This window comes from Aegilops tauschii, chromosome 1 (assembly GCF_002575655.3).
Source record: "Aegilops tauschii subsp. strangulata cultivar AL8/78 chromosome 1, Aet v6.0, whole genome shotgun sequence".
In the NCBI taxonomy this organism is placed as follows: domain Eukaryota; kingdom Viridiplantae; phylum Streptophyta; class Magnoliopsida; order Poales; family Poaceae; genus Aegilops; species Aegilops tauschii.
In genome coordinates this window covers 248,164,723-248,235,526 of record NC_053035.3, presented here as the reverse complement: position 1 = coordinate 248,235,526, position 70,804 = coordinate 248,164,723, and the positions used below count along the sequence as shown (strand labels likewise).

Genomic DNA, 70,804 nt, shown 5'->3' with positions numbered 1-70,804 from the left:
CACCGCTGATGAAACTGCTAGTGCCAGGGCTGATGACTGCATTCCAGCCGCTGATGACTCTGCCAGGGCAACCACTAGTGTTGCGCCTGAAGAAACTGAAAATGCCAGGGCAACTGCATCAGTTGCGCCTGCAGTATTTGAGCCAATTTCCTCTGCTCCTCCGACACCTACCCTAAGTCCAATTCTTCCTTCTGCATCAGATGTGAAGAAGACCAAGGCTGCAGAGCGCACAGCTATGAAGAAAAGGAAAGCATCAACTTCATCAGATTCTTCAGCTCCGAAGAAGATGAAGAAATTGACCAGCTCTTTTGAGAATCCAATTGATGTTGTTCCTGTCTCAAGCATGCCATCAAAGGAACTCGTTCCTTTTGATGAAGAATATGTGATCCCAAGCGGATCAGATGAAGAGATTCCTTCTGCTGCTTTGTCAGAGCAGTTGGATGAAGAAATTGAAGCGGATGCAATCCCTTCAACTCCTATCATCTCATCGCCCCTGCCTCAGTTCACAGCTGAAGAGGCTGGCGTTGAAGAAAAGAGTGATGAAGATGAGGATGTGGATATTGGAAGCACTACTCCAGTGATGAACGATGACTTTTGGGAAAGTCAGCACCCCAATTCTCCTTTGTTCACTCCTCTGCAACAAATTCCTCAGTCCCCAATAAACACTGAAGTTCAAATGGGATCTGAAGAACCACACCCCACACCATCTATTCATGAAGAGATTCCAGCCACTTGTGCTGATGACATTGTTGCTAAAGAATTGAAGACCCAGGCTGCCACTGAAGAAGAACCTGAAATTCCTCAGCCTGTGGATCCTGAGATTGCGATTCCTGAGGTTGTGATGCAATTAACTGATACACCTCAGCCCAAGCCAAAGGATCCCTTCTCAAAGAAGCAGAAATTCAAGGCTGATGACTTCTTCGGCGAGCATGTGTTCTTCACCGAGTATAACCCATATGACTCTGCTCGTCTCAGAAGGAAGCGTTTCTGGACTGCCAGTCAAGCCAACTTCTATTCTTCACTGCTTTTCAACAAAGACAAAGTCTTCGACCATGAGCATATTCCTCATGTGGACATGGAATCACTGCCTTGTTTCACCCCAGTCCTCAGTGTGCTTCATGATGCAGAACTACTCAACTTTTGCACTGACATTGTTGATTGGAATGAAGAGCTAATTCTTCAGTTCTATGCAACGCTGCACGTCGCAGGAGATGCTAATGATGTGAACTCTTGGGTTTTGGACTGGATGACAAAGAATACACACTACAAAGCACCGGCCTCTGAATTGCTACATGCCGTGCCTGTCAGTCCTCCCCTTGAAGGAGCTCGTTGCATCTACCATGAACTTGAACTTACAGCTCACTACATGCAAGTGTTAATGAAGCCGCTGAAGCCCGGTCAAGCCCCAAGGACCAAATTCCTCATGAAGGAATTGCTCTATGTGCCTCGGACTGTCTATCGCATTCTGACGAAGACTATGAGTCCAATCAAAGGCCACGACTCAACTGATGAGGAAGTCGTTGGCATCATGAAGAATCTGCTGTTCAATATCATGCATGGCATTCCTGTCAACTATCATGATTTCTTCATGAGGACTCTGGCAAATGTTGCACTCTCTCCATTTGAGTTGAAGCCTTACGCTTCTTGGATTATGAGATTCCTCAGAACAAGGTCTTCACTCAACTACAAGGCTGATTTTCAGAATCATCTCAGCTAACTGCCCCCATTGAAGTCCCCAAGCGGACATTTTCCTATGATGAAAAGGGCAAGGCCGCTGCTGTTATTGATGAAGGCATTCGTCCATTGGATGGTCAGTTTCGCAAAGCTGCATCTTACTCCACCAATGATGACTCTGCCACTCATGACTCTGCCGCTAATGCTTCTAAGCCAAATCCTCAAGCCACAACTCCAAGGGTGATGACTGACCATGATCTTCTCCTCGGTCTTCACCAGAAGGTGGATCGAAACCACAAATGGTCACAACATGACTGCTACACATAATGCAGTGAAGAAAAACCATTACTACCTCCATGAAGTCTTCCGTCGCAACTGGGTTGTTCTGTCACATTTGTATGGTGAAGAAGATCTGAAGCAAATGGGTCTCAACGAGGACTTTGACTGGTCTGCACCACCAGCAAAGAAATTCAAGAAGGTCAAAGTTCCTTCCTTGGTGGCCAGCTCCTATTCTTCATCGCGCGAAACCGATGAGCATGAAGACTTGGACGACACTGCAGCAGGCCCTACTACAACAACCGACCCCAACAACGCTGGCGCTCCTCCATCAACATGATATTCTTCAGGGGCGCTAGTCCTCATTTTTCGATCCTTTTGGTCATTCGATGACAAAGGGGGAGAAAATTGAGTTAGTCTTCAAGCCGGTCTACCTATATGGGCGTTTTTTTGCTAAGTTACAACTCTCGTTCTTTTGAAGACTTTGCTGGATCGAGTTGTAAACTTAAACTCTATGGTGGTCTGATACTTTTGCTCTGTTCTTCTGCATGCTTATTCCTCATATATGTTAATGCACGCATGCTGAATTACATCAGTCACCATATTTCATCATGCATTTCAAATTCTTCATATTATATGTCAAATGTGTGTATGAATTACAAGATATAGGGGGAGACCTCCATGATTCTACTCTTCAAGTGTGCATTGCTTCAAAAGCAAATTCCTCACTATGCACATCTTCAGGGGAAGTTCTTCTATATCTTGCAATCAAATTCCTCAGTTTCAATATTTACACTTCATATGTTTATCCCCGTTGAAAGCTTAACCTATATTGTCATCAATCACCAAAAAGGGGGAGATTGTAAGTGCATCTAGTGCCCCTTAGTGATTTTGGTGTATTGAAGACTTATAGGTTAAGGGACTGATACGTTTGTGAGTGTACACAGGTCTATAAGTCTATGAGGAGTTTGATATTTACAGAGAATGTCGACCCCTAAAAATGAAGTTCTTCGACTGAAGACTTCGGATTTCTGAAGACTTTCTGAAGACTTTGAAAGTGAAGAAATTGGTGTGACCCTGAAGACTTGGTATTCATTCGAGGAACATGAAGCGTGAAGACTTTTGTTTTCGTAGTTTCATTTCCTCTTTCTTGAGTCATAGGAAACACCGTACTGTTAAAGGGGGTCGAGGAAATACTCAGGAAAAATTTCCATGTGATGCTCAACTCAAAATCCTACGCCTACCAATCCCTTCGAGTGAAGCCATCGGAAATCTCTCACAGTTCAGTCAATTTCTTCAGTGACAGAGACAAAGTTCTTCTGGTCTCTGAGGAATTTGTTCTGACTGAGGAGTTAGGAATTCGCCAGTGCGGATTGCCTACAAGTGAGGAACATGATAGCCCTGAGGAATTTGAACCTCAAATTTCCGACCGTTGCTGTGCTATGTGCCAGCTGTCCAAAAATATCTACCCACCTAACGGTCATATCATTGAAGGGCATTTATGTCTTATCATGTCGGGCTACTCCCTAGGCTATAAATAGCCGCCCCCTACAACCACTAGCTGGTTGGCTGCTCCGAGAGAAACTGACACTTGTCATTTGAGAGCATCCCATCCTCCGAGGACTTTGAGCGAAAATCATCAAGTGAGGAAACCCAAACCCAAACACCTACAAACCCAAAGTGATTGAGCATCACTGAAGGGATTGATCCTGCGTGGATCCGACGCTTGTTACCTTTGAAGACTCTGCATCTTCCAGGAGGTTAGGCGTCATGGTCTAGATCATCCAAGAGGAAATTGTGGATCGCCGAGTGACCGAGTTTGTGAAGGTTTGGAAGTCACCTGAAGACTTACCATGAGTGATTGGGCGAGGTCTGTGTGACCTTAGCTCAAGGAGAATACGGTGAGGACTGTGTGTCCTCAGGTTTAAATACCTAGCCGCTCCAACCAGACGTACAACTGTCACAGCAGTTGGAACTGGTCTACCAAATCATTGTCTTCACCAAGCCTACTGGTTCTATTCCTCAACTCTTTCATTTCCTCATTACTGTCTTGTGTGCTTGTTCATATCTGTTTGAAGACTTTGACTGAAGACTTTCTCTATTTCCTCAGTTCAATTTCTTCAGTCTGCTTGTCTTCATCCCGTTTTATCATGTGCTTACGCTTTCTGCACTCTATGTTTGTTTTCATTTCATCATGATGTCCATGTTTATGTTATGCCATGTATGCATCTGAGTACTTATTCCGCTGCAAGTAGTTCTTCGCTTAGGAATTTCCTCACCCTGAAATTCCTCAGTGAAGAATTCATAAAAATCGCCTATTCACCCCCCTCTAGTCGATATAACACACTTTCACTCATGGGCCCCTCGTTGCTCCATTTGACCTAATTCCACCTCTATAAATTCTCTAAAATCGGGAAACCAACTGAGAGCCACCCAAAACACTTTTCCGCCGCCGCAAGCTTCTGTCCTCGCGAGATCCCATCGGGAGGCCTTTTCCGATACTCTGCCAGAGGGGAATCGATCACGGAGGGCTTATACATCAACCTTGTTGCCCCTCCGATGATGTGTGCGTAGTTTACCACAGACCTATGGGTCCATAGCTAGTAGCTAGATGGCTTCTTCTCTCTCCTTGATCTTCAACACAATGTTCTCCTCGATGATCTTGGAGATCTATTCGATTTAATCTTTTTGTTGTGTGTTTGTTGGGACCCGATGAATTGTGGGTTTATGATCAGATTATCCATGAATATTGTTTGAGTCTTCTATGAACTCTTTTATGCATGATTGTTATAGCTTTGTATTTCTCTCCGATCTATCCATTTGGTTTGGCTAACTAGATTTATTTATCTTGTAATGGGAGAGGTGCTTTGTGATGGGTTCGACCTTGCGGTGGTCAATCCCAGTGATAGAAGGGGACATGACACGTATTTGTATCATTTCCATTAAGGATAAAACGATGGGGTTTATTCATATTGATTGGATTTACTTTGTCTACATCATGTCATCTTGCTTAAGGCGTTACTCCGTTCTTTATGAACTAAATACTCTAGATGCATGCTGGATAGCGGTCGATGAGTGGAGTAATAGTAGTAAATGCAGGCAGGAGTCAGTCTACTTGTCTCAGACATGATGCCTATATACACGATCATTTCCTTGGATATCGTCATGATTATTCGCTTGTCTATCAATTGCCCAATAGTAATTTGTTTACCCGTCGTATGCTATGTTCAAGAGAGAAGCCTCTAGTGAAAACTATGACCCTGGGTCTATCTTTATCATATATTAAAATCCAAAAATAACTTGCTGCAATTTACTTTACTTTATTTTATTTTGTATTTTTGTTTATCTATCTATCACTACAAGATCTGATCCTTACAATTAACTGCCAAGGGATTGACAACCCCTTGTTTGCATTCGGTTCAAGCATTTGTTATTTTGTGTGTAGGTACTGCTAACAAGGTGTTGCGTGGTTATCCTATTGGATTGATAACCTTGGTTCTTAACTGAGGGAAATACTTATCTCTACTGTACTGCATCATCCTCTCCTCTTCGGGGAAATCCCAACGCAGCTCACTAGTAGCACATATCCATCAACAGACTGATGGGGACCAGTCCACGAACACTAATAAGGGAGCAGACCATCCAAAGCTAGCCGCAAATGTCCAGGGACATTTCGAACGGAAATTAACGGAAATAAACAAATTTGATGGAAATTTAAACAAATCGAAAGATTTGCATTCAAACTTGGATAGTTTTGACATAAAATCAGATGATATTTCATCCGCTCAACTAAAACTAAAAAAATCTAAACTACCATATACTTGACGATGACCTCATACGCCACGCCGGGCTGGCTGGCGGCACCTCCATTGTCGAAATCCTCGTCGTTAGGCTTTGGGCGGTGCTACTTGTGATAGTTGTTGGATTTCCCGAAGAGGAAGGGTGATGTAGTATAGTAGCAGATAGTATTTCCCTCGGTAAAGAACCAAGGTTATCAAACCAGAAGGGGACGACAAACAAACAACATGAACAGTACCCGCATACACATAAAGCAAATGCTTGCACTCAACAAAGGCAAGGGGGTTGTCACTCCCCTTGTTCTTACCAGTTGCAAGTATCAAATCTAGTAATGATAGGCAAAATAATAAAAGTAAAGTAAAACATCAAAATAATTGTAGGATCGCTTGATAAAATTGAGAATGGAATCGGAGGCCATATTTTCAGTAGAGGCATCTCTCTCATAAGCATATCATCGATGGGTAAACAAATTACTGTTGGGCAATTGACATAATTACAAATAGTTATGATGGTCATCCAAGGCATAATCAATATACAAGCATTATATCTGTGACAAGTAGACCGTTAAACTTACTGACGTCTACTACTATACTCCACCCTAAGATTGTTGTACAACATGCATCTCAAAGTATTAAGTTCATGACAAACAAAGTAACACGTTAAATAAGATGACATAATGTAGACAAAGTAAGAAAAAATAATATGACCAAACCCCGTCGTTTTATCCTTAGTGGCGGGGACGTCGGAGTCTCTAAACTCTGCCTGGTGCGCGGTGTTGCTACTGTCTTGTCGCTGCTGTTCCCTGTCCGCGTACTCGTGCGCCGTCATGGCGCTCCAGGAGGATGAGTTGTCGCCATTGCTACCTCTGCGGCAAACAGAAAGGTATTATAGTATGTGACCACTCGCTTTTCGTGGCGATCGTGTGGGGCAGGCGGCCACCGGCGCGGCTAGGCGGTGGCGAGTGCCACTCCTACTTGATGCGACGGGGAGGGGAGCCGAGAGACGTTCCTAGACCATGCGATGTCTGATTTGGACGTCACGGTTGCGCGGGGGAGAAGGAGGCTCCGTCTTGACGGCGCAGAGAAGCGTCTCCCGTGGGGCCGCCAGACTAATGTTGTGGAGGAGCGGGTGACGAAGCATCAACTCCACCTGCTCCGCGTACTCTATGTCCGTCGCCGCATACACCACGTCCTACGAGAGGACGAGCGTCTGCGGCTGGTCCTCCTCGTCTCCGGAGGAGACGATGATCTCCTTCTTCGCGGACGAGCCGGCCGCCAAAGAGAAAGACGGCCCCGGAGTGCGAGGGCAAAGGGCAATCCGGAGCCAGACCAGGAGTCGCCTGCCAGCGCCGGGGCCCAAGACTTTCACGTCGCCGGTGAAGAGGGGAGCAACGGAGGTGGGTTGATATGTCTCCAATGTATCTATAATTTATGAAGTATCCATGCCATGCTTACAATAGTTTTATATGGTTTTGATGCACTTTTATATTATTTTCATGGACTAACTTATTAATCTAATGCCCAGTGCCAGTACATGTTTTTTGTTTCACAGAAAGACCATACCAAATGAGGTCCAAACGCGATAAAACTTTATGGAGATTTATCTTGGAATATATGTGATTTTTGGGAGGAAGAATCAACGCAAGATGGTGCTCGAGGGCCCCACAAGGCAACCGGGCGCGGCCTACCACCCTAGTCGTGCGCCCCTTGCCTTGTGGGCACCTTGTAGGTCGATTGGAGCCCTTCTTTCGCCGCAAGAAAGATAATTTACTGAGAAAATACCCCCTCAAAATTTTGGCCCAATCAGAGTTATGGATCTTCGGGAATATAAGAAATGGTTTTCGGCCAAAAATAGGGTTGCGAAACATAATAGAAACAAAGAGAGAGAGAGAGAGAGAGAGAGAGAGAGAGAGAGAGAGAGAGAGAGAGAGAGAGAGAGAGAGATCCAATCTCGGAGGGGCTCCTGCCCTTCGGGAGGCATGGCGGCCAAGGACCAACGGGGAAACCCTCCTCCCATCTAGGGGGGGGGCAAGGAAGAATAAGAAGGAGGAGGGGGCTCTCCCCCTCTCTTCCGGTGGTGCCGGAGCACCGCCGGATGAACCATCGTGACGGCAATCTACACCAACAACTTCGCCGCCGCCAACCAACTCTCTCCTCCTCTATGCAACGGTGTAACCTCTCTCTTCCCGCAATAGTCCGTACTTAAACATGGTGCTTTATGCCACATATTATTATCCAGTGATGGGTTGACATCCTATGATGTTTGACTAGATTTGTTTTGTCCTATGGGTTGATTGATGATTGTGATTGGTTTGAGTTTTATTTTTTATTTTGGTGTTGTCCTATTGTAACGCCCGGATAATTAGGCTACAGTAAAACTCTCCTAATAATGCCATGTCACCTATGTTACTGTTGCTAATCAAGTGTTAGTTCAAAACATTTCAACTTAAAAAATGAATTAGTGACAAAACACCCAAAGTTTTCAAAAGTTGACACAAAAATGTTCGGACAGTGCCAAATATGGCATAGGTAACTATGGTGTAGAAGACACAATTTTATAAAATACTTAAATGCCCTAAATTAAATAAAACAGAAATGGAAAAGAAAAAAAAAAGAAAAAAGGAAGAAACCCCCCCTGGGCCGAAAGGCCCAACTAGCCAACAGCAGCCAGCCAGCCCAACCAGCCCAGCTCCCCGCACCGCGCCCTCTTCCTGTTCCTCGGTTGCGTGCCGCTACAGGGCGCGGTCGACACCGGACCCCCTTGCCGCCGTCGAGGAGGGGATAAGATCGCCAGCCCCCCCCCCCGCCTCCTCGGGCCCCTCTCCCACTCGCCCCGCTCTCCGCCTCTCCCTCTCCCCACAGATCCACCTCGCTCCCCCCTCGTTCCCCACCGCATCCGAGCGCCACCATGGCCTCGCCGCCATAGAAGACGCGACCACCGTCGTTCGTTCGTCGCCCCGGCAAGTCCTACAGCTCCGCCGTCGTCCGCTGCTTCGACCGGTGCACCCCGTTGGAGTCCAGAGCCACCGCAACGCCCACGACGCCGCCGTCTTCCTCCTCTGCTCCGACAAGCTACGCCGCCGCCGCTCTTCACCAACTCTGGCGACGCCCCTGCAGCTACTAAACCCCCAAGGGCCACCGTGTGTGCCGCTCAGTGAGCCCCCGCTTCCTCCCCTCTCTCGCGCGCCCTAGCTAGCTGTCGCCGTAGCTCCCGAACGCTCCGCCGCGGATCTCGTCGCCGACGAGTCTCCGGTGACCAAATGGTCACGGGCCCGTGCCGGTTGCACTCACCGCGCCCCGTAGATCCTCCCCAACCTCTCCGTTTGTTCGCTAGCTCGCCTTAGCTCCAATCTTCTCGAGCTCCCGAACGCGTCGCCACACGCGCTCGTCGCCGGCAGCCGTCCGGTGACCCCTTTGGTCCCAAGCTTGTGCCGTTGTGCTCGCGCGCGCACGTAGGCCTCGCCCCGCCCTTCTGTTTGCCCAGTAGCGCGCCGCATCGCCGTTGCCGTTGCTCGCCCGAAACACCTCGCCGCCGATGAGCTCGATGCGCCCTTCTCCGGCCACCGCAACTTGCAAGACCACCACCAACCGACGCGTCGTCGTCTTGCCATTCTAACGCGCTCGGCCGCGCTCGATTTGGTGCCCCGTAGGCGAATCCCGATGCTCGCCGGCGTTCGATCGCTGCCCGCGAGCTCGCCGGAGCTACTCCGGCGGCTCCGCTGAGCTGGCACACCGGGGCCCACCCCTGGGTCACTGCCTGTAGGCCTAGGGGCCCCAACTGGCCACGTTGACCGAAGTCAACTGCGCTATGTGGCAGCTACTACCACTGACATGCGGGCCCGCATCATATAAAACATTTTTGTAAATAAATAAAATGCTAATTATTTCATTAATTAAATTTAATTAACTAAATAGTCACTGACTACTGGGCCCCACCCACTAATTAACACATTTAGTTAGTCTAAAACCCCCTGTTAGTGTCCCAGACAATGACATGTAGGTCCCACTGGACCCACCTGTCTGGTTTGACTGGTCAACCGACCAGTTGACCTGCTGACATCACTCCGATGTCATGCCTGCGTCATCATTCACTGTTCTAGATAATGTTGGATTTAAATAAATAATTAAAATCAGAAAATGATTAGATCTTTAGAAAATCATATAAAATAATCCGTAACTCGGATGAAAATACTTTCTACATGAAAGTTGCTCAGAACGACGAGACGAATCCGGATACGCAGCCCGTTCGTCCGCCACACATCCCTAACATATCGAACTCGCAACTTTCCCCCTCCGGTTCATTTGTCCGAAAACGCGAAACACCGGGGATACTTTCCCGGATGTTTCCCCCCTTCGCCGGTATCACCTCTTACCGCGTTAGGGCACACCTCACACCGCCGTTTGCTTTGTCATGCATCGTTATGCATCTGTTTGCATCGTATTCATTGTTTCTTCCCCCTCTTCTCTCCGGTAGACTATGAGACCGACGCCGCTGCTGGTGCCCTGACCGACTACGCTGTTGACGACCCCTCCTTCTTGCCAGAGCAACCAGGCAAGCCCCCCCTTGATCACCAGATATCGCCTATTCTTCTCTATACTCTTGCATTAGAGTAGTGTAGCATGTTACTGCTTTCCGCTAATCCTATTCTGTTGCATAGCATGTCTTTGCCACTACTGTTGTTACCTTTACCTGCAATCCTACATGCTTAGTATAGGATGCTAGTTTTCCATCAGTGGCCCTACATTCTTGTCCGTCTGCTGTGCTATACTATCGGGCTGTGATCACTTGGGAGGTGATCACGGGTTTATACTATATACTTTATACATTATACATGTGGTGACTAAAGTCGGGTCGGCTCGTGGAGCACCCGCGAGTGATTCACGGATTGGGGGCTGAAAGGACCTTTGTCCCGACGGCCCTCTGGGTGGATCTTTGTGGCGGAGCGACAGGGCAGGTTGAGACCGCCTAGGTGAGAGGTGGGCCTGGCCCTGGTCGGTACCCGTGGTTACATCAATTAACACGCTTAACGAGATCTTGGTATTTGATCTGAGTCTGGCCATTTGGTCTATACACACTAACCAACTACGCGGGAACAGTTATGGGCACTCGACGTCCTGGTATCAGCCGAAGCCTTCGTGACGTCAGCGACTGAGCGGCGCGCGCCGGGTTGGACCGCGTAACGCAACTTCCTTTGAAATGGAGGTTGCTAGGTCTGCTCTCTGGCCGCGTACGCAACGTGCAGGTGTGCAATGGGCGATGGGCCCAGACCCCTGCGCGCATATGATTTAGACCGGCGTGCTGACCTCTCTGTTGTGCCTAGGTGGGGCTGCGACGTGTTGATCTTCCGCGGCCGGGCATGACCCAGAAAAGTGTGTCCGGCCAAATGGGATCGAGCGTGTTGGGTTATGTGGTGCACCCCTGCAGGGAAGTTTATCTATTCGAATAGCCGTGTCCCTCGGTAAAAGGACGACCCGGACTTGTACCTTGACCTTATGACAACTAGAACTGGATACTTAATAAAACACACCCTTCCAAGTGCCAGATATAACCCGGTGATCGCTCTCTAACAGGGCGACGAGGAGGGGATCGCCGGGTAGGATTATGCTATACGATGCTACTTGGTGAACTTACGATCTACTCTCTCCTACATGCTGCAAGATGGAGGTGGCCAGAAGCGTAGTCTTCGACAGGATTAGCTATCCCCCTCTTATTCTGGCATTCTGCAGTTCAGTCCACCGATATGGCCCTTTACACATATACCCATGCATATGTAGTGTAGCTCCTTGCTTGCGAGTACTTTGGATGAGTACTCACGGTTGCTTTTCTCCCTCTTTTCCCCCTTTCCTTTCTACCTGGTTGTCGCAACCAGATGCTGGAGCCCAGGAGCCAGACGCCACCGTCGACGATGACTCCTACTACACCGGAGGTGCCTACTACTACGTGCAGCCCGCTGACGACGACTAGGAGTAGTTAGGAGGATCCCAGGCAGGAGGCCTGCGCCTCTTTCGATCTGTATCCCAGTTTGTGCTAGCCTTCTTAAGGCAAACTTGTTTAACTTATGTCTGTACTCAGATATGGTTGCTTCCGCTGACTTGTCTATGATCGAGCACTTGTATTCGAGCCCTCGAGGCCCCTGGCTTGTATTATGATGCTTGTACGACTTATTTATGTTTTAGAGTTGTGTTGTGATATCTTCCCGTGAGTCCCTGATCTTGATCGTACACGTTTGCGTGCATGATTAGTGTATGATTGAATCGGGGGCTTCACAAGTTGGTATCAGAGCCGACTGCCTGTAGGAATCCCCCTTCCACACTCCTTGGCCGAAGTCGAGTCTAGACATTGCAAAACTTTTTACTAACATGGCTGTGTGTCTTACGGGCCCACGTCGCCATTGGGTGGTACTAAGATCTTTTACTCCTCGACCTTTACTCTGGGACTCTGAACTCTCTTCTACTCGGGTTAAACGAATTTACTAGCTCTAACACTAGGATCGCGTGACCACATTCACCCCAAAGTTGGATAAGCCATAGTTATTTCTTAGAATAGTATTTTGAACAATTCCCGCACTGTCATTTGACTCCTTTGAAACATCTTTGCTTTCAGATGGAACCCATGGGGCAGGTCATGCACCACACGACGGCCATTTGTGCCTCGGGATCACCTGCTGTGCTAGCTGAGATGATGACCTATCTGGGTTATCGCTGGCACCCTGAGTACACCGTTTACGAGGAGTACCAGGACTTTAACCAGGAGCAGTACCGTGCCATCGTCCACCTCTACTCTCGGGAGTATGACTCCACTACTGTGTTGCACACCGCTCATGGTGTTGGAGTGACCATCGATATGGTTGTCCACGATGCTGCTTATGCTGCTCTGACACGTCTTCGTGGAGAGTATCGGGAGTTGGACACCTCCCCTTTCAGGCACATTGCTATCGCATCTGATGTTGGTGCGGAGGGATACTACACGGCTGCCTACTCCACTGTCACCCGAGAGCCCTTCTACCATCAGAACCTGGTTCTGCATGCTGATGGGCTGGATCGAGCTAACCGAGCTCTTCGCCACGAGTTGTACACCACCCGTCAGCATACCGTGTTCTGACGCTGTTGCACCCCTTTGTCCGATCTAGAGAGCTGCCCCGTTCTGCGATCTACCCAGCCAGGATTGTGATGCCCCAGGGTGTCGGCTGGCCAGATGTGGGAGGCTACTCTCCCTCACTTGGTCCTCTTCTGCCACCTGAGCGTCAGGTTCTGCACCAGAGTATCCGCGGACCCCAGGTTGCTGACGTGGAGTTCCCGATGCGACACTACCAGCTTTCAGGCTACACCTACCTCCACAGTTCCTCCTGGACTGATGTAGGCTTGCTTGTTAGTGTTAGATGCATTCGCCGCGAGCTTGCGTGCCGCCTATGGTATTTTTAGTCTATGTACTGAACTTTGTGTACTGAACTCTATGCATGACCCCTTTTGTAAGTTATGCCGACTACTATGTAGTAGCTATCATGCTCCTTTCATTATGCATGTTTCATCATGAATGATTCTTGTCTTTGCAAATTTCTCAATGCTGAACAACCCCTGTTATATATTAGCAGGATGGTTAGACCAGGTGGTCGTGGTGGCAACGCCCCACCACCGCCTGAGTACATGGCTGGTATGATCCAACAGTTCGAACTGAACTGCCAATTCATGGAAAATATGATGGCTTAGTTTCCTCGCCCCAATATGAACCAGTAGCCAACCCCAGTAACTCTGCAGGATTTCTTGCGCCTCAACCCAACTGTGTACCGCAGCTCAACTCAGCCTCTGGATGCTGATGACTAGCTCCGTGACATCACCTATGAGATGGAGTCTGCCGATGTAGCCCCTGCCAGCTATGTCACCTTTGCTTCCTTCTTCCTGAAGGGACCCGCAGCTCAATGGTGGGACAGCCACAGGCGTACTCTGCCAGCTGGAACAATCATCACCTGGCCAGACTTCCAAGCTGCTTTCCGTGCCCGCTTCATTCCTCAGGGAGTCATGGACCGGAAGAAGCGTGAGTTCCGCAACCTCACCCAAGGCAACAAAACTATTGAAGCTTATCAGCGGGAGTTTCTGGACTTGTCTCGCTATGCTGAAGAGGACATTGCAACTGATGCACGCAGACAGGAGAAGTTCCGTGATGGCCTTCAAGCTGACATCAAGCTCGCACTTCTAGTGCATGACTTTACTGATTTCGCCACCTTGGTGAACAAGGCCATCAATGTCGAAACTGGTCTGCGGGAATACCAGAGCTCTCACAGGCGCAACCGTGACACGGGCTCATCTTCGGGCCCGCCCTCGCAGAAGCGTAAGATGTGGATCCCGAACAGCATGTACCGTCCAAATGCGCCTGCCCCAAGGCAGACCTATGCTGCACCTCGTCTGCCTCCTCCACCATCTAGGCAGCCAAGACTTCCAGCTCCAGCACCCGGAGCTCCTGTTCCCACTCCCAATAATGGTCTATGCTACAAGTGTGGTCAACCAGGTCACCTTGCCAGGAACTGCTATCAGAATCAGAACCATAATCAACTGGCCCTTCCAGCAGCTGGCCGTGGAAACAACCAGCCCCGCAGCAACAATGCCAAGTCTTATGGCCGTGTTCATGCCAACCACGTTGATCTGAACGAAGCTCAAGACCAGCCTACTACTGTGATGGGTACACTCCTCGTAAATTCAGTACCAGCATCCGTTTTATTTGATACAGGTGCATCGCATTCATTCATGTCAGAAGATTTTGCATACAAGCACGACGTTAAATGTGAGGAGATGAACACCTCGGTAGTGGTCAAAACCCCCCGTGGGACAGTGTCAAACCTCCATGGTTGGCATCGACGTCCCCGTGGAAATCGAAGGGCTGGAATTCTATGCCTCTCCCATTATCCTGAAGTCGTCTAACGTCCACCTCATTTTGGGGATGGATTGGTTGAAAGCGCATACTGCTTCTATAGTTTGCGCCACTAAGACCGTCCATCTACTACACCCTTCAGATGAAATAGTTACTTACCAAGCTCATCTGGTGCAAAATGCCGACGCAAGGCTCTATTCATTGAATGCATTGAACGTTGCACCACTCGAGGGCATTGAAAACATTCCCGTCGTGCATGAATTCCTCGATGTCTTTCCTGAAGAACTTCCAGGGATTCCCCCTACTAGAGCTGTCGAATTCATCATCGACTTGAAACCAGGCACCACTCCTATAGCCAAGCGACCCTACAAGATGCCGCCGCATGAACTCCTTGAGCTTAAGGAGGAAATCAACAAATCTCTTCGCAAAGGATTCATTCGCCCAAGTTGCTCTCCTTGGGGAGCACCTTCTCTCTTTGTCAAGAAGAAGGATGGGACAAACCGATTGGTCCAAGACTACCATCCTATAAACCAAGCTACCATTCAGAATAAGTATCCTCTTCCTCGGATCAATGATCTGTATGATCAACTGGCTGGTTCATCAGTGTTCTCTAAACTCGACTTGAGGTTGGGTTACCACTAGATCCGTGTTCGTGAAGAGGATATCCCAAAGACCGCCTTCGTGACTCGATATGGTTCATACGAGTACACCGTCATGTCTTTCGGCTTAACCAATGCTCCAGCCACCTTCTCTCGTCTGATGAACTATATATTCATGGATTACCTCGACAAGTTCATCGTGGTTTATCTGGATGATATCCTGGTATTTTCCAAGAACGAAGAAGAACATGCTGAACATCTTCGTCTTGTTCTGGAAAAGCTTAGAGAGCATCAACTATATGCCAAGTTCTCCAAATGTGAATTCTGGCTACCTGAAGTAACCTATCTTGGGCATTTCATCTCTAAGGATGGTATTGCCGTCAACCCTGAACGAGTCCAGGCTATCCTTGATTGGACTCCTCCCAAGAACGTTAAGCAAGTCAGAAGTTTTCTCGGTCTCGCCAGCTATTGCCGTCGATTCGTCGAGAACTTCTCCAAGATCGCCAGGCCTCTGACTAACCTGTTGCATAAGGGCGTCAAGTTCCAATGGACAAACAAATGTCAGGAAAGTTTCCAGGCACTCAAAGACAAGTTGACTTCTGCTCCAGTGCTTGCTCCACCTGATACTAAGAAGGACTTCGTCATTTACTGCGACGCTTCCCGTCAAGGATTAGGCTGTGTCCTAATGCAAGACCGCAAAGTGATTGCTTATGCCTCTCGGCAATTGCGCCCTCACGAAGAGAACTACCCAGTTCACGACCTCGAACTTGCTGATGTCATTCATGCGCTGAAGCAGTGGAGACATTACCTTCTCGGTAATCGTTGCGAGATCTTCACTGACCACCAAAGTCTGAAGTATCTGTTTACTTAGCCAGACCTGAACCTCCGTCAGTAGAGATAGATGGAGATTGTTGCAGACTTTGACTTGGGTATTTCCTATACGCCAGGCAAGGCTAATGTAATGGTTGATGCCTTGAGCCGCAAGTCTTACTGCAACCACCTCCAGGTTCACAAAGTTCATCCCTCGCTTGTTGAAGAATTCAGAAAGCTGAACCTCCATATTGTTCCTCCGGGTGCACTCGCTCCCCCTCCTAAGGAGTTTCGGAAGATGAACCTCCGGGTTGTTTCCCAGGGTTCCCTCAATACCCTGGCTGTCGAACCAGATCTCTTGGACTCCATCAAGAGAATACAGGGATATGACTCTGAAGCCCACAAGATTAAGCGCTACCTCGCAGAAGGAAAGCCCTCATTCTTCATTATTGCTGATGATGGCACCTTGTACTTCAAGGGCCGCCTAGTGGTGCCATGTGTAGAGAAAAACCTGGATATGACACAGGAGGTTATGAAAGAAGCTCATGATACGCCTTTGTCTATTCATCCCGGTAGTACAAAGATGTACCAAGATATTCGTCAAAGATTCCGGTGGTCTAATATGAAGCAAGACATTGCTCGTTATGTTGCCGAGTGTGACATTTGCCGTCGTATCAAAGCAGAACATCAAAGGCCTGCTGGAACTCTGCAACCTATCTCTATTCCTGAATGGAAATGGGACCATGTCGAGATGGACTTCGTCACTGGATTTCCCAAATCGCAGAAAGGTAATGATGCAATTCTTGTCGTCATTGACCGGCTTTCTAAGGTTGCACGTTTTCTGGCAGTCAAAGAAACGATCACTGCTAGTCAGCTGGCAATGCTCTATATGTCCAGGATTGTTTCACTCCATGGTATTCCATTGGTTATCAGCTCAGACCGTGGCAGCTTATTCACTTCAAGATTCCGGGCAAGTTTCCAAGAAGCTATGGGAACTCATCTGTCATTCAGTACTGCGTTTCATCCTCAGTCGCAAGGGAAGTTGAACGTGTCAACCAAGTTCTCGAAGACATGCTTCGAGCTTGTGTTATTTCCTTCGGCAAGAAATGGGAGGAATCTCTCCCGTATGCTGAGTTCTCTTATAATAATAGCTATCAAGCTAGTCTGAAGATGGCCCCCTTCAAAGTGTTATATGGACGAAAGTGCCGAACCCCTCTGAACTGGTCAGAAACTGGGGAACATCCACTCTTCGGTCCGGATATTATCCAACATGCTGAAGAACAAGTCCGCATTATTCGTGAGAATCTCAAGACTGCTCAGTCACGTCAGAAGAGTCAGTATGACCGTAAACATAAAGATATGGTCTATCAACCTGGCGAAAAGGCTTATCTTCGAGTTACACCAATGAAGGGTGCTCACCGCTTCGGGACCAAGGGCAAGCTAGCTCCTCGCTATATTGGCCCATTCACTATTCTGGAAAGGCGTGGAAAAGTGGCATATCAACTGGAGCTTCCGCCGAACCTTTCTCAGGTTCACAATGTGTTCCACGTGTCACAGCTCCGCCGATGCTTCAAGGACCCAATCCGAGCAGTGGATCATGAAGTGCTCGAATTGCAACAGGACCTCTCTTATAAAGAGCATCCGGTCCGCATTCTCGAACAAGCTGAACGCTGCACACGTCAGAAGGCGATCAAGTTCCTCAAAGTCCAGTGGTCGCACCATTCTGAAGATGAATCCACTTGGGAACGTGAGGATCGCCTGCGTGATGAATACCCCGCGCTGTTTCCTTCCACCTCCTAAATCTCGGGACGAGATTTCTTGTAGTGGAGGAGATTTGTAACGCCTGGATAATTAGGCTATAGTAAAACTCTCCTAATAATGCCATGTCACCTCTGTTACTGTTGCTAATCAAGTGTTAGTTCAAAACATTTCAAATTCAAACATGAATTAGTGACAAAACACCCAAAGTTTTCAAAAGTTGAAACAAAAATGTTCGGACAGTGCCAAATATGGCATAGGTAATTATGGTGTAGAAGACACAATTTTATAAAATACTTAAATGCCCTAAATTAAATAAAACAGAAAAGGAAAAGAAAAAAAAAGAAAAAAAAGGAAGAAACCCCCTCCCCCTGGGCCGAAAGGCCCAGCTAGCCAACAGCAGCCAGCCAGCCCAACCGGCCCAGCTCCCCGCACCGCGCCCTCTTCCTGTTCCTCGGTTGCGTGCCGCTACAGGGCGCGGTCGCCATCGGACCCCCTCGCCGACGTCGAGGAGGGGATAAGATCGCCAGCGCCCCGCCTCCTCGGGCTCCTCTCCCACTCGCCCCGCTCTCCGCCTCTCCCTCTCCCCTCAGATCCACCTCGCTCCCCCCTCGTTCCCCACCGCATCCAAGCGCCGCCATGGCCTCGCCGCCGTAGAAGACGCGACCACCGTTGTCCGTTCATCGCCCCGGCAAGTCCTGCAGCTCCGTCGTCGTCCGCTGCTTCGACCGGTGCACCGCGTTGAAGTCCGGAGCCATCGCAATGCCCACGACGCCGCCATCTTCCTGCTCTGCTCCGACAAGCTACGCCGCCGCTCTTCACCAACTCTGGCGACGCCCCTGCAGCTACTAAACCCCCAAGGGCCACTGTGTGTGCCGCTCGGTGAGCCTTCGCTTCCTCCCCTCTCTCGCACGCCCTAGCTAGCTGTCGCCGTAGCTCCCGAACGCTCCGCCGCGGATCTCGTCGTCGACGAGTCTCCAGTGACCAAATGGCCACGGGCCCGTGCCGGTTGCACTCACCGCGCCCCGTAGATCCTCCCCAACCTCTCCGTTTGTTCGCTAGCTCGCCCTAGCTCCAATCTTCTCGAGCTCCCGAACACGTCGCCGGCAGCCGTCCGGTGACCCCTTTGGTCCCAAGCTTGTGCCGTTGTGCTCGCGCGCGCACGTAGGCCTCGCCCCGCCCTTCTGTTTGCCCAGTACCGCGCCGCATCGCCGTTGCCGTTGCTCGCCCGAAACACCTCGCCGCCGATGAGCTCGATGCGCCCTTCTTCGGCCACCGCAGCTCGCAAGACCACCACCAACCGACGCGTCGTTGTCTTGCCATTCTAACGCGCCCGGCCGCGCTCGATCTGGTGCCCCATAGGCGAATCCCGACGCTCGCCGGCGTTCGATCGCTGCCCGCGAGCTCGCCGGAGCTACTCCGGCGGCTCCGCTGAGCTGGCACACCGGGGCCCACCCCTGGGTCACTGCCTGTGGGCCTAGGGGCCCCAACTGGCCACGTTGACCGAAGTCAACTGCGCTATGTGGCAGCTACTGCCACTGACATGCGGGCCCGCATCATTTAAAACATTTTTGTAAATAAATAAAATGCTAATTATTTCATTAATTAAATTTAATTAACTAAATAGTCACTGACTACTGGGCCCCACCCACTAATTAACCCATTTAGTTAGTCTAAACCCCCTGTTAGTGTCCCAGACAATGACATGTAGGTCCCACTGGACCCACCTGTCTGGTTTGACTGGTCAACCGACCAGTTGACCTGCTGACATCACTCTAATGTCATGCCTGCGTCATCATTCACTGTTCTGAATAATGTTGGATTTAAATAAATAATTAGAATCAGAAAATGATTAGATTTTTAGAAAATCATATAAAATAATCCGTAACTCGGATGAAAATACTTTCTACATGAAAGTTGCTCAGAACGACGAGACGAATCCGGATACGCAGCCCGTTCTTCCGCCACACATCCCTAACATATCGAACTCGCAACTTTCCCCCTCTGGTTCATCTGTTCGAAAACGCGAAACACTGGGGATACTTTCCCGGATGTTTCCCCCCTTCGCCGGTATTACCTCTTACCGCGTTAGGGCACACCTGGCACCGCTGTTTGCTTTGTCATGCATCTTTATGCATCTGTTTGCATTGTATTCATTGTTTCTTCCCCCTCTTCTCTCCGGTAGACTACGAGACCGACGCCGCTGCTGGTGCCCCGACCGACTACGCTGTTGACGACCCCTCCTTCTTGCTAGAGCAACCAGGCACGCCCCCCCTTGATCACCAGATATCACCTATTCTTCTCTATACTCATGCATTAGAGTAGTGTAGCATGTTACTGCTTTCCGCTAATCCTATTCTGTTGCATAGCATGTCTTTGCCACTACTGTTGTTACCTTTACCTGCAATCCTACATGCTTAGTATAGGATGCTAGTTTTCCATCAGTGGCCCTACATTCTTGTCCGTCTGCTGTGCTATACTATCGGGCTGTGATCACTTGGGAGGTGATCACGGGTTTATACTATATACTTTATACATTATACATGTGGTGACTAAAGTCGGGTCGGCTCGTGGAGCACCCGCGAGTGATTCACGGATTGGGGGCTGAAAGGACCTTTGTCCCGACGGCCCTCTGGGTGGATCTTTGTGGCGGAGCGACAGGGCAGGTTGAGACCGCCTAGGTGAGAGGTGGGCCTGGCCCTGGTCGGTGTCCGTGGTTACATCAATTAACACGCTGAACGAGATCTTGGTATTTGATCTGAGTCTGGCCATTTGGTCTATACGCACTAACCAACTACGCTGGAACAGTTATGGGCACTCGATGTCGTGGTATCAGCCGAAGCCTTCGTGACGTCAGCGACTGAGCGGCGCGCCTGGTTGGACCGCGTAACGCAACTTCCTTTGAAATGGAGGTTCCTAGGTCTGCTCTCCGGCCGCGTACGCAACGTGCAGGTGTGCAATGGGCGATGGGCCCAGACCCCTACGCGCATAGGATTTAGACCGGCGTGCTCACCTCTCTGTTGTGCCTAGGTGGGGCTGCGACGTGTTGATCTTCCGCGGCCGGGCATGACCCAGAAAAGTGTGTCCGGCCAAATGGGATCGAGCGTGTTGGGTTATGTGGTGCACCCCTGCAGGGAAGTTTATCTATTCGAATAGCCGTGTCCCTCGGTAAAAGGACGACCCGGAGTTGTACCTTGACCTTATGACAACTAGAACTGGATACTTAATAAAACACACCCTTCTAAGTGCCAGATATAACCCGGTGATCGCTCTCTAACAGGGCGACAAGGAGGGGATCGCCGGGTAGGATTATGCTATACGATGCTACTTGGTGAACTTACCATCTACTCTCTCCTACATGCTGCAAGATGGAGGTGGCCAGAAGCGTAGTCTTCGACAGGATTAGCTGTCCCCCTCTTATTCTGGCATTCTGCAGTTCAGTCTACCGATATGGCCCTTTACACATATACCCATGCATATGTAGTGTAGCTCCTTGCTTGCGAGTACTTTGGATGAGTACTCACGGTTGCTTTTCTCCCTCTTTTCCCCCTTTCCTTTCTACCTGGTTGTCGCAACCAGATGCTGGAGCCCAGGAGCCAGACGCCACCGTCGACGATGACTCCTACTACACCGGAGGTGTCTACTACTACGTGCAGCCCGCTGACGACGACCAGGAGTAGTTAGGAGGATCCCAGGCAGGAGGCCTGCGCCTCTTTCGATCTGTATCCCAGTTTGTGCTAGCCTTCTTAAGGCAAACTTGTTTAACTTATGTCTGTACTCAGATATGGTTGCTTCCGCTGACTCGTCTATGATCGAGCACTTGTATTCGAGCCCTCAAGGCCCCTGGCTTGTATTATGATGCTTGTACGACTTATTTATGTTTTAGAGTTGTGTTGTGATATCTTCCCGTGAGTCCCTGATCTTGATCGTACATGTTTGCATGCATGATTAGTGTATGATTGAATCGGGGGCGTCACACCTATGTTGCCCTCCGTGTCGCGCAAGCGTGTGGGATTACCGTTGTAGGGTGTTGCAATACATTCATAATTCGCTTATAGTGGGTTGCGTGAGTGACGGAAACACAAACCCAAGTAAGGTGGTTGTTGCGTATGAGAGTAACGAGGACTTGTTACTTAATGCTATGGTTGGGTTTTACCTTAATAATCTTTAGTAGTTATGGGTGCTTGCTAGATTTCCAGTCATAAGTGCATACCAAGTAAAGGAAGGATATTAGCTCATGCCTCTCCCTCATATAGAATGGAAATAATGATTACTAGTCTAGTTATCAATTGCCTAGAGACAAATCCTTCTCTTGTGTTACAAAAAGCTTTCTACTAAACAACTAACTTTTATTATCTTGCAAATTACCCATAGTTTTATTCCCGCTAAGTACTTCTAGTTTTATTCTTGCAAACTTATCCCACTACACCTACAAAGTACTTGTAGTTTTATTACTTGTTTCTAGGTAAAGCAAACATTGGTGTGCGTAAAGTTGTATCGGTGGTCGATAGAACTTGAGAGAATATTAGTTCTACCTTTAGCTCCTCGTTGGGTTCGACACTCTTACTTATCGAAAAAGACTACAAATGATCCCCTATACTTGTGGGTTATCATGGGCGAAGATGTGGAGTGGACAATGCGTTGTTTGCTTAAATAGCCATGCCCAGGCCAACGAAGCATCCCCTACCTGTGAGGTCACTTCCAAACGAAGGAAGGTGCCAAATAAGTAGAAATCATATTACAACTCCTAGTTGAAATCCTTGTTAAAATCCTCGTAGAAATGTCGAGATGGAGAAGGAAAAGGCGTTGTAGCCAATGACAAACGGGTCCTGCTTGCCAAATATTGTGGAAGGCTCGATTTAGGGCGATTTTGTGTTTGCACATCGACTCGACAACCTCCAAAATATTCTGAAGGGCGCTCCATACGTGTTATAGAGGCTGCCAATATGGCGACTCCGCTAGATTTGCTCTTAGGGCATCTCTAGCAGATACCCAAATGGTCATATTTAGGAAGAAAATTTCTGTCTTAGGGAATTAACCATTAGATAGCAGATCCCCATGGACGTAGAGTATCTGCTCCCGAGCTAAAATGCTACCCGATGAACAGTAAAATCGTGACAATAGTTTTTTTAATAATTCTGATTTTTTTGGTAAACTTTGACAAATGTTTTGTGTTATTGCAAAAATTCAGCATGAAATGACATTCATGAAAGTCGTGACAGAAAAAACCGATGTTTAAAAAATGCTAGTTCAGAAAACATTTTGGAGTGCTGATTTTTTGTTGCCACATCTTCCACGAATGCTATTTCATGCTGAAATTTTGCAAGCATACAAAAACATTTGTCAAAGTTTACAAAAAAATCATATTCTTTTTGAATTTATTTTACTATTTTTTGATTTTACTATTCATCAGGGAGCATTTAAGCTCAGGATCAGAATAGGACTTTCTCCTAAACATCTATATCCTTCAAAACATAACTCTGCATCCCTAAAGCACACCCTACACTATTTGCACTCAAAGAGGAGCAACCAGGATATTTAGGCAGCCCAGCCGCCCCTCTCGCCTCCGAGCTGCGCCGCCGCCACCCCCATTGTCGCCGAAATCAGTCTTTGCCGCTTCGGTAGCCCCCCACCCCCACCTTCTCCTCTGTCGATGACATCGGATTAGGCTAAATTCTTTGTTGTCACCGCTGCCATTGCAACGCATCAATCCGTCATCGGCGGAGCCCCATGTGACCGAAAACGAAGCCACATGAGGTTGGGGAAGAGGTAGGAGCCTCGCCCGCGAGTGCACGCAGGCCGACAGGGTGAAATAGTCCTCTTTACTGCCACTGCCATCGGCTTGAACACGACCTCCTTGTGGTGGCATGCCCACTCGACGGTTCATCGCACCGCAGTAGCACCTCTATCGGATCCGCTCGCAGATAATAGACCGTTGGCGTGGATGCCACCCCAAATCTAGCGAGCCCCCTCCCTCCTTACTCCTTTGCAGCTGCAATACCACATTGTTCAGAAAACCTGACACACACCTAGGAACCCCAAGCGAGACTTCTTCGCTTGTGGTGGCTGTAAAGGCAAGGTATAACACAAATCCCTATATGTTAGCAATTTGGTAAACGAATCTCGTCGCTCAGAACATTACGCACACGCAGAGGATTCGCTTGCAGCAGATGGATATGGGCAATCTTTTAAAGCTTTACGTAAACCAAATGCTAGGCTACTATTATCGATCATTGAGAGAAAAGCTAGATGTTGCGCTGATAGACGCACACGAAAATTAAGTCCAAATCAACAAGAAGCGAGTCCAAATCAAGGAGATGCAAGCTCAAGTCAACGAGATGCAAGCCGGTTGTAGATACTGCTTGCACTCCTAGTTGTTGTAATGATTTAATCCATTCTCCTTGAATCAGCAACAACATTTCTTCTTGTGGGAGCAATTGCACTGATGATGTTTTTATTTTAAGCAATTAGTTATAGAAACTACCATGTTCTTACTAATATGCACCTTGAATCAGCAGCAATAGTTCTTACCGCTCAGCATTATATTTTGTATGTATCCTAGATCAAGTTTAGAATTAAACATGTTATGAAAACATATGTCCAAATAAAAGCTTGTATGCAAACATATGTCCCCGATGTTTGCTCAATCGCGTGGTGGCTCTCAGTTTTGGAAGTCCTTGGTCAAAGTTAGACCTGTGTTTCAATCTTTTGTTAAGTTTGTTGTTGGGGATGGCTCCTCGATTAGGTTTTGGCTTGATTGGTGGTGCGGAGACTCACCCCTCTCGGTGTCCTTCTCCGCCCTTTTCTCTTATTGTTCTGATCCTAGCATTTCTATTGCGGAGTTGGCTGCCCAGGGGTGGAACTTGGTCTTTCGCCGCTCCCTGTCGCAACGTCTTACTGCCCTCTTCCCATCGCTCTCGACGAATAGGGATTCGGTAGTCTGGCCGCTGTCTGCCTCTGGGCGCTTCTCTGTTAAGTCGCTTTATTCTAGGCTTGTTGGTGGCACGCCCACTAATCGGTTTTCCCAAATCTGGAAGGCCCGTATTCCTCCCAAAATTAAGATTTTCTTGTGGTAAGCTTTCAGAGGCCGGTTGCCCTCGGCTGATCAAATTCGTAAGAGAAATGGGCCAGGCTCCCAGTTCTGTGCTTTGTGCGGTGCTGTGGAGGACACATACCATATTTTTTTCCATTGTGCCCTGGCAAAACTCATTTGGAGCTGCGTTAGGGAGTGGCTTCTTGTCTCTTGGGCCCCTGGCTCCTTCTCCGAGTTGCGCAGCTTGGCTGACAATCTTTCGGGTGTATCTAGACGTATCTTTTGGGTGGGCCTCGGTGCTTTTTGCTGGTCCCTTTGGACGACTAGGAACAAATTTACTATTGAACGTGTGTTTCCGGCTAAACCTGCTGACTGCTTGTTTAAATCATGTGCTTTCATGCAGCAGTGGAAATCATTGACTAAGGTCGACGACCAACAGTCGCTCTTTCTGCTGATCTCCAAAGTCCGGGCTACGACATCTCAGTTATGCAGACGGGAGCAGGATGTTTAAGTGCTTCTTTTGGTTTGGGTGCTTCACTTTCAGTTGGTCTTTCTCTTCCGGTCTGAGTTGGTCTTTCTCTTCCGGTCTGCGTGCCGTGTACTGGCGAGGATGCCATGTACCTGGCTGTCTTTTCTTTCATCTCGCCCGTCGTTGGGGCCTGGGTGTTGTGTGCTACTTCTCTGTGCTGTGGTTGTTACTTGCCTTATGGCTTTATTTATAAAGTCGGGCGTATGCCTTTTCTCTAAAAAAACATTTGAAGAAGAGCAATTTTGTTTTTGAAAATCAAGACGCAGAGGATATACAAGATGAAGAAATTATTCTCCTAAAAATAACTTTTTTGAAATAAAGGATACAATTTGGATTTATAGGATATGGAATTTGTGAACCCGCCCGGGTTTGGGAACAGCTTCCTGTCCGTCCCGTTTTTTTTTTCTCTTTGAGGGGACGTCCCGTTTTCTTTCGCCTCGCCTTCCTCCCATCAATCCACAGCGTGTTTGGTTTGGGGGAATTCGAGATGGGGAATGGGAGTTGAGGGGTGAGGAGATTAAAAGTCCACTGTTTGATTAGAGGGAACGGGAGTTTAAGTAGGAAGGGGAATGGGAGTTGAGGAAGCCAATTCCCACCTATTTCTTCCCAGGGGTACCCTGTTAATTCGTGAGCAGAGTTTTATCCCACGCTAATTCCCATCATATACCAAACAAGGGAATAGGAGTAAAAATCTACTTCCCATGACTAATCCCTTCATAAACACCCTTGTGCAAACTCTCATTCCCCTGCCTAAGTGTTTATCAAACAGGCGGACAGAGTCCAGACACGCCACGCGCTTGCCTCCTTTTCCCCTCTCCTCACGCACCTTCTTCCCCTTCTCCACCACCCTCCAGACCAAACTTCCCCGTCCAAGCAAACAATCGAAAAAAAGGGAGGGCGAATTCCGCGCGCCGACGACCTCCCTCGCCGCCGTGTTGACACTACATGGCCTCGTCGCCCTCGGCGCTCTTGTCCGACTGCCGCCTCCGCTCCTCCGCCGCCTCGCCAAGCACCGTCCGCAGCCTGCATCAGCCTCCTCCTCCTCCCCCGCCACAGCAGCCTCGACTCGTCGTCGTCCTCTGCTAGGTCTCTCGCCAGCCGCGCTTCCCCACCCCACCCCGCGCCAATTTGGCGGGCGTCAGGAGTCTAGGGTTTGCTGCCTCCCGTGTCTGATTTGATGACTAGGGTTGGCGCCACCGGCGAGGAGTTCGCGCTGCTGGGCAGGTTCCTCACGCTTGCTTCCATTCCCATGGCTGGAAAGATACGAATACGACCGTCCGTGTTAGGTTCTATTCGTGTACTACCAGTTACAGTCTCTTTTTGTTAAGAAGCTTGCAATCTTAGGGCTCGGGAGGAAACTAAGATCTCAAGTGCGGTGACTTTTTTTCTGTGTGTGGAAACTTGAGAGAGTTGCAAGGAGGGACAATCAGGGAGGAGGTAGTCTTAGGTTGATTTGGGGGGAATTTGTAAGCTAGAGAGGTGGATTTGAAGGGACTGGTGGTGGTGACTCGAGGGGGTTTCGCCATGGTGGGGAAGGATTTGGTGCTGCAACGGAATGCTCCTGTGGATATCCGTGAGATTGCTGCCAAGGCCACGCTGCGGGAGGTGCGGCAGAATGGGCACACCTATGTGGAGCTCCGGCGCGTCGGGAAGCGCGTCATCTTCTTCTGCACCATCTGCCTCACCGAGTGCTTCAGCGACAATGTGCTGTTTGACCACCTCAAGGGGAATCTGCACTCACGGCGGTATGCCGAGGCTAAGGTCACCCTGTTTGGGCCCATGCCATGGCCGTTCAATGATGGTGTGCTCTTCTTCAATAACTCACGCGAGAATGAGCCGCTCTTGCTGGACTCAAGCTCGCATAACACCAGCGAACTTGCTCTGGTTCCCCATCCTGACTTTGCAGGGAATGGCACTGAGGTGACATCAAGGTTGAGAGATGGTTCGAGCTCCCATAATGGCGCAAAAGGCTCATTCATTGGTGCAAATGGACGTCTGAATGGTAGATCTTCTGCCATAACTGAAGATAGTGCTCTGTCAAACCGCAGTGAAACCGATGGTCCGCTTGTTATTCCTGGTGTGTTGATAAAGGATGTTGTGTTGAATTTGCCTGTGCATCTTCTGGGTTATGGAAACATTGCATACAAGATTGCTGAAGCTAGCGAAGGTCGCAAGAAGATCAGCAAAATCTGGTGTGCTTGGGTAGGAGAAGAAGCCTCACAGGGCTCTGAAGCTTGTAAAATCTATGAACAATCTGGTTTTGCCATAGTCAACTTCTCTTACGCATATGAGTTGGGAAGGAAGTGGCCTTCTGAAGATCAGGACCTTCCCATCTCTGCTGGATCTTTCTTTGTCATTGATGAGGCTGGACATCGTGGAAAGCGAATGAAGAAGTCATTTTCTGATCAAGAAGCATCTTCAGAAGAGTCTAATGGCCAGACCCATGACAGCAGAAGTCAAGCTATTGTTGCTGGTTCCCCAACAGGTACCTCATGCAATCTTCAAGTCAGTCCCTTGTCCAGCAAGTCTATGAGGAGAGAGCTGAGGAAGCAGAAGCGACTTGCTGCTGAGAAAGTTTGTGATATTTGTGGGCGATCAATGCTTCCTGGAAAGGATGTCGCCACCTTGCTGAACTGCAGCACAGGAAACCTAGCTTGCAGCAGTAGAAACTCCAGCGGGGTTAGTAATTCCAAACATCGTTTCGTCTTTTCTGTTTCATGAAGGCAAAGTGAGTCCTAATTACTTCTCTATGGAGAAAAAACAGAAAGAAAATACCATTAGGAAGTTAGGACTTCAAAAAGTCTTTTTTGGAACTACGTTAAACTGTTATCTGATATTCCTTAGTACAGTACAAACATATGCTGCTTTCTTCTTTTCAAACCAATATAGCTAGATAATTCCATCTTTATTAAATTCAAGGCCTTCAGCTGTGACTAGTCGGCTAAACATGTTTTTTCTTCAGGCTTTTCATCTATTTCACACCTCATGCTTACTGCACTGGACTGTTTTGTGCCAATATGAGGTGTTGGCTGATCAAATTGCAAAGATGGGAAAGAGCAAACGAGGAAGAAAGGCGAAAACAGTGCCAAAGAGCAGAATAATGTCCATCCTTTGCCCAGAATGTCAGGGCACAGGGATTCATGTCGAGGGAGATGAGCTCGAAAAGCCAACTATTTCGTTGTCTGAGGTTTGGAGGAGCACATGATGAGCTGCTGCCTACACTTTGAGCTTTGTGTGAATAGAATGATCCTGAAAACTGGATTTATTTTTGCAGATGTTTCGCTACAAGCTGAAGTCTATCGAAGCCCACAAGGCATGGATGAAGACCCCTGAGGTGCTGGAGAACTGTTCCACTGGGCTTCATTTCCCTGCAGAACATCTGGAGAACGCCGAGGTATCATCAGTTACACACTTACACCGAGCTCCCTTTGTTGCTGTTTTGCTGATGAGTCTACTTGCATCTGAACTCACCACAACCACGCATTCCCTTTGTTGCAGGAGCAGGTGATGCCACTGAAGTCGCTTCCTTTCTTTGCAGCTGATGGATATATGTCATAACTCGTGGGTTAAGCTCATGTACCAGGCCATGCTAACGCCAGAAATGAGCTATACTATTCTGCCAGAGCCGTTGTAAATCTACTAGAACAGCTGTAAATAAGCATGCATGACTATACTGGGAACAGTGTATGCTAGAGATGCTGACGTTTATTTTGCTTGTAATCGTGTTGTATCTATGATGTTTATGTTCGCAGACACGCCTGTCTGTCCACCAGGTACAATCCAGTTGTAGTAACCATAAACATATACATTTGCACTGCTCACGCTCTTTATTTTGTTTAAGATGTGGTTATAATGGCCACATTATTTCTCCACCATCGCTTGGTGATGGTGATTTGAGGAGTGATTGTTCGTAGGAGATTGGATCAATGGAAACTTATCGGAGTGATGCTTCTTATCTGAACAGTAGTAACAATAAACAATATACATGTTGCACTGCTCATGATCTTTATTTTGTTTCTAAGATGTGGTTATAATGGCTACATTATTTCTGAACCATCGCTTGGTGTAATCGTGTTGCCAGACTGCTTGTGTACAATGTTGAGGATGTTGAGCGTGATTTGAGGAATGATTTTGTTCGAGGAGATTGAATCAACGGAAACTTATTCAGTGATGCTTCTTATCTGAAGAAATTCGTGGACCGTTACATACATGGCTTCTTGCAAACGTCAGCTGGGAGGGGGATGAAGTTTTCTTCCCAAAAAATGTCGTTTCTGAAGAAACTACCAAACCCATACAGCTAAATGCCACCTAAAAGGTTCGCCAGCTATTGCTGTCCTTTATTTTCCTCGTGTTCTACGTAACTTTTCAGAGAGCGCTAGCGAGAGAGGCAGAGAGATCGAACACTCTCTTAGGCCTTAGCAATGATCTGTTTAGAGAAGTAATCATTTCTCCGGTGCTTTTCGTAAGCATATGTGGAGAGATTTCACCATGAAATGAGGTTTCTCCCTTCTAACTTTACGAAGTACTCGCTCTTATATTTCTTTACACAGGGAGTAACATCCAGAGGAAAACAGGCAAAAGAGACGGAGGAAAACAAAAAATAAAGGCAGGCGAAGTTGCTGGTAGTTGGATCTCAGCGAGATAATGGTGTCATCAGGAAGCCGCCCCTCATCGCGGCGGCCTCACATTGATCAGGAAGATAACGCAGTATTTCTACAAGAGCATCATCGATCCAAACCATCCAGCAAACTCACACACACCTCAAGAGAATCAAATCAAGCAGAAAACAATGAACGGGAAGGTCATGAGACCATCATCAGGCCCAGATCTGAATTGGTGGAGGCAGCGTGTGGGATTCAGGCCAAGGGTTTGCTGGCAACAACTATTAGGGATTCGTTTCTGGCCGCCCGAGGGCAGCTGAGAAATGCTTCAGATTTATATAGACTCGTCGGCCGGGGCGAGGGTAGGGGGGTAGGGGAGGGGACCCGCGGACGGCGGCTGGACCCCGCCGCCGCCGCAGCCTCTGGCTTTTTGCCGGGCCGGCCGCGTGGGTCCACGTCAGACCGATTCCTTTTTCTCTTGGGCCGTCAGCCCGCTCCAGCCAGGCCCAAACAGGTCGGTCGGTTCCGGCCCCCTTCTGGAATCTTCCATCGCCGTCGCACCGCACGGGGCTGGAGAGGAAAACCCCAGGTCGCAACCCCTCAGCACGAGTCATCCGTCGTCTCTTTCCTCCAATCGCCCCCGCTGCTAGCTACCATCTCTAGCGTTCTCGCCGTCGATTGTTGCTTTTGGTGGGGAAGTGCGAGGGAGCGGAGGCGGCGATGGCGAGCGGCGGCGGGGCGGTGAGGGAGGTGGGGTCGAGGGCGGAGCTGGACGCGGCGGTCGGCGGCGCGCGGGCCGCCGCGGTGCACTTCTGGGCGTCCTGGTGCGAGGCCTCCAAGCAGATGGACGAGGTCTTCGCCCACCTCGCCGTCGACTTCCCCCACGCGCTCTTCCTCAGGGTACGCCCGCACGCGCCGCCTGCTGCTCTCCGATTCCTCTCATGTAGTCGCGGTAGATTTGGGTTCGGGCCGGTTTCCGGTGGATCGTGATCCTTCGGCGGCGGCATAGGGTACAGATTCGCGGTTCGCGTTTAGAGTTCTGGCGAGTGATTCGTGCTGCTGTCTAAGCTACGTTTTCCGCATGTTTGAATATTTTTTTATATCATGATTAGTCATGTTTATTTAGTTATTATTACGATGCGACAAGCACTATCTGTTGAGTCTGTAGTAGTAGTTAGCATGTGATGTGTATGCGGTTGATTAACTTGAATCCAGCCCCACTTGTGCTTGCAACGTTTCCCTCCCCACATTAGGTATGGGCTCATGAGATAACAGCTGAATTCAACCCGTTTGTGCTTGAAACCCTTGGCTCTTCCCGTTTGTTAGAGATAGACTCAGCTATAAGAGTGTGGAATGACAGCTTAGGGTAACCAAGACCACTAACTTGTGATTGAAACCCTTTGTTCTTCCATTAGACTGAATTTAGGTACAAGTATATGGGATCAAGTGGTACCTTTCTCGAACCCTCTGTAGATATTTTTTGCTACTGGTCCACTGTCTAATAATTTCACCGTGTGATGCCATCGGACTGGGATTCTATTAAAAGACTGATCTAAACAAATATTTCTCCTTTGTGACTATTATCCTTTGGCTATTTTGTAGTGTTCTTTAGTCATATAATTATGATCCATTCTTTATCGATGACGCACCATTTTGTAATTTGGATATCTGAATCCTTTTCTTGTTTATCCTCGTCATGTTGGTAACTTCTGTCAGGTTGAGGCTGAAGAACAACCGGAAATTTCAGAGGCATATGGAGTTACAGCAGTGCCATACTTTGTTTTCTGCAAGGTATTTACTGTTTACAGTTGTCATGCAACACGATTTGTTCATGCTAATAAACCTCTTTACATTATTTGTACTTAATATCAAATCCTGGTAGGGTCACGGTACCCTTCTTCCTTGTTAAAGTTGAATTGCACGAGTTCTATTGCCCAGTTTTAAAGGGAAAAAAATCAAGCATGTGCTATGCCCTCATGATGAGGCGTGTGTTGATATTATTGTTAGCACCCACTTTCAAACTTCTAAGAATGATGTATTCTGCAAGCAATGACATAAATTATGTGTGCCCATGCCCCATATACTGTGGGATAATGAAGTTAGATACACACTCCTGCCTACCCTAAAGATTTTGCATGACTGTGCTAGTTAATTGGTTCATCCTAGCATGGACGTCTGTTTCTTTTGGTACATGTCATTATAGTGTTGTATGGACAATGAAATGTTCTGTACGACTAGAACCAATCTAATGATATTGCGATGGGGCCTCATGAGGTCGGCGATATCTTTGTTTGCTAGGCTAGTTAATCAGGGCTTCACTTGGCATTTTGTTGTTATCGTGAGATTCCTTTGTAATGCCAACCTATGTCACACAGCCTTGGGATGCTGTGTTTGCCCTGCACATATGTGAGGTTAGGCTGTGAAAAAGGTGATATTTGCTTAGCTCCAGATTTTCTTCACTGCTTTGCCAAACACTACTATATTTTATTGAATGCTTTGGAAGTTTTCTATATTGCCTTCTTTGTAAGAGGTTGTCATCGGTTCATGGTTTATCTCTTTTCAGGAAGGCAAACCTGTTGATACCTTGGAGGGCGCAAACCCAGCCAGCCTGGCCAATAAGGTTGCAAAGTTAGCTGGGCCTGCCAATGTTGCTCAGTCTGCTGCACCTGCTAGCTTGGGGGTGGCTGCTGGGCCTGCTGTACTCGAAAAGGTCCAAGAAATGGCACGGCAAAATGGATCTTCTGCTGCTGAAAGTACACTGAAGAAGCGTTTGGAGCAGCTTGTCAACTCCCATCCTGTCATCTTATTCATGAAGGGAAATCCAGAAGAACCAAGGTGTGGTTTCAGCCGAAGGGTGGTTGACATTTTGAAGCAGGAAGGTGTTGAATTTGGGAGCTTTGACATCCTTACAGATAATGAAGTACGTGAAGGACTGAAGAAGTTCTCTAACTGGCCAACTTTTCCTCAGTTGTACTGCAAAGGTGAGCTGCTTGGTGGGTGTGATATTGTTATTGCCATGCATGAAAGTGGTGAACTGAAGGATGTGTTAAAGGAGCACAACATTCCTCTCAGGCAACAAGGAAGCAAAATTGAGGAGCCAGTGATGTCTGAATCTGCAAATGAACAGAGTCCTGAGGCAATTGGGCTTACCGAAGCTCAGAAAGCTCGTTTGGAGAGCCTCACTAATTCTAACCCAGTGATGATATTTATCAAAGGTTCACCTGAGGAGCCCAAGTGTGGATTCAGTGGGAAGGTCGTTCATATTCTTAAGCAGGAGAAGATTCCTTTCTCAAGTTTTGACATTCTTTCAGATGATGAGGTTAGGCAAGGTCTAAAGGTTCTATCAAACTGGCCTAGTTACCCTCAGGTGTACATCAAGGGTGAACTGGTTGGTGGTTCGGACATAGTGATGGAGATGCATAAGAGTGGGGAACTGAAGAAGGTTCTGACTGAGAAAGGGATTATTCGGAGAGAGAGCCTAGAGGACCGGCTCGAGGCCCTAATTTCCTCATCCCCAGTGATGCTGTTCATGAAGGGCAACCCAGATAATCCACGTTGTGGCTTTAGTTCGAAAGTGGTGAATGCCTTGAAAGGAGCAGGGATAAGCTTTGGGTCCTTTGACATTCTATCTGATGAGGAAGTTAGACAAGGTCTGAAGACATACTCGAACTGGCCCACCTTTCCCCAACTCTACTACAAATCAGAGCTGATGGGGGGCTGTGACATTGTTCTTGAGTTGGAAAAGAGTGGAGAGCTGAAGGCCACTCTCTCGGAGTAGCGGATATTTTGGTGCTGTATCGTTGTCTTATGGTGTTTCGAGCATCTGTCCTATATCGAATTGCTCTATTGATGGCATTGTTATGCCAATGTATTTCGTAGATCCATGTTTTAAACTTGGATATCGTAGTGCTACGTTTGCTTGAACTGTGACAGCTGCAGAAGAAATAACTTATAAGACCTCTTAAGTGGCCTGTTAGTTTTGTATTACCACTTCATTTTTGCTACCTTGGTTCAGGCTGGATGCTGGAGAACATAAGTATTAGCCATCATTTCACAGTTCAAAGACATATGATTCGTAAAGTTTATGAAGTGTTCGTGTATGCCCCTGCTAATATAATGTCATGGTTGTTCTCCAGGCCATGGTTGGTTTTGTTGGAAACTTTCATACATTATGGTACGTTAAGTTAGATGCAAAATAGAAAGATGCTGCAGATACGCCATGCTTCCGTTTGATTGTCTTCTCAACATGTATTGTTGCACAATTACATTTTCACGCCAATGTGCGGCATGGATTTTCCTGCATGAACAGTAAAAATCCGAAAATAAAATAGTACTCCCTCTTTTTGACAGGTGTATCAAAAACGCTCTTATATTATGAGACGAAGGGAGTAGTAGACAATTTTTTTTTGAAGGTGGTTGAACATCAACGTATGTTATAACATCCTGTAAAATTTCACCTACAAAAGACATCTGTGGAGGCCTGTACACCAAAAAAAAAAATCAGGACTCAAAAAGTGAGCACTCACTTCTGTTTTTTTTTAGGCACAGACCACTATGGATACCTTTTTGTGGCGAAATTTTGCAGGATGTTAGAACACTTGATGTTCGTCAGCAAAAAAAACATTTTTTATTTTTTACAATTTGATCAGAAATTGTGCACTATGCTACAAACCTGTGGAGAACCGGGCAGCAATTTGTTTATGGCAAGTTTCAGACTCGAGTAAAATATCAAATGAATTCCGGGAACTAACTAGATAAATTACATGGTGCAATAAGTTGGTCCTGAGAGTTGCAGTAAAATTATCCTGATGCCTTTGTTGAGCTTAGAGCTTCCTTCTCTGCATCTCCAGCCTTCTTTTCTTCTCTCATACGAGCCCTTGACAAAGCGTCGGTCATATCTGAGTTCATAGGAATAGCAGCTTGCAGCAGTTGAACGAAAGTTTCAACATCCTTGAGATCACCTTCGTCTCCAAGATACTTGAGTATCATCTCAATCATCGCAGGCCTCGGGATCCAGCCACTCCTCGGAGCGTAAACACAAAGGGCATTTTTTGTCAACTCATAGGCTTTCACAGCATCACCTTTCTCCGCGTAGCCGATTGCCACGATGGCCCAACTGCTCGAAGGAGGCATCTTCCCCTTCTTCAAGAAGTCATCCAGCAGCGCTTCGGCCTTGTCCAGCATGTCCTTCTGCCGGTAACCAGTGAGCAAGACGTTTGGGACATGGAAGTCGAACGCGTTTTCGCTCGACTCCCACTCTTTCAACAAGACCTCAGCTTCTTCGAAATCATCAAGCCTCACAAGCATTGCAAGCATTGTAGTGTAGTCCTTATTAATATGCCTCTTGCAGTTTGTCATTTGGAGCGCCCACAGCCTCTTCACCTCTGACTTGTCCCCCAGCTGGCCGTAGAGGGAGATCAGGTGGTTGTAGTTATCTGAATCTTTTATGTCAATTTTTGCTTCTGCTTTCTTTAAGGCAGAGATTGCCTTCTCCCTTAGGTTTCCCTTAATGTAGTTGCTCGCCACAACGGCATAGGTGTTCCAATCGACAACAATTTGAGGCTCACACTCCATATCTTCCAGGGTGTTCTCCATCCCGAAAAAATCTGCCCGTCTGCCGTAAGAGTTTATGCAAATTCTGTAGCTGAAGTTGTCAGGCATGATACCACTCCTTTTCATCTCTGCTATCACTGAAGGGACCTTCTCGTGCTGTCCTATGTTAGTATAGAGGCCCATGAGGTTGTTGTAGGGGAGACTGCAGAACACAAAACCCTGCTCTTTCATCTTCTGAAAATGAGCCAAGGATTCATCAACCATGAGTTCTCGTGTGTAGCAGTTCAGGAGTGCACCGTAGGGTTTCTCCGTCTTATCATCATCAGGCAGTTGATTGAAATAGGCTTCTGCTGCTCCGATTCCCTGAACTTGACCGATCAAATCCAGGTGAACAGCATGATCCTTTGGCAAAAATCTGACATGACCCTTAGCACTCATCCATTCGGAGACCTGTGCAAAGTAAAGGTTTGGAAAGAAACTGATGAGGCATTTCAAGGGTACGCAAAATACCCCATAATTAGTAGCGACAAACTATAGGTATTATTATTATTTTATACATACTTCAAGGGTTTAATGGCTTACATGCTGCAAACCCCTGGTTGCCATAGTTTGACGTTAATTCTAAACATGAATGCAGATGCAGGTTAACCGGCGCAGAAGTATTTTAACTACAGACCACATTGAGTTAAAAATAAAATACAGGCCAGATTAAACTCCTCATTCCATTAAACTTCAAGTCTGTGACATAAGGCAGATAAAAATAGATTGAACACAACATCCTCTTCTTTATGCACCATGTGCTACTGTTCCGTACTCGGATCATCTAGTCATGCAAAGTCATAACATCTAAGCAATGAGTCGAAAGGAAATCTTCCTTGCAGTTCTTTCAACGCCTCTTTGGATTGTAAGATTTTCATAGGTATTTTGGTTCTTAGAACTGGGTTGCCAAAATCCTACGTGATACATTCGATGTACCCAATTCCATATGAATCTCCACATGAACTTGAACCTCATTCCGTTTCCCCATTGAGAAGTCCAAGTATCCACGTGATTATGCAGCATGGTAACAATGAGAAACATATCAGGTCACCATCTCAGAAATGTCCTCCTCGCATCTGTCAATGGCAGGGAACTTCCCGCATTTCTCCGCAAGAGATAAAGGGGCAAACAGAACCATGGGAAGCTACTGCCGCATTTCATCAAACAGCCGACGGACAGTCAGTGGGGCAAGGGGGAGGGCGGTACCTCGAGGGCCTGGCGGTGGCGGCGGCGCTTGCGGAGCTCTTTGACGATGCGCTCGAGCTCAACGGGGCGGAGGCGGTTGCCGGGCTTCTCCGCCCAGCGCTCGATCTCCGGCACCAGAAGCGTGTCCGGGTGGCCCAGCGGCCACAGCGTGGACTGCAGGCCCGGGGGTCGCCGCGGCGGCCTCTCGGCGCTGTTGGAGGGAGGAGACGATGCGGCGCGCACAGGGAGGAGCAGAGGAGTGGGATTGTGGGGACGGACTCGGCCTTGGAGAAGCCTGCCGCGCCCCAAGTGGAGAAGGCGGCGCCCGGCGGCGAAGAGGGAAGAGGAGGCCATGGCGTGGGTTTTTTTCTTTCCCTTTGGCTAGGGTTTAAGGAAAGTTTGCTTGCTTCAGCATCAATAGAAGCGGTTTTACGTTTTACTACAAAAGTATCGTGTATCTTCTTTTAGATGTCAACTTGAGTAAATAATATAAATAATATTTTAAATTTCATAAATCATGGCGTGTATTGAGAAAATATTAAAGCCTGTCTCAATATACTAATATCAGAGAAAAGATATATACAAACCCTAGAAAGAGTTATACCCTGAAAATGGTTACATTTTAAGTATCATGATAAGAAGCACTATAAAATTAGATCTTTGCCCAATAACGGCTTTCGGTTTGATGTGATGATTACTTTATGTCAACAATTAAAAGTGATCAAATATTTGAAGACTATGTAAATAAAAGCAAAACATGTGTTTTTATCAGAAAAATAGAAAATTAGATTGGATTCTTTTTCACAAAATAAGACATAAAATGTTTGGCATTACATGGATTGTGATAATACCATTTAATACCTCTAAGCACATATGATACTATTTCCAAACCAGCCATGATACTACAGTGCATTATCTCTTTTTACATTATTATTAAATACCAGCCTCTTGCTTCAAAAAGGCACTTCTTAGTGAGGTTTTCCGCACAATCTCTATATGATGGTGTGTGTAGTAAAACTTTATTAAGATTCATCAAGTTGTCATAGTTATCATCATTAAAGTGTGTGTGACTAGGAGACGTGCTTGAATGGTTATATGTGCGGCTTGTGTGAGTTCGCTTTTGTTATGTGATATATAAATAGAGTATAATTTACAGTATATATTTCCGGAATCTATAACTCCCGAACGTGCTATATTTTGCAATCTCGTCCCAAACACCCTTGATGTCGTTGTATCACCCGCACATATCTTGGCGCACGCAAACTTGCCACGTCATCACAGCGACTCGTTCGTGTTGAGGCGAAGTCTCCCGAACGCCCCCTACCCCCATTCCGCCTCATCCATTTCTCCTCACTCTCCTAACACATTCTTGCGCGTCAAGTGCCCGAGCATGAGCTCGATCTCGAGCGACCCAGCTGCCTCTCCCTCTGGCGTCCGGTGACCGTTGGCGAGCGTCGCGAGATTCCTTCTAACCCACCCCGTGCTGCTCCTCTTTTCTCTTGCTCAGAAATTCGCCGAGGGTGGGAGGGATGGCGAGCTGCAGAGGGGGGCAGCGGATAGCGGCGGCGCTTTGAGGATGCTACCGTCGCCCGAGAGCTCCGCTCCCGCAGGAGCTAGGGCATCGCCGACGTGGCGCAGCTCGAGGAAGCGGCCACAGAGGAGAAGTTAAACGACATGATGGCTCTGGGATTGGGCGTGGCATTTTGGGGCGCGCGCGGCGGCTCCGGGATGGGGCACGACGGTTTGGGGTGGGAGTGACGGCTTCGGGACGAGGCACGACAGTGGGGGGCGGGCGCGACGGCTGCAGGACGGATAGCGGCGATTTGGGGCTGACCCGACCGCTCCGGGACGGGGCACATTGACAGTCTGTGCTCACTGGGTCCCTTCCGAGCTCGCCATCACCCCCTAAGGTGAGCAACGTCGTATCCTCGTAATGTTTGATCTGGCTCCTCCTCTCCCCGAACTTCCGCGCGATATCGAGGTCCTATATTTTTCTATTTCCAAAATGGTCCTCTGTCCTTTTCTTCTCTCACTGAATAAGATGGTAGCTGTCGGGGGGATGAACCTGTTGGGGAACGTAGCAGAAATTCAAAATTTTCTACGCATCACCAAGATCAATCTATGGAGTTTACTAGCAACGAGAGGGAAGGAGTGCATCTACATACCCTTGTAGATCGCGAGCGGAAGCGTTCAAGAGAACGGGGTTGATGGAGTCGTACTCGTCGTGATCCAAATCACCGATGATCCTAGCGCCGAACGGACGGCACCTCCGCGTTCAACACACGTACGGAGCAGCGACGTCTCCTCCTTCTTGATCCAGCAAGGGGGGAGGAGAGGTTGATGGAGATCCAGCAGCACGACGGCGTGGTGGTGGAAGTAGCGGGATCCCGGCAGGGCTTCGCCAAGCGCAAGCGGGGAGGAAGAGGTGTCACGGGAGGGAGAGGGAGGCGCCAGGGCTTAGGTATTGCTGCCCTCCCTCCCCCCCACTATATATAGGGCCAAGGGAGAGGGGGGCGCAGCCTTGGCCCTTCCTCCAAGGAAGGGTGCGGCCAGGGAGGAGTCCTTCCTCCCCAAGGCACCTCGGAGGTGCCTTCCCCCTTTAGGACTCTCCCTTTTTTCTTATCTCTTGGCGCATGGGCCTCTTGGGGCTGGTACCCTTGGCCCATATAGGCCAAGGCGCACCCCCTACAGCCCATGTGCCCCCCCGGGGCTGGTGGACCCCCGGACCCCTTTCGGCACTCCCGGTACAATACCGATAAAGTGCGAAACTTTTCCGGCGACCAAAATAAGACTTCCCATATATAAATCTTTACCTCCGGACCATTCCGGAACTCCTCGTGACGTCCGGGATCTCATCCGGGACTCCGAACAACTTTCGGGTTACCGCATACTAATATCTCTATAACCCTAGCGTCACCGAACCTTAAGTGTGTAGACCCTACGGGTTCGGGAGACAGGCAGACATGACCGAGACAACTCTCCGGTCAATAACCAACAGCGGGATCTGGATACCCATGTTGGCTCCCACATGCTCCTCGATGATCTCATTGGATGAACCACGATGTCGAGGATTCAATCAATCCCGTATACAATTCCCTTTGTCAATCGGTATGGTACTTGGCCGAGATTCGATCATCGGTATCCCGATACCTTGTTCAATCTCGTTACCGGCAAGTCTCTTTACTCGTTCCGTAACACATCATCCCATGATCAACTCCTTGGTCACATTGTGCACATTATGATGATGTCCTACCGAGTGGGCCCAGAGATACCTCTCCGTTTACACGGAGTGACAAATCCCAGTCTCGATTCGTGCCAACCCAACAGACACTTTTGGAGATACCTGTAGTGCACCTTTATAGCCACCCAGTTACGTTGTGACGTTTGGTACACCCAAAGCATTCCTACGGTATCCGGGAGTTGCACAATCTCATGGTCTAAGGAAATGATACTTGACATTAGAAAAGCTCTGAGCAAACGAACTACACGATCTTGTGCTAGGCTTAGGATTGGGTCTCGTCCATCACATCATTCTCCTAATGATGTGATCCCGTTATCAACGACATCCAATGTCCATGGTTAGGAAACCGTAACCATCTATTGATCAACGAGCTAGTCAACTAGAGGCTTACTAGGGACATGGTGTTGTCTATGTATCCACACATGTATCTGAGTTTCCTATCAATACAATTCTAGCATGGATAATAAACGATTATCATGAACAAGGAAATATAATAATAACCTATTTATTATTGCCTCTAGGGCATATTTCCAACAGTCTCCCACTTGCACTAGAGTCAATAATCTAGTCCACATCACCATGTGATTAACACTCATAGGTCACATCACCATGTGACCAACATCCAAAGAGTTTACTAGAGTCAACAATCTAGTTCACATCTCTATGTGATTAACACTCAATGAGTTCTGGTTTGATCATGTTATGCTTGTGAGAGAGGTTATTAGTCAACGGGTCTGAACCTTTCAGATCCGTGTGTGCTTTATGAATATCTATGTCATCTTGTGGATGCTACCACGCGCTATTTGGAGCCATTTCAAATAATTGCTCTACTATACGAATCCGGTTTTCTACTCAGAGTCATCCGGATTAGTGTCAAAGTTCGCGTCGACGTAACCCTTTACGACGAACTCCTTTTCACCTCCATAATCGAGAAAATTCCTTAGTCCACTAGATACTAAGGATAAGTTCGACCGCTGTCATGTGATCCATTCCCGGATCACTATTGTACCCCTTAACCAACTCATGGCAAGGCACACTCCATGTGCGGTACACAGCATAGCATACTGTAGAGCCTACGTCTGAAGCATAGGGGACGACCTTCGTCCTTTCTCTCACTTCTGCTGTGGTCAGGTCTTGAGTCTTACTCAATACTCACACCTTGTAACACAGCCAAGAACTCCTTCTTTGCTGATCTATTTTGAACTCTTTCAAAATCATGTCAAGGTGTGCGTTCTTTGAAAGTATCATCAGGCGTCTTGATCTATCTCTATAGATCTTGATGCCCAATATGTAAGCAGCTTTTATCCAAGTCTTCCTTTGAAAAACTCCTTTCAAACAACCCTTTATGCTTTCCAGAAATTTTACATCATTTCGGATCAACAATATGTCATTCACATATACTTATCAGAAATGGTGTAGCGCTCCCACTCACTTTATTGTAAATACAAGTTTCTAACAAACTTTGTATAAACCCAAAAACTTTGATCACTCCATCAAAGCGTATATTCTGACTCCGAGATGCTTGCTCTAGTCCATGGAAGGATCGCTGGAGCTAGCATACCTTTTAGCATCCTTAGGATCGACAAAACCTTTCTGATTGTATCAGATACAACCTTTCCTTACGAAAACTGGTAAGGAAACTTGTTTTGACATCCATCTGCCAGATTTCATAAATGCAGCTAATGCTAACATGATTCCGACGGACTTAAGCATCGCTACGGATGAGAAAATCTCATCGTAGTCAACTCCTTGAACTTGTGGAAATACTCTTTGCCACAAGTCGAGCTTCATAGACGGTAACATTACCGTCCACGTCCGTCTTTTTCTCAAAGATCCATTTATCTCGGATTTCATGGCTTCTAACCATTTGTCGGAATATGGGCCCACCATCGCTTCTCCATAGCTCGTAGGTTCAGTATTGTCCAACAACATGATATCTCAGACAGGATCACGTACCACTTTGAAGTAGCACGCATCCTCGTCGTCCTACGAGGTTTGGTAGTGACTTGATCCGAAGTTTCATGATCACTATCATAAGCTTCCACTTCAATTGGTGTAGGTGCCACAGGAACAACTTCCTGTGCCCTGCTACACACTAGTTGTAGTGACGGTTCAATAACCTTATCAAGTCTCCACCATCCTCCCACTCAATTCTTTCGAGAGAAACTTTTCCTCGAGAAATGACCCGTTTCTAGAAGCAATTACTTTTGATTCCAGATCTGAAATAGGAGGTATACCAAACTGTTTTGGGTATTCTATGAAGATGCATTTGTCCGCTTTGGGTTCGAGCTTATCAGCCTGAAACTTTTTCACATAAGCTTCGCAGCCCCAAACTTTTAAGAAACGACAACTTAGGTTTCTCTAAACGGTGTCGTCTCAACGGAATTGCGTGGTGCCCCTTTTAAAGTGAATGCGGTTGTCTCTAATGCCTAACCCATAAACGATAGTGGTAATTCGATAAGAGACATCATGGTATGCACCATATCCAATAGGGTGCAGCTATGATGTCCGGACACACCATCACACTATGGTGTTCCAGGCGGTATTAATTGTGAAACACTTTCCACAATGTCTTAATTGTGTGCCAAACCCGTAACTCAGATACTCATCTCTATGATCATATCACAGACATTTTATCCTCTTGTCACGACGATCTTCAACTTCACTCTGAAATTACTTGAACCTTTCAATAATTCAAACTTGTGTTTCATCAAGTAAATACACTCAGCATCTACTCAAATCATCTATGAAGTAAGAACATAACGATATCCACTGCAAGCCTCAGGACTCATTGGACTGCATACATCAAAATGTATTACTTCCAATAAGTTGCTCTCTTGTTCCATCTTACTGAAAACGAGGACTTTCGGTCATCTTGCCCATGTGGTATGATTTGCATGTCTCAAGTGATTCAAAATCAAGTGAGTCCAAACGATCCATCTGCATGGAGTTTCTTCATGCATATATACCAATAGACATGGTTCGCATGTCTCAATCTTTTCAAAAATGACTGAGTCCAAAGATCCATCTACATGGAGCTTCTTCATGCGTTCTATACCAATATGACTCAAATTGCAGTGCCACAAGTATGTGGTACTATCATTACTATTTTATATCTTTTGGCACGAACATGTGTATCACTATGATCGAGATTCATTTTAGGTGCAAGACCATTGAAGGTATTATTCAAATAAACAGAGCAACCATTATTCTCCTTAAATGAATAACCGTATTGCGATAAACATAATCCAATCATGCTCAACGCAAACACCAAATCTCGATGGCAGAGGGAGCATGCGATGCTTGATCACATCAACCTTGGAAACACTTCCAACACATATCGTCATCTCACCTTTAGCCAGTCTTCGTTTATTCCGCAGCTTTTATTTCGAGTTACTAACACTTAGCAACCGAACCGGTATCTAATACCCTGGTGCTGCTAGGAGTACTAGTAAAGTACACATTCATATAACGTATATCCAATATACTTCTGTCGACCTTGCTTGCCTTCTCATCTACCAAGTATCTAGGGTAGTACTGCTTCAGTGACCGTTCCTCTCATTACAGAAGCACTTAGTCTCGGGTTTGGGTTCAACCTTGGGATTCTTCACTAGAGCAGCAAATGACTTGCTGTTTCATGAAGTATCCCTTTTTCCCTTGCCCTTCTTAAACTAGTGGTTTTACTAACCATCAACAATTGATGCTCCTTCTTGATTTCTACTTTCGCGGTGTCAAACATCGCGAATAGCTCAAGGATCATCATAACTATCCCTGATATGTTATAGTTCATCACGAAGCTCTACTAGCTTGGTGGCAGTGACTATGGAGAACCATCACTATCTCATCTGGGAGACTAACTCCCACTCGATTCAAGCGATTGTGTACTCAGACCATCTGAGCACATGCTCAACGATTGAGCTTTTCTCCCTTAGCTTGCAGGCTTAAGAAACTTGTCAGAGGTCTCATACCTCTTGACGTGGGCACTAGTCTGAGATCCCAATTTCAGTCTTCAGAACATCTCATATGTTCTGTGACGTTTCAAAAACGTCTCTGGTGCCACAATTCTAAACCGTTAGCATTACGCACTGAACTATCACGTAGTCGTCAAAACGTGTATGTCAGATGTCTCGCAACATCTACAGACGACGCTGAGGTTCAGCACACCGAGCGGTGCATTAAGGACATAAGCCTTCCGTGCAGCAATGAGGACAATCCTCAGTTTACGGACCCAGTCCGCATAATTGCTACTACCAACTTTCAACTAAATTTTTCTCTAGGAACATATCTTAAACAGTAGAACTAAAGCGCAAGCTATGACATAATTTGCAAAGACCTTTTGACTATGTTCATGATAATGAAGTTCATCTTATTATTGAACTCCCACTCAGATAGACATCCCTCTAGTCATCTAAGTGATACATGATCCGAGTCAAACTAGGCCGTGTCCGATCATCACGTGAGACGGACTAGTCATCATCGGTGAACATCTCCATGTTGATCGTATCTACTATACGACTCATGTTCGACCTTTCGGTCTCTTGTGTTCCGAGGCCATGTCTGTACATGCTAGGCTCGTCAAGTCAACCTAAGTGTTTCGCATGTGTTCCGAGGCCATGTCTGTACATGCTAGGCTCGTCAACACCCGTTGTATTCGAACGTTAGAATCTATCACACCCGATCATCACGTGGTGCTTCGAAACAACGAACCTTCGCAACGGTGCACAGTTAGGGGGAACACGTCTCTTGAAATTTTAGTGAGGGATCATCTTACTTACTACCGTCGTTCTAGGCAAATAAGATGTAAAACATGATAAACATCACATGCAATCAAATAGTGACATGATATGGACAATATCATTTTTGCTCCTTTGATCTCCATCTTCGGGGCACCATGATCATCTTTGTCACCGGCATGACACCATGATCTCCATCATCATGATCTCCATCATTGTGTCTTCATGAAGTTGTCACGCCAACGGTTACTTCTACTTCTATGGCTAACGCGCTTAGCAATAAAGTAAAGTAATTTACATGGCGTTATTCAATGACACGCAGGTCATACAAAAAATAAAGACAACTCCTATGGCTCCTGCCGGTTGTCATACTCATCGACATGCAAGTCGTGATTCCTATTACAAGAATATGATCAATCTCATACATCACATATATCATTCATCACATCTTCTGGCCATATCACATCACATAGCACATGCTGCAAAAACAAGTTAGACGTCCTCTAATTGTTGTTGCAAGTTTTTACGTGGCTTGTATAGGTTTCTAGCAAGAACGTTTCTTACCTACGTAAAACCACAACGTGATATGCCAATTTCTATTTACCCTTCATAAGGACCCTTTTCATCGAATCCGTTCCGACTAAAGTGGGAGAGACAGACACCCGCTAGCCACCTTATGCAACTAGTGCATGTCAGTCGGTGGAACCTGTCTCACGTAAGCGTACGTGTAAGGTCGGTCCGGGCCGCTTCATCCCACAATGCCGCCGAAACAAGATAAGACTAGTAACGGCAAGAAGAATTGGCAACATCTACGCCCACAACTACTTTGTGTTCTACTCGTGCATAGAAACTACGCATAGACCTAGCTCATGATGCCACTGTTGGGGAACGTAGCAGAAATTCAAAATTTTCTACGCATCACCAAGATCAATCTATGGAGTTTACTAGCAACGACAGGGAAGGAGTGCATCTACATACCCTTGTAGATCGCGAGCGGAAGCGTTCAAGAGAACGGGGTTGATGGAGTCGTACTCGTCGTGATCCAAATCACCGATGATCCTAGCGCCGAACGGACGGCACCTCCGCGTTCAACACATGTACGGAGCAGCGACGTCTCCTCCTTCTTGATCCAGCAAGGGGGGAGGAGAGGTTGATGGAGATCCAGCGGCACAACGGCGTGGTGGTGGAAGTAGCGGGATCCCGGCAGGGCTTCGCCAAGCGCAAGCGGGGAGGAAGAGGTGTCACGGGAGGGAGAGGGAGGCGCCAGGGCTTAGGTATTGCTGCCCTCCCTCCCCCCCACTATATATAGGGCCAAGGGAGAGGGGGGGACACAGCCTTGGCCCTTCCTCCAAGGAAGGGTGCGGCCAGGGAGGAGTCCTTCCTCCCCAAGGCACCTCGGAGGTGCCTTCCCCCTTTAGGACTCTCCCTTTTTTCTTATCTCTTGGCGCATGGGCCTCTTGGGGCTGGTGCCCTTGGCCCATATAGGCCAAGGCGCACCCCCTACAGCCCATGTGCCCCCCCGGGGCTGGTGGACCCCCTTGGTGGACCCCCAGACCCCTTTCGGCACTCCCGGTACAATACCGATAAAGTGCGAAACTTTTCCGGCGACCAAAATAAGACTTCCCATATATAAATCTTTACCTCCGGACCATTCCGGAACTCCTCGTGACGTCCGAATCTCATCCGGGACTCCGAACAACTTTCGGGTTACCGCATACTAATATCTCTATAACCCTAGCGTCACCGAACCTTAAGTGTGTAGACCCTACGGGTTCGGGAGACAGGCAGACATGACCGAGACGACTCTCCGGTCAATAATCAACAGCAGGATCTGGATACCCATGTTGGCTCCCACATGCTCCTCGATGATCTCATCGGATGAACCACGATGTCGAGGATTCAATCAATCCCGTATACAATTCCCTTTGTCAATCGGTATGGTACTTGCCCGAGATTCGATCGTCGGTATCCCGATACCTTGTTCAATCTTGTTACCGGCAAGTCTCTTTACTCGTTCCGTAACACATCATCCCGTGATCAACTCCTTGGTCACATTGTGCACATTATGATGATGTCCTACCGAGTGGGCCTAGAGATACCTCTCCGTTTACACGGAGTGACAAATCCCAGTCTCGATTCGTGCCAACCCAACAGACACTTTCGGAGATACCTGTAGTGCACCTTTATAGCCACCCAGTTACGTTGTGACGTTTGGTACACCCAAAGCATTCCTACGGTATCCGGGAGTTGCACAATCTCATGGTCTAAGGAAATGATACTTGACATTAGAAAAGCTCTGAGCAAACGAACTACACGATCTTGTGCTAGGCTTAGGATTGGGTCTCGTCCATCATATCATTCTCCTAATGATGTGATCCCGTTATCAACGACATCCAATGTCCATGGTTAGGAAACCGTAACCATCTATTGATCAACGAGCTAGTCAACTAGAGGCTTACTAGGGACATGGTGTTGTCTATGTATCCACACATGTATCTGAGTTTCCTACCAATACAATTCTAGCATGGATAATAAACGATTATCATGAACAAGGAAATATAATAATAACCTATTTATTATTGCCTCTAGGGCATATTTCCAATAGAACCCCGGGCAGGCAACGGAACCCGGATCCCTTTCAAAAACATGGGGTCGGCATCGCCCCTCAATTCGGCTCGCACTTGGCCAGGTTTGGCAACCCGGCCGAAACTGCAACACAGCCGGGCCTGCTAGCGCATGCCGGCCGAACCCGACAAACCAAGGCTTCTCCAACAAGCCAGCGCCCTCATGGCGTCTTCCTCAACCCGGCCTCGGGTCAGCTCCCGTCCCATCCAAGGCATACGACGGAACAAGTCCCCGTAGAGGGGATGAGCGTGGCTACAGTGGTCTACCAACCCCGCTGACCGGCAGGAGCGTGGCTACAGTGTCCCACCTACTCCGCTGACCAGGGCCGGCGTGTCAACAGTGCCCCCCTCATCCTACTGACGCAAGCCGATGGCGACCAGGCGGAGCGCCACTGTAGCCGAGCCGGCCCAACCACTTCATGACGCACGACAAGACGGAGAACGGTGCCCCCCTAGCGCGCGGGGACCGCACCCGGAGAACCCGGCGAATCCTGGTACCCGGCGGGTCCCAGCTCCGGCTTCCCAGACGCTGACATCCCGGCCCCATGGCTTTGTAACTTTACCATTGTAACCCTGGGGGGTTGACCTATAAAACCCCCCAGGAGCCCTCCATGTACACGGGCAGACTAGGCAGACGCAAAATTGATCCACCCACCCACACACACACACACACACACACACACACACTCACAAAGAAGGAGCAGCCTAAGCCTTTGCCTTCCCTCCTTTCTCCCCCGAACAGCTCTAGGAGCAACTCTGTACTACTTCACATATATACCACTCTCGGCAAGACTAGGGGTATTATCTCTCAGAAGAGCTCCGAACCTGGGTATGTCTTGTGTATTCCTGGCCAAACGGGCCGGCCCAGCTCGGCCCGCGGCAATCGTGCCTGCCACGGCACGGCCTGCCACGACATGATTATTAGCCGGACCGTGCCGTGCCGGCCCACGGGCGGGAGCTTGCAACCGAGGCACGGCACGCAACCTATTTGGGCCGGCACGCGGCACGCCCAGGCACGCCGGCCCGTTATCGCACGCTGGGCCGCCTGGCGCATATTTACCTCGGCTGGCGCATTTTCCCCCTCTGTACAGCAAATTTTTTTTCTTCCAAAAAATGTAGAAAAATGCACAAAAAATGTAGAGTATTATCTGGGATAAATCTAGAGTTTTATTAACGCTTGCCTCATTAAAACCTTCCATCCCAAAGAAGTAAAAGAGTACAAGCTATGCTCTAGAAATACTAAAAGATTAAAAGAAATAGAAAGAAATATATTAGAGCACTACAAATGTACGCATGCACTACAAAAGTATTGAACATATTAGAGTACTAGGTATTTATATAGGACATATTTATTTATATATTTCAAAAAAAAGTTAAACGGGTTGTGCCGTGCCGCCCCGCGTGCCCAGCCTCCAGGCCCAGGCACGACCCATGGCGTGCCGCGTGCCGTCCTGGCCCGTTTAGCCCGGGCCGTGCCATGCCTGGCCGTGCCGTTCCTGCGTGCTACCGGGCCGGCCCAGTTAGCACGGCCCGTTTGGCCAGCTATAGTCTTGTGTCCCACGCTCGCTCATGCCGACCTCGTCTCTGAAGCCCACCGATGCCCTTAAGCCTGTCCCTCTTTTTAGCCACCTTTTGGCACGTGCCTTGCGCCCACCAGGACAGTAGCCAAGCCCGGGTCCTATAATCTTCTGGAGAATTTATCCTGTCTCCCCCTTCCTTTCGATTAGATTAACCACCCTGAAGCCCATTCAGCACAAGGCCCATCTGAGCCCATTCCCCATTCCCCCAAACCCTCACCCTCCTCCGCCGGCATCGAACCGCCGGAGCGGCCGCGCCACCGTGCACCGCCTCCTCCCTCCTCGCGGCTGCCTGCTCCGACGCCTGTCCACGGCCGCCGAGACCGCCGCAGCCTCGCCCCATCCACCGCGGCGCCCGCTGGCCGATTCACTCTACCGCCGCGTCACTGCCGTATGGAACCCGCGCCTCCCGCTGACTCCCGTGCTGGAGCAATGGGCGGTCACGGAGGGCCGGGCCGTCGAGAAGAACAACCTCATGTGCATCGTCAAGAAGCTCGTCCGCATCCGCCGCTTATCCCACGCGCTCGAGGTCGCAATCACCCCAACCCCGAAGCGAACACTCCCTTTGCGCGCACCCCACTCGCTGATTCTTTGTGCTCTTGCAGCTTTCAATGTGGATGACCGACCGGCGGTACATGTACCTGTCGCCTGGCGACGTCGCGTACCGGCTGGAGCTGATCAGCAAGGTGCAGGGCCCCGAGAGTGCCGTGAACTACTGGAAGGGCTTGTCGATCCAGGTGAAGAACTCTCATTGCTACGGCTCCCTCCTGAAATGCTATGCGGAGGCAAAGTCCGTAGACGAGGCCGAAAAGCTCTTAGCGGAGATGCAGGACTTGGGAATGATGAGATCATATCCTTACAATGTGATGATGAAGCTTTACTGGGAGACCGGGCAGGTTGAGAGGGTGCACGCCATGTACAGGACCATGGAAGAGAGCGGCATCAAGCCTGATGTCTTCAGTATCAACATTCTGTTGACGGTGCTCGCAGCTGCTGGGAATTTTGATGGCATTGAGGAAATTATCAAGAAGGTCGACCCGAAGATCGTGAATTGGCACTCACATGCCATTGTAGCCAGGGCCTTCATGGAAGCCGGGCAGCAAGGAAAGGCCTTGCGAGCTATCCAGGAATCAGAAAAGCAGATAGGTCGGAAGGATGAGAGGGTTGCATATGGGTTCTTGCTTTCCATGTTTGCTGATTTGGGAATGAGTAGTGAGGCGGACCGGGTTTGGAATGTCTACAAGTCCAAAGTGCCGGCATGCAACTCGATGTACATGTGCAGGATAACTGCGCTGCTTAAGATGAATGACATTGATGGTGCTGAGAAAGCCTTTGGAGAGTGGGAAAGTAGGTATGTTCACCATGATATCCACTTAACAAACTTACTGCTAAATGCTTACTGTGCCAAAGGTCTTATGGAGAAGGCAGAAGCTCTCCTGGATGAAGCCATCGCCAAAGGGAGGACACCTCACCGTAGTACTTGGTATAGTTTGGCTAGTGGATTTTTCCAGGACGGCCAGGTGTCGAAGGCGGTGGATATGACAAGGAAAGCTCTTGCTTGTGCGTCTTCTCGATGGGAACCTGACCTAACAAATGTGCTAATGAGCCTGGAACATTTCATGGAGCAAAAGAATGTTGAAGCAGCCGAGGAGATGGCAAGCCTGCTACGGAATTTAGTACCTTTGACAAGGGATGTTTACCACATTTTACTGCAGACATATGTTCATGCAGGACAACCAGTGTCAGATTTACTTGATCGCATGAAAAAAGATGGTTTTGAGGCTGATGAAGAAACAGATAAAATCATCGCTGGAATATGCCAGTAGATATCCGCATCTTCCTATCACTAAGCAATTTCGTTGGTTGTTTATTTCCCATGGCAGGTAGCTGCTAAACCATCCAATTATTAATTAGTTTGACTTCCTTCCACTGCTTAGTGCTTATCTAAGACACTGTAATTCTTTAATCTTCTATATGACGGTGTCACAGGGCAGTGGGGATGTCAAATATATTCTTAGAGTATGTTCATTTGAAATTTGCACAGGTTTGTACTTCTGTTAGGATCAGATAAGATATGATGTAATGCAACTGTTCAGTAGTGTCACAAATCAGTCTTTTAAGCCAATCTCCCTGGCTCCATCTACCACATCAAATTCTTCCACTTGCGACATAACTGCTTCTCCTTTTCTTTTCTTTTCTTCTGTTTTCATGGCATCCAAAGTCGCTATGGGGGTATGTCTGACATGAGCTGATAGCCTGGTAATACCTTGTGTAATAAACCAGAGATTTTTTTTTCATGAAAGACAATAAACCAGAGATATGGACTCTGAAGAGATGTATGCCCATCGCATGAAAGGCATATTACTGAAGTACATTCACATTTAGCTTTTGTTCTTCATTTGAGGAAAATATAGTTTAATTCTTTTTTGTGTGCTCATATGATGCCTACAATATGGGAGGGTTGGTTGTGAGAATGCTGGATCTAGGTGGCGGCAAGTTGTCCCTCGAATGGCCTGAATTTCTGTGGAGCTGGCCACTAGCGATAGCTAGGCCTGGCATCAAACGAGTCGGGTGGAATAATGGTTCAGATCACTTGTGGAAGACCAGCAAAGACTGGAAACAACAACGAAAGTTGCTGCACAAATGGATCGTGGTGAAGTATTTCAGTATGGCTGGTAGTTGGGGCATTATTTGTCATGGAACTGAAGAATGAGGTTTGCTGTACATTTCACATTTGAAAAACCCAGTTCGATTCACGTGATCTGCAGCACTTAATGTAGGGTGAGCCAATGATGTGTTATAACTAGAATTGCCTTCCGCTTCTTACTTTCAAGCACATGTGTTTAAGAAATTTAACATTTTAATCGAAATTATCTTATGCAGGAGCGCCTCGTCAGGATCTTGGAGAACCTGTGTGATTCTTTTTCCGAGTTTGCCGCCGTCCTGATGGGAACACGTACGTACGCCGGCCAAAGGAAAATTTTATTTCTCCAAGCAACATAGACATATTTCCCTTCTTTTTTTTGTTCTCTGCGGTTTCTTAGGAGAGAGAAGGCATGTGAAGTTTCTATTGATTTGCGTCGCCTTCATCAGTTTAAGGGGAAAGAGAAAGCTTCCGTTTGTTGATTTGTTGTGGGGGCCAGTCCAGTCAGCGATTAATCACCCATCTCCCTTCCGTCCACGGGCACCATGTGATATGATTGCATGCCGAAATTTTGTTCTGCTTTGGGTGTGGGTGTGGTTAACCCACTCCTTTCTTTTTCTTGTGCGTATCACACACATAAGTGTATCATTTTGGCCCCTTGTCGTACGATTTGCTTGCATACATATATAGCATATTCGTGTACTAACTTGCTCGGGTGTGGTACGCTCTTCTCACTTAGAGCATCTCCACAGGGCTCCCCAAGAGGCTTTTTTTTTCTAACTTTGAGAGCGCCAGCAGTGAAAAAAGTCTCCACTCACGCCCCTGGGATCGCTTTTTTCGCCGGTTTCGTGCAATTTTAGCGCCGGCAGTATCACCCGAAACCCAGCCCCCAGGGAGGCATCTGAGAGCACCGGCGGTTTGTTTATGCATGCAAAAGGCCCACCTGCAGCCACATCTCCCCCTCCCCCGTCGCTTTCAGCCCGGCCCCCACCTTCTCTCTCCCCATCTGCTTCTCTCTCTCTCTGCTCCGCCCGTGGCCCCGGTGCCTCCCCGCAGCGTCGCCGCCCGCGGCTGGTGCCTCCCCTGTGCGTGGCCGGGGCGGAGCTCGCGCGGCGGCCAAAGGTCAAGAAGCAGCAGCGGCAGGCCCGGCCAGCGATGAGGCGGGGCGAGCGCGGCCATAGTATGTCGGCGACGGCGGCCATCTGGGAGGAGTCGCCTGCGCTGGTGCGTTCATCGGTTGTGGGGGGGGGGGGGGGGGGGGGGGGCTGGAACAAAAAATCCGCCGGTGCCTCCCCACGAGGCGGAAAAAAGGCCTCCTATGGGCCACAACGGCTGGACCACAACGGCTGGAGATGCTCTTATACAGCACAACAATCTGGTGATACGTCTGCCGCTTCTCCATCCATGGGATAAGTACGTCCGGGAAGAATCTGCCACGGACAAGCAACCGTCCCGTCCGCCGATCGCTCCTCACTTGCTGGCGCCGGAGAGAAGCTTGTCACGTAGCGCGCGCCTCCGTGCCAATCTGTCCCCAGAGCCAGAATTATGTATGAGATGGTACAAAACATGGCCGCCTGACCGCCCCCGTATCTTGTCCACTCTGATCGATCGGTTCGGTTCTCTCTTCTCCTTTTGCCGCTTCCAAAGGGCGAGTCTGGAGGTGGAGCTCGTCTTGGTTTAGGTCCAGTGCTACTTTCTCGGCTCAGCTGCAAAATAAGCGAATGCGTGCGTGGAGAACTGACGGTGCTACGTGTTGTACGTTTTTCTTCTTGTGAAATGAAATACAAGCATCAACTCCATGCAGCCAGCAATTCAACTCTTCTTGTGGATTTCCGCACGATAGATATCGTATATTCGGATCAGAAAGATTAGAAGACAACCGCATTAGGTTAGACTGATCTTTAGGAGCTAGCAGTGTCCAAAGATTCCTGACGTCCGAAGAACTAGTACGTCGTGCAAGATTTGGATTTTGGTTTAGCGAGAAAGCGGCGTGCCGTGACATCAGAGTTCCACGGGGCTCTCGCCCCATCTTTCCATTGACAACAAAGTTTGGTGGGCGATGTCACGGCGCACGGACGCCCCTCGCCCCGTCGCCTGAGCATGCGTGGGGAATGGGGCTGGATGGGTGGTGCTCTACTCCTACCTGTCGCTGTGTTGCTGCTACACGCACAGCGCACGCGAAGCACGAACTTCCTGGAGGATCATATCGTGCATCGTGGAATGGAGTTTATATGGAATCTCACCTTTCGTCCATGCATGCCATGCCCATAAGTAAACCACATCAGATCGGTACAGGTTCATCAACAGGGAAATCACCGAGTGCTAAGCAAGTAAGCAGAGTACTTCATCAATCAACACAAAAACGGAAGTCACTCCTGAGGAACTTGATCTCCGCGCGAGGCTCAAGAGGAGAGTGATTAGCTTGGCTGTGCTTCAGAGAGCTCGGAAAAGTCAATGTGCTAGGATTGCGAACCTTAAAGAAGGTGACGCAAACACAAAAAAATTTCACCGCCGCATCAATGCTCGGAGACGAAAGAACCACATCTACCGGATCAAACATATGCATGGTTGGGTAACAGATCATGAGGAAAAGAAGAAAATCATCCACAACCACTTCTCTGAGGTCATGGGAAGATGCGGCACAAGTAACTTGGATTTTAACTGGGACGAGCTCAACTTGTAGCCCCTTGACTTGCATAGCCTCGACGATGCTATCACTCAAGATGAGGTCTGGGAGGCTATTAAGGAGATGCCTAATGATAAGGCCCCGGGACCGGACGGATTCACGGGCATCTTCTTCAAGAAGTGTTGGGATATCATCAAGCACGACATCATGAAGGTCATCCGCCGTTTTGACTCCCTACACACGTCCAACCTCCAATGGCTAAATTCTGCCAATGTGGTTCTTATACCCAAAAAGGAGGGTGCGGAGGGCATATCCGACTACAGGCCCATTAGCCTAATCCACGACATCGCCAAAATAATTGCTAAGGTCCTCTCCTTGAGTCTCGCGCCCCACATGGACGCTCTTGTCTCCAACGCCGAAAGTGCTTTCATAAAGAAGAGAAGCATCCATGACAACTTCATGTATGTGCGGAATTTTGCTCGCCGCTTGCACAAAAGCAAGACAGCCGCCCTCCTTTTCAAGCTGGACATCAAAAAAGTTTTTGACTCGGTCAAGTGGGAGTTCATCCTTGACCTTCTACAGGGCAAGGGGTTCCCAAGCAAATTCCGGGAGTGGGTGGCCGCTTTGCTCTGCTCATCCTCTTCCCGGTTCCTCCTTAATGGGCTGCCCCGACCTCCTATCAAGCACGACAATGGCTTTCGACAAGGGGACCCCCTCTCCCCACTGCTCTTTGTCCTAGCCATTGACCCTCTTCACCAAATTCTGGAACTGGCAACTCGAAAGGGACTCCTCCATAAGATTCGTGGGCGGGGAGCCATGTTGAGAACATCCTTATATGCGAATGATGGAGCGGTTTTCATGGCTCCTATCAAGCAAGATATTGACAACCTCTCAGCCATCTTAAGAGCTTTCGGCGACGTCACGGGCCTTTGTACCAACTTCCACAAGAGATCCGTTGTGCCAATTCGGTGCAACCACATTGACTTGGACCATCTTCTTGTTGACGTGCCGGTGACCACAACCTCATTTCCAATGAAATACTTGGGACTTCCCCTCTCGGTGTGGCAGCTCAAGAGGGTGGACTTCCAATACCTTGAGGACAAGGCAGCGTGCAAGTTGGTCACTTGGGAGGGGCAAAACATCACCACCATCGGGCGCACGACCCTTGCCAAATCTGTCATCACCTCCCAAGCGGTGTACGCCATCACACCTCTCATCGTGCCTCTGTGCACCTTGCATAACATTAACAAACTCGAGAGGGCCTTCCTCTGGTCTGGCTGATAAAACGACCGGGGCCAAGTGCAAGGTCAATTGGGAGGTGGTCTGTCGCCCTAATGAATATGGCGGTCTTGGGGTTCTCAACACAAACAAGTTTGCCCGTGCTCTGCGACTAAGATGGCCATGGTATGAATGGAAGGACCCACGCAAGCTCTGGTTGGGCCTTGGCAACCCTTGCACGGAGGAGGACCTTGATTTCTTCTACGCCTCGACGACCATCACCATTGGCAATGGTGCCAAAACGCCTTTTTGGGACTCTCCGTGGCTCCTGTGACGCCCCCGATTCGATCGTACACTAATCATACACGCAAACGTGTACGATCAAGATCAGGGACTCACGGAAAGATATCACAACACAACTCTAAAAAATAAATAAGTCATACAAGCATCATAATACAAGCCAGGGGCCTCGAGGGCTCGAATACAAGTGCTCGATCATAGACGAGTTAGCAGAAGCAACAATATCTGAGAACAGACATACGTTAAACAAGTTGCCATAAGATGGCTAGCACAAACTGGGATACAGATCGAAAGAGGCGCAAGCCTCCTGCCTGGGATCCTCCTAACTACTCCTGGTCGTCATCGGCGGCCTGCACATAGTAGTAGGCACCCTCGGTGTAGTAGGAGCCGTCGAAGGTGGCGTCTGGCTCCTGGGCTCCAGCATCTGGTTGCGACAACCGAGAAGAATGGAAAGGGGGAAAAGAGGGACCAAAGCAACCGTGAGTACTCATCCAAAGTACTTGCAAGCAAGGATCTACACTACATATGCAATGGTATCAATGAAATGGGTATTATCTGTGGACTGAACTGCAGAATGCTAGAATAAGAGGGGGATAGCTAGTTCTATCGAAGACTACGCTTCTGGCAGCCTCCATCTTGAAGCATATAGAAGAGAGTAGATGGTAAGTGTTGGGGAACGCAGTAATTTCAAAATTTTCCTACGCACATGCAAGATCATGTTGATGCGTAGCAACGAGAGGGGAGAGTGTTGTCCACGTACCCTCGTAGACCGTAAGCGGAAGCGTTATGACAACGTGGTTGATGTAGTCGTACGTCTTCACGATTGACCGATCCTAGTACCGAAAGTACGACACCTCCGCGATCTGCACACGTTCGGCTCGGTGACGTCCCACGAACTCACGATCCAGCAGAGTGTCGAGGGAGAGCTTCGTCAGCACGACGACGTGATGACGATGATGATGAAGCTACCGGCGCAGGGCTTCGCCTAAGCACTACAACGATATGACCGAGGTGGATTATGGTGGAGGGGGGCACCGCACACGGCTAAAAGATCAATGATCAACTTGTGTCTATGGGGTGCCCCTCCCCCGTATATAAAGGAGTGGAGGAGGGGGAGGGCCGGCCCTCTACTATGGCGCGCCCTGGGGAGTCCTACTCCCACCGGGAGTAGGATTCCCCCCTTCCAAGTAGTAGGAGTAGGAGAGCAGGAAGGGGAGGAGAGAGGGAAGGAAGGGGGGGGACCCAATTCGGATTGGGCTAGGGGGGGGGGCCTCCACCTTTTACCTTCCTCTCCTCTATTCCACTAAGGCCCAATAAGGCCCATATACTCCCCGGGGGGTTCCGGTAACCTCCCGGTACTCCAGTAAATGCCCGAACTCTTCCGGAACCATTCCGATGTCCAAACATAGGCTTCCAATGTATCGATCTTTACGTCTCGACCATTTCGAGACTCCTCGTCATGTCCGTGATCATATCCGTGACTCCGAACTACCTTCGGTACATCAAAACACATAAACTCATAATACCAATCGTCACCGAACGTTAAGCGTGCGGACCCTACGGGTTCGAGAACTATGTAGACATGACCGAGACTCATCTCCGGTCAATAAACAATAGCGGAACCTGGATGCTCATATTGGTTCCTACATATTCTACGAAGATCTTTATCGGTCAAACCGCATAACAATATACGTTGTTCCCTTTGTCATCGGTATGTTACTTGCCCGAGATTCGATCGTCGGTATCTCAATACCTAGTTCAATCTCGTTACTGGCAAGTCTCTTTACTCGTTCCGTAATGCATCATCCCGCAACTAACTCATTAGTCACATTGCTTGCAAGGCTTATAGTGATGTGCATTATCGAGAGGGCCCAGAGATACCTCTCCGACAATCGCAGTGACAAATCCTAATCTCGATCTATGCCAACTCAACAAGTACCATCGGAGACACCTGCAGAGCACCTTTATAATCACCCAGTTACGTTGTGACGTTTGGTAGCACACAAAGTGTTCCTCCGGTATTCGGGAGTTGCATAATCTCATAGTCATAGGAACATGTATAAGTCATGAAGAAAGCAATAACAATATACTAAACGATCAAGTGCTAAGCTAACGGAATGGGTCAAGTCAATCACATCATTCTCTAATGATGTGATCCTGTTAATCAAATGACAACTCATGTCTATGGCTAGGAAACTTAACCATCTTCGATTCAACGAGCTAGTCAGGTAGAGGCATACTAGTGACACTCTGTTTGTCTATGTATTCACACATGTACTAAGTTTCCGGTTAATACAATTCTAGCATGAATAATAAACATTTATCATGATATAAGGAAATATAAATAACAACTTTATTATTGCCTCTAGGGCATATTTCCTTCAGTAAGTTCACCAAGTATCATTGTATAGCATAATCCTATCCGGCGACCCTCTCCTCGTCGCCCTGTGAGAGAGAGAGATCACCGGGTGTATCTGGCACTTGAAAGGGTGTGTTTTATTAAGTATTCGGTTCTATTTGTCGTAAGGTCAAGGTACAACTCCGGGTCGTCCTTTTACCGAGGGACACGGCTATTTGAATAGCTAAACTTCCCTGCAGGGGTGCACCACATTACCCAACACGCCCGATCCCTTTGGCCGGACACACTTTCCTGGGTCATGCCCGGCCTCGGAAGATCAACACGTCGCAGCCCTACCTAGGCACAACAGAGAGGTCAGCACGCTGGTCTAAATCCTAAGCGCGCAGGGGTCTGGGCCCATCGCCCGTTGCACACCTGCATGTTGCGAACGCGGCCGGTGAGCAGACCTAGCAATCTCCAATACAAAGGAAGTTGCGTTACGCGGTCCAACCCGGCTGTAAGGGCATTTTTATCCCTTAGTTAGTTTTGGTGATTGATGACAATGCTTTTGCGGACTAATCATGTGCATCAAATATTTCAGATATATTGACTAGGCACAAGATGATTGGGTTCCCCTCAAAGGCTTTAGAAGACGGCGTTTCTCTTCGGTTCTTTCGGTGGTATTGAGTCGTAGGGAAGCCGTACTATTAAGAGGGGGCCCGCTTTGGAAAGGTTGGGTGGATTCATCACGTACACATCGTCCCTTGCACCTCCTTTCCTCTTGCCTTTGCAGCATCCTAAGTTTTCCTTGTCTATGCAATTATAGTTCTTGTCTGCCGAACTAGGAAGTGCGGTAGTACCGCTCGTCAGAGCGGTAGTAACGCAGGACCTTGCGGTAGTACCGCCCGCTGGTGCGGTAGTACCGCAAGGCCCCACGGTAGCACCGCTTCTGGTAAGCGGTAGTACCGTGGTCCCTGCTTAGTTCCGCAACTACGCGGCTGTAAGGGGCAGATGTAATTTTTTACATCCGCACCTCGCGCGGTAGTACCGCAGCTGGCTTACGGTACTACCGTGTCGGGTTTTTGCATCGACTCCAACTCTGCGGAAGTAGCCACGGATGTAATTTTTTATATCCGTGCCTTCCCATCCCTGGACAGCCCCTGCCTTGCGGTAGTACCGCAAGGGGGAGCGGTAGTACCGCGCCAGCAGTACTACCGCCCTCTGCCTTAGTGCAAATGTGGCTGTTCTGGTCTCTGCCGCGTGGGCGGTAGTACCGCGGGGCTCTGCGGTTGTACCGCGTACCCCTGCGGTAGTACCGCGCCTCAGGTGCGGTAGTACCGCGTGCCCCTGTGGTAGTACCGCGTCTCAGGTGCGGTAGTACCGCGCTGCGCAGGCTGAGTTGGTGGATAACGGTTGGATTTGTTCTTCCACTATATAAGGGGTGTCTTCCTCCTCTAGTTGACTACCTCTTCCACCTCCAAGCTCCATTGTTGCTCTAAGCTCCATTTTCGCCCGATCTCCTTCCCTAGCCAATCAAACTTGTTGATTCTCTAGGGATTGGTTGAGGAGGCCCCGATCTACACTTCCACCAAGAGATATTTGAATCCCCCCACTAATCCCTTGTGGATCTTGTTACTCTTGGGTGTTGAGCACCCTAGACGGTTCAGATCACCGTGGAGCTATAGTCCATTGTGGTGAAGCTTCGTGGTGTCGTTGGGAGCCTCCAATTAAGTTGTGGAGATTGCCCCAACCTTGTTTGTAAAGGTTCGGTCGCCGCCTTCAAGGGCACCAATAGTGGAATCACGGCATCTCGCATTGTGTGAGGGCGTGAGGAGAATACGGTGGCCCTAGTGGCTTCTTGGGGAGCATTGTGCCTCCACACCGCTCCAACGGAGACGTACTTCCTCTCAAAGGGAAGGAACTTCGGTAACACATCCTCGTCTTCACCGGCTCCACTCTTGGTTATCTCGTGCCTTTACTTGTGCAAGTTTATTTGTGCCTTATCTCTTGCTTGCGTGTATGCTTATTGTTGTTGCATCATATAGGTTGCTCACCTAGTTGCATATCTAGACAACCTACTTTGATGCAAAGTTTAAATTGGTAAAGAAAAGTTAAAAATTGTTAGTTGCCTATTCAACCCCTCTAGTCAACTATATCGATCCTTTCAATTGGTATTAGAGCCTCGTCTCTTTATTAAGGACTTTGTCGTCCGAAGAGTATGGTTGACGTCGTAGACGGGGTGGAGGAGCACTCCGGTGTGAATCCGGTCTCGTCTACGGGAGATGGGGGAACCGCGGTCTCTCGTGAGGAATTAAATGTGGCGTTGGACACATTGAAAACCTCCATGACTACCGAGGTCGAAAGCATGTTTAATAAATACTTAGAAGGGCTTAAACTTTCCACCGCACCGTTGAAAGTGGGTGATCCCGCAACAAGGTGACAGATGCTACCTCCGACAAAGGGGAAGCTACTAGCGAGAAAGCTCCTTCTTCTAGTGGTAAAAATGGCACCGGCATCTTTGCCCATGTGGAACCTCCACCAGTCTATGGTGGACCGCTCCCTTCCACTCATTTGAATCATGCCGGCCCGGCTCCGAAGATTGAGAAGAATGTAGATTTTGATTCTTGGGTCTATCGTTTTAAGCGTCATTTAAATCATGTGAACACTAACCTTTGGAGAATCATTGAAGAAGGTTTTTATCCGCATGACCGAAGTAACTTCACTCCTAGAGAAGTTGTGGATCATCAATTCAATGAGAATGCTCTCTTCATCATCCAAGAAGCAATCCCACCCGAAGATCTTCCTCATCTCCGGCCCTACACCGTGGCCAAAGATGCTTGGCTCCAAGTTGTTTCCCTCTATCGGGGAAGCGCAAGCATTCAACGCTCCAACTATGAAGTGGTGCAAGATGAAGCCGATGAGTTTGCAATGAAAGAAGATGAAGAACCTCGTGAGCTTTTTCGGAGAGTAACCAAACTCGCGGTCTCTCTCCGAGATCATGGAAGTAAAGACACGGGTGACAATTGGATCAAGCGCAAATTCCTCAAGGCAATGATGCCCTACCACAAAGTCATGTCCTCTATCATTCGTCAAAGGCCGGACTTCCACACCTTGTCCTCAAGTGAAGTGTTGGATGAGTTCGTTGCTATGAGCATCTTGGACAAGACCGCCGACAATGCGGTTCTTCGCTCTCAAAGAGTAAAGAAGCCCAACCTTGCTCTAAAGGCAAAGGTTAGTACGGAGGAAGAGGATGAAGAGGAAGAAGAGGAGGGCAACCTCGAAGATACGAAGTATGCCTATCATGAACACATGGCTCTTGCTTCAAGGCAATTTTGGAGCAAGAAGAACTCAAGGCCAAACTTCAACAAGAACAATTCAAGTGGCGCAAAGGGCAAGCAACGGGTGAGGACTTGCTTCAATTGTGGCAATGTGAGCCACTTTGTTGCGGAGTGCCCTTACGAGAAGAGGGAAGACAATGGTGGCAAGCTCATCCGAAAGGACAAGGCCAAGTCGTTCCCCAACAAGAGCAACTTCACCAAGAAGACTCCTCCCAAGGCATTAGTCGTACAAGAAGAGTACAACGAGGATGATGACGATGATGAAGATGGTGAGTCGGTTGCCATGGCCTCTGTGGCCATTGCAATGACTCCACGGATGTCTCTCTTCGACTCACCCAATGAGAACATCGCCGCCAAGTGCCTCATGGCTAAAGCCACCAACAAGGTAACCCCAACATCAAAACTACCATCATTAATCATCCTTCTTCGACGGATAGCATTGATGAACATGAGGGGACAAATGTGGAGGAAAATGAGTTTGAGACCTTTATGGGTAAACTCAAGGGCAAATCCAAGAAGCACTTCGTTGCTCTCTTGGAACAACTTGGTGAAGCCAATGACATGATCGAGGCTCACGAAGACACCATCTCTAAGATGGAGGGGCATAGTCGTGACTATGCCGATGAGATTTCGGATCTCTCCAATGCTCTTGACGAAGAGCGTGGTCTTCGTTTGGCTCTTAAGGAGTCATACAACAATGATCATGCTAAGTTAAAGAAAGATCTTGATCATGCTCTTGTTGTGTCTCGTGTGCTAAACTCCGAGAAGGCAAAGCTTGGGGTTGATCTTGCTAGACTCAAAGAGGAGTTTGACATTCTTGACAAGGCTCACAAAGTCTTGAAGGGTGTTCATGCTAGCCTCAGGGAGTCTCATGATCAACTCCAAGTGAAGCTAACTAAGGAGAAAGCCACCTTTTCTCATATGGTGTTAATTGATAATGCAAATGCTACTAATCCTTGTTGTGAGCATGTGCATCTTGTTGAGGAGAATGCTAAGTTGAAGGAGCCACTTGAGAAAGGCCTTGTGTCATGCATACAAGGTGAGAAGAACCTCAACGACCTTTTGAGCAATCAAAAGGAAGTTATGGCCAAGGAGGGGATTGGGTTCGCACCCAAGCCTAAGAACAAGAAGAAGAATGACAAGACCAAATGACCTCCTCCTCTCAAGCAAACTTTTGTGAAGGAGGGATAGGGTGCTTCCAAGGAGAAGAAGAACAATGCGAAGGGTGGCGGTGTCAAGAAGGGCAATGCCACCCCTTCCAACAAAGCCGGCGACTTTAATCCTTCTTATGTGCTATGCCGTGCTAGTGATGGGCATGTTTATGCCAAATTTGTTGGTTCTCCTCATGAGTATATTGAATGGTCTATTTGGGTTCCTAAGACCCTTGTTACTAACATCAAAGGACCCATTACAAAATGGGTACCTAAAACCAAGCATTGATCTCTTGTAGGTGCTTGCTTCCGGTGGGGGATCATGGTTGCTCGATAGTGGAGCTACAAATCATATGACCGGAAGCAAGGACTTGGTGGTGGACGTGCACAAGATTCCATCTATGCCCACCAATGTCGAGTGGGGTGATGCCTCATCTTCTAAGGTATTGGGACTCGGCAAAGTTGTCATTTCTCATGATCTCACGATCGAGAAGGTCATGCTAGTTGAGTCCCTTGCATACAATTTACTTTCCGTTCGTCAACTTGCAATCATGGGCTTTGCCACTTTCTTTGATATTGATACCGTGGCCCTCTTGTGGAGCAAGACTCTTAAAGTAGCCTTTGTTGGGCATGTCGAAAACGGTCTCTATGTGATTAACTTTTCGGAGCGACCCACTAAGACCGCGACATGCTTAATGGCTAAAGTTGACGTGGGATGGCTTTGGCATCGCCGGTTAGCCCATGTCAATATGAGATCTTTGCAAAGTCTTCTCAAGGGGGACCATGTCCGTGGACTAACGAATGTTAGTTTTGCTAAAGATCGTGCTTGCAGTGCTTGTATCGAAGGAAAGCTACATGAGACGGCTCACCCTCCCACAACTATCATTTACTCGAAGAGGCCTTTGGAGCTCCTTCATTTGGATCTCTTTGGGCCTCCATCCTTTGATATTCTTGGGGGTAGGAAGTATTGCTTGGTGATTGTGGATGACTATTCAAGATACACTTGGGCGTATTTCTTCAAGAGGAAGAGCGAGACCCAACAAACCGTCATTGACTTTGCGAATGAAGCCCAACGTCAACACAATACAAAGATCTTGACAATAAGAAGTGACAACGGCACCGAGTTCAAGAACTACACCTTGGATGAGTTTCTTAGTGATGAGGGGATCAAGCATCAATATTCCGCACCTTACACCCCTCAACAAAACGGTGTTGCGGAGAGGAAGAACCGGACGTTGATGGATGCGGCAAGGACTATGATGGCGGAGTTCAATTCTCCATACAACTTTTGGGCCGAAGCCATCAACACCGTGTGTCATGCATCCAACCGGCTCTACCTCCGCAAAGGCTTTAACAAGACTCCATATGAGATACGCACCGGTAACAAGCCCAACCTCAAGTACTTTCGGGTGTTCGGGTGTAAGTGTTTCATTCTCAAGAAAGGTGTTCGGTTGTCTAAATTTGAGGCTAGAGCTTATGAGGGCATATTTGTTGGTTATGCTACAAACTCTCATGCTTACCGTGTCCTCAATAAATCTACGGGACTTATTGAGGAGACGTGTAACGTGGAGTTTGATGAGAATAACGGCTCCCAAGTGGAGCAAAGTGGCACTTGTGATGTAGGTGATGAAATTCCTCCTCAAGCCATAAGAAGAATGGGTGTTGGTTTTTATACTACCCATTGAGGAACCCCTTGTGGCCGAAGGAGAAGGACAATGCTCCACCCAAGTGGAGCCATCACCATCCCAAGGCCCACACGCTTCCGAAGAACAAAATGAAGACCCTCAACCTCATGAACAAGACCAAGGTCAAGATCATGCTCAAGACGGTGGTGACACACCAAGTGATGTCCAAGGTCAAGTTCTCTCCTCCGAGCAAGTTCAAGATCAAGAACAAGCTCAAGATGGAGCTCAAGATGATCAAGTGACCGCTCCTCGACCACCACCGAGGAGGAATTGGAGCGTCGTGCCGCCAAGATTGCATCCAAGCTCTCCACCAAGGGTCATCTCATGAAGAATGTGCTTGGAAGCATTCAAAAGGGGGTAAGCACTCGTAGACAATTGGCAAACTATTGTGAACATCACGCGTTTGTCTCTTGTGTTGAACCCCATAAGGTATATGAAGCACTCAAAGATCCGGATTGGCTTAATGCCATGCATGAAGAACTCAACAACTTCGAGTGCAACAAGGTGTGGAGATTAGTGCCGAGGCCAACGGGGAACCACAATGTCATTGGAACCAAGTGGATATTCAAGAACAAGCAAGATGCTCATGGGACCATCATTTGCAACAAGGCACGATTGGTGGCACAAGGCTACTCCCAAGTCGAGGGTATCGACTACGGTGAAACCTTTGCTCCCGTTGCTCGCCTTGAATCTATTCATTTGTTGATTGCTTATGCTTCTCATCACAACTTTAAGTTGCAACAAATGGATGTGAAGAGTGCTTTTCTTAATGGTCCCATTAATGAGTTGGTTTATGTCAAGCAACCCCTCGGGTTCGAGGATCCCTACTTTCCCGATCATGTGTATCGACTCGATAAGGCACTCTATGGCCTTAAACAAGCCCCACGTGCGTGGTATGACCACCTTACCGAGTTGTTACAAGATCGTGGGTTTGAAGTTGGGCTAATCGACCCCACTCTTTTTACTAAGAAGGTCAAAGGGGAGTTGTTTGTATGCCAACTATATGTTGATGACATTATCTTTGGTTCCCCTAACAAAGCTTTCAATGAGGAATTTGCCGCACTCATGACCTCAAAGTTCAAGATGTCTTCCATGGGAGAGTTGAAGTTCTTTCTCGGTTTCGAAGTAAAGCAAAGAAGAGAAGGAACCTTCATCAACCAAGCCAAATACACTCAAGACATGCTCAAGAGATTCAAACTAAGTGACGTCAAGCCGGCGTCCACTCCAATGCCCACCAAGTGCCAACTTGACATCGATCCCAATGGTAAAGCGGTGTATCAAAAGGTATATTGCTCCATGATTGGTTCCTTGCTTTATCTTTGTGCATCTAGACCGGATATCATGTTGAGTGTGGGAATTTGTGCATGGTTTCAAGCCGCACCTAAGGAAAGCCACTTTGTGGCGGTCAAGCGAATCTTTCGATATTTGGCTCATACCCCAAACTTTGGCTTATGGTACCCAAGAGGAGCAAACTTCAAGCTTGTAGGATATTCGGACTCCGATTGGGCGGGAGACAAAGTGGATAGGAAGTCCACTTCCGGAGGGTGCCAATTCCTTGGTTGCTCTTTGGTAAGTTGGTCTTCTAAAAAGCAAAGTTGTGTGTCTCTCTCGTCCACCGAAGCGGAGTATGTGGCGGCCGGGAGTTGTTGTGCACAACTCTTATGGATGAGGCAAACTTTAAAGGATTACGGTGTCATTTGAGACAAAGTGCCTCTTTGGTGTGATAATGAAAGTGCCATCAAGATTTCTCTCAACCCCGTGCAACACTTCAAGACGAAGCATATTGAGATTCGGTATCACTTCATCCGAGATCACATTAGGCGAGGGGAGATCGAGCTCAACTATGTCAACACCCATGATAACCTTGCAGATATTTTCACGAAGCCTTTGGATGAAGCAAGATTTCGCGAGTTAAGGCATGAGCTAAATATCATTGATTCGAGCAATGTTGCTTGACCCCTTGCACACCCCACCACACTCAACTTGTTGTCTATTCTAGGTGTAGGCATGGACATAGGGGGAGTGTTGTTCTCTCAATGAACTCTCCCTCCCCCCATTATGCATAAAGTGATCAACTCTTTCACATTAGCCATTTTTGATGGTACTTGTGCTTCAAAGACGAGTTTTGGTCATGGGCCAAGGATAATTCTTCGCGGTGCCATACCAATTGACTCAAACATAGGTGGCTCCGGCCACCGCCCTCTCCTTGGAGAGGTTGTGTCTCGTTTTTGGTCTGTGTTGATTCTTGCCTCTCCTTCTTCGTGGCGCGCTCGTGCTTGTGGTGTCCAGTGTGTTAGTTCCTTATTGTGGTCTCTCGCTTGAAGGTTCCGTGCTTAGGAGTTATCTTTGGTTGAAACTTTTTTTGAGCCCACGGTACTACCGCGGCCAGCCATGGTACTACCGCAAGGGGGGCGCGCGGTACTTCCGCACCCAGCGCGGCAGTAATTTTTTACTGCCGCCTAGGGGAGCGGTACTACAGCCTCGGTGCGGTACTTCCGTCCGGGCGGTACTACCGCGATGACGTGCGGTACTACCGCGAGAGGAGTGAGCAGTACTTCCGCACCCAGCGCGGCATTAATTTTTTACTGCCGCCTGGCGGAGCGGTACTATGGCCTCGGTGCGGTACTTCCGCCCGGGCGGTACTACCGCGATGACATGCGGTACTACCGCGAGAGGAGTGAGCAGTACTTCCGCACCCAGCGCGGCAGTAATTTTTTACTGCCGCCTGGGGGAGCGATACTACGGCCTCGGTGCAGTACTTCCGCCCGGGCAGTAGTACCGCGATGACGTGCGGTACTACCGTGCGGTCAAGGGCGCGTGGGGGTTAAACACGGGCAGGGGGAGTTCTAACTCCCCCATACCCATTCGTCTCTCTCCCCACTTCGTCTCTCTCTCTCTCTAGCTCAAGAACGGCGCCGGAGGCCCTCGCCGGATCTCCGTCTCCGGCCGCTCTCCTCGGATTCCGACCGGTGGGATCGTTCCCCCCCACTCCCTCTTGCCATGGAACAAGGTTCTCCCCAATCCCTCTCTTTTTCTTGTTCGTCTTGTTGCTTTTAGGTTTGGGGGAGATGCAAGTTGTTCTTGAGATTTTAGGACAAATCTATGCAAGAGTAGGATGTAGGAGAGTAGTTTTGTGTAGTCTTGGTACTTGCTATAGTTGTCCCGTGATGGATTTGATCGACCGTAGTACCGCGTGTTGACACGGTTGTGCTCAGATCTCCATGGCTATTTCGGATCTGCAACCGTGCGGTACTACCGCTCCTCAGGTGCGGTACTACCGCACGTTCGGTACTACCGCCCTACTGGCGCGGTACTACCGCCCTGCGGGCGCGGTACTAGCGCACGTCCGGTACTACCGCTCCATGGAGCGGTACTACTGCACGTGGCACAACACGCGTTACTACCGTCGTCTCAAATCCCTCTTGTGGCACTTCTCACGTGCCATGTCTACTTGTTTCACCTGCTTTGCTGTGGTCTTTGCATTGATCCTTCTCGTGTTTCATGCGTGTTTGTTTTGTGGTGTGTGTTTTAGGTGGTGGCTCAGGTGCTCCAGCTCGCCGCTCCAATCCAAGCCGTGACACGGGGTCCAAGTGTATGCGCAACACAGAGGAAGCAGAGGGCTCCAATGCCCCCCAACGCAGAACCAAGACCACTGCCAGCAAAGAGAAGGAACCTGCCAAGGGCATGGATGAGATACCGCTTGCTCAGTTCATCGCTCGGAGGAAGGTCAATCCGTATGGAAACCCTCGTGCTAACTTTCGAGGGAATGATCTATTCTGGACCAAGCAGCAGAATCTCATTTATCTGGATGTCATCAAGGCCAAGCAAAATACCCATGTGGAGGTGAAGTGGATCAACATGCATCACATGCGCAAAGAGGCGCACCGGGAATACTTTGGTGAGGCTTTGGACCTCGTGGAGCAATTTGGCATTGAGCATATCATCTCATTCCACAAAGACTATGATCCTGAGATCCTTGCCCAGTTCTTTGCCTCCGTGCATTTTCATCCCAATGAGGAAAGGACCATGACTTGGATGACCAATGGCCGACAGCTGACTGCTACCTGGAAGGAATTCATGACCCTGCTTGGGGTTCCGGATGAGGGGCTCACCACACCCCAAGGTGTTCGCCCTCATGCCAATCCCGAGTCTGCCAACAAGAACAAGCTCATGCCCTACCTTGTGGAGAAGAAGCTCTCCAATGGCAAGTCAACTTGGGTACTCAACTCCTTTCTTGACATCATGCACCGGATCTTCCGCAACACTCTCTTCCCACGCATTGGGGACAAGGACAAGGTGCATGCCTATCTGGTGGATATGATGCTCTTGTGTGAAGATGCTCGCAACTCTCAGACACAGCCACTTGATGTCTCACATGTCATGTGGATTGAACTTCGGTTTGCGGTCTACAACCGCAAGGTCCCCATCTATGGACCTTAACTGTTTCAGTTGATCTCAGCTACTTGGGAGCGGGTCTACCCTCAGGATGAGTTTGAGGCCCCTGGTTGGATCCGGCATGAGCCCATCAACCTCCGTATCAAGTCTCTGTGGGCCAACACTACCTCTCGTGCTGATACTGCGGCTGCCATGGACATGGATGCAGATGAGGATGTGGAGGAGGCAGCAGACGAGGACAACTCTGAGGGTTACATCCCTCCCACCTCTGAGCCTTCTTGGGCTAAGCGACTGAAGACCAAGATGAAGATGCTGTTCTGTATGCAAGCCAAGGGGCAATACCAGACCCATGTGGCTTCCAAGGAGACTCGCCGCCGCGACAAGCGGATTTTCAGGACTTTTGGCGAGAACATATCTAGCGGGTCAGAGGTGAACATCACCCTAGAGGCAGAATGGCTGCACAAGCAGGGCTATCGGTGGACCGAGTCTGAGGAGGATTCCGTCCCAGCTGCAGAGTCCGACGAGGAGCGTGCCAGTGACTACTCCGCTTGAGCCACCACTATTGCTGTAGGTGTCCTCTCTGCCTTTTTGGCGTCTCGATGCCAAAGGGGGAGAGAGTGTAGGATTTGCTGCGAGTTATGTCGTGTTTGGGTCAGTTAAACTTCGTTTCTTTTCGTTTGCTTTGGTTTGCTTTGGTTTGTGCTCGTGAGACCTTCTATCATATGGTGTAAGACATATGCACTCTATCGTACCGTAGTGAGCTTATTATATCTTGTGCTTATTACATTTTGCTCCTGTCTATCTTGCTTAGCTTTAGCCTAATTGCAAGATTTGCCTTGTCTATAAAATATAGGGAGAATGTTGATCCTAGTATGTGTGCCGTGCAGTCCAAAGCACTCATCGAGATAGCACACATCTAGGGGGAGACCGTCTATATTTTAGAGACTTGTGGTTTGCCCTTGCTCTTTGTGTTAATACCTCGTGCAAATCCCGTGTTGTCATCAATCCACCAAAAAGGGGGAGATTGTAAGGGCATTTTTATCCCTTAGTTGGTTTTGGTGATTGATGACAATGCTTTTGCGGACTAATCATGTGCATCAAATATTTCAGATATATTGACTAGGCACAAGATGATTGGGTTCCCCTCAAAGGCTTTAGAAGACGGCGTTTCTCTTCGGTTCTTTTCGGTGGTATTGAGTCGTAGGGAAGCCATACTATTAAGAGGGGGTCCGCTTTGGAAAGGTTGGGTGGATTCATCACGTACACATCGTCCCTTGCACCTCCTTTCCTCTTGCCTTTGGAGCATCCTAAGTTTTCCTTGTCTATGCAATTATAGCTCTTGTCTGCCGAACTAGGAAGTGCGGTAGTACCGCTCGTCAGAGCGGTAGTACCGCCCGCTGGTGCGGTAGTACTGCAAGGCCCCACGGTAGTACTGCAAGGCCCCACGGTAGTACCGCTTCTGGTAAGCGGTAGTACCGTGGTCCCTGCTTAGTTCCGCAACTACGCGGCTGTAAGGGGCCGATGTAATTTTTTACATCCGCACCTCGCGCGGTAGTACCGCGGCTGGCTTACGGCACTACCGCGTCGGGTTTTTGCATCGACTCCAACTCTGCGGAAGCAGCCACGGATGTAATTTTCTATATCCGTGCCTACCCATCCCTGGACAGCCCCTGCCTTGCGGTAGTACCGCAAGGGGGAGCGGTAGTACCGCGCCAGCAGTACTACCGCCCTCTGCCTTAGTGCAAGTGTGGCTGTTCTGGTCTCTGCCGCGTGCGCGGTAGTACCGCGGGGCTCTGCGGTTGTACCGCGTGCCCCTGCGGTTGTACCGCGCCTCAGGTGCGGTAGTACCGCGTGCCCCTGCGGTAGTACCGCGTCTCAGGTGCGGTAGTACCGCGCTGCGCAGGCTGAGTTGGTGGATAACGGTTGGATTTGTTCTTCCACTATATAAGGGGTGTCTTCCTCCTCTAGTTGACTACCTCTTCCACCTCCAAGCTCCATTGTTGCTCTAAGCTCCATTTTCGCCCGATCTCCTTCCCTAGCCAATCAAACTTGTTGATTCTCTAGGGATTGGTTGAGGAGGCCCCGATCTACACTTCCACCAAGAGATATTTGAATCCCCCCACTAATCCCTTGTGGAGCTTGTTACTCTTGGGTGTTGAGCAATCTAGATGGTTGAGGTCACCGTGGAGCTATAGTCCATTGTGGTGAAGCTTCGTG

The 70,804-nt window shown here is 48.5% G+C and overlaps 4 protein-coding genes across 5 annotated transcripts; 3 read left to right on the top strand and 1 right to left on the bottom strand.

Moving 5' to 3' along the window:
• Positions 1-26,087: 26,087 nt before the first annotated feature.
• On the top strand, positions 26,088-29,160 carry LOC120976008 (uncharacterized). The gene is made up of 4 exons (XM_040402778.3): positions 26,088-28,018; positions 28,302-28,526; positions 28,614-28,733; positions 28,838-29,160. The coding sequence occupies exons 1-4, from the start codon at positions 26,864-26,866 to the stop codon at positions 28,895-28,897; spliced, it is 1,560 nt and encodes a 519-aa protein (XP_040258712.1). The 5' UTR covers positions 26,088-26,863; the 3' UTR covers positions 28,898-29,160.
• A 1,140-nt stretch (positions 29,161-30,300) lies between these two features.
• Positions 30,301-34,020, top strand: LOC109773678 (monothiol glutaredoxin-S11). Its single transcript, XM_040402789.3, has 3 exons — positions 30,301-30,840; positions 31,657-31,731; positions 32,504-34,020. The coding sequence occupies exons 1-3, from the start codon at positions 30,661-30,663 to the stop codon at positions 33,716-33,718; spliced, it is 1,470 nt and encodes a 489-aa protein (XP_040258723.1). The 5' UTR covers positions 30,301-30,660; the 3' UTR covers positions 33,719-34,020.
• Positions 34,021-34,633: 613 nt separating this feature from the next.
• Positions 34,634-37,120, bottom strand: LOC109773677 (pentatricopeptide repeat-containing protein At4g21705, mitochondrial). Its single transcript, XM_020332387.4, has 2 exons — positions 36,739-37,120; positions 34,634-35,943 (listed from the first exon to the last, which is right to left on the bottom strand). Exons 1-2 carry the CDS (start codon positions 37,069-37,071, stop codon positions 34,741-34,743), a joined length of 1,536 nt encoding a protein of 511 aa, XP_020187976.1. The 5' UTR covers positions 37,072-37,120; the 3' UTR covers positions 34,634-34,740.
• Positions 37,121-49,031: 11,911 nt separating this feature from the next.
• LOC109773676 (pentatricopeptide repeat-containing protein At2g20710, mitochondrial) lies at positions 49,032-52,242 on the top strand. Of its 2 annotated transcripts, XR_006671407.2 has the most exons (3): positions 49,064-49,421; positions 49,498-50,775; positions 51,776-52,242. XR_006671407.2 is itself a non-coding variant. In XM_045234284.1 (2 exons), exons 1-2 carry the CDS (start codon positions 49,368-49,370, stop codon positions 50,716-50,718), a joined length of 1,275 nt encoding a protein of 424 aa, XP_045090219.1. In that variant the 5' UTR covers positions 49,032-49,367; the 3' UTR covers positions 50,719-51,017. The 2 variants fall into 2 exon arrangements, 1 of the variants encoding a protein (XP_045090219.1); XM_045234284.1 differs by lacking the exon at positions 51,776-52,242 and having other exon boundaries at positions 49,032-49,421; positions 49,498-51,017.
• Positions 52,243-70,804: the final 18,562 nt, after the last annotated feature.

Bases quoted from the DNA above. Each gene is read 5' to 3' on its own strand.
- LOC109773678 (XM_040402789.3), top strand. From the start codon at position 30,661: ATGGCGAGCGGCGGCGGGGCGGTGAGGGAGGTGGGGTCGAGGGCGGAG. The intron at 30,841-31,656 runs GTACGCCCGCAC...AACTTCTGTCAG, and splicing joins CCCACGCGCTCTTCCTCAGG to GTTGAGGCTGAAGAACAACC. The intron at 31,732-32,503 runs GTATTTACTGTT...ATCTCTTTTCAG, and splicing joins CATACTTTGTTTTCTGCAAG to GAAGGCAAACCTGTTGATAC.
- LOC120976008 (XM_040402778.3), top strand. From the start codon at position 26,864: ATGGTGGGGAAGGATTTGGTGCTGCAACGGAATGCTCCTGTGGATATC. The intron at 28,527-28,613 runs GTTTGGAGGAGC...TTATTTTTGCAG, and splicing joins CAACTATTTCGTTGTCTGAG to ATGTTTCGCTACAAGCTGAA. The intron at 28,734-28,837 runs GTATCATCAGTT...CCTTTGTTGCAG, and splicing joins AACATCTGGAGAACGCCGAG to GAGCAGGTGATGCCACTGAA.
- LOC109773677 (XM_020332387.4), bottom strand. From the start codon at position 37,071: ATGGCCTCCTCTTCCCTCTTCGCCGCCGGGCGCCGCCTTCTCCACTTG. The intron at 35,944-36,738 runs GTACCGCCCTCC...TACTTTGCACAG, and splicing joins GCCACCGCCAGGCCCTCGAG to GTCTCCGAATGGATGAGTGC.
- LOC109773676 (XM_045234284.1), top strand. From the start codon at position 49,368: ATGTGCATCGTCAAGAAGCTCGTCCGCATCCGCCGCTTATCCCACGCG. The intron at 49,422-49,497 runs GTCGCAATCACC...GTGCTCTTGCAG, and splicing joins GCTTATCCCACGCGCTCGAG to CTTTCAATGTGGATGACCGA.